Source organism: Vombatus ursinus, unplaced genomic scaffold, assembly GCF_900497805.2.
Source record: "Vombatus ursinus unplaced genomic scaffold, bare-nosed wombat genome assembly UNPS02014945.1, whole genome shotgun sequence".
NCBI lineage: Eukaryota > Metazoa > Chordata > Mammalia > Diprotodontia > Vombatidae > Vombatus > Vombatus ursinus.
The window spans coordinates 10231620-10303708 of record NW_020954723.1 but is presented as its reverse complement, the minus strand read 5'-3'; positions in this window follow the sequence as shown (position 1 = coordinate 10303708).

Genomic DNA, 72089 nt, shown 5'->3' with positions numbered 1-72089 from the left:
TGCAATACCACCATCTGTGTCAAAAATATGTCTTCCATTTAGGTGACAAAAAATGGCAACTTGATTTCCCCAATCTTTGTGGCAGGGAAGGGGTGGTGATAGTGGTGGTGAGGGTGTTGGAGTTAACAGGAGAATGAAAAACTCTAGATTTAGGTTCCATGATCATCTAATCAGCCAATGAAAATCCAAATTTGTCATTTTATTGCATTTTCAAGATGATGTCAAAGTGTCTGGTAGACTCACCTTTCTCCTAAGTTGTTTTGTCATATGTGTTGCAGATAACATGGGCTCTTTGAAAGGCATCATGGCATTGTGGCCAGAAAGCTGGCTTCAAAGCCAAGATGGCTTTTGTTCAAGTCCTCACTCTGATACATGCTGGTTATGTGATTCAAGGCAAATTACTTAACCTCTCAATTTTCTAGATAGCTCTCTGAAACTATAGGAGTAACCTCATCTGAGATTTCCCTATAACAATGAATATCCATTCCTAATATATATATATATATATATATACATATACATGTACCCACATATGTTTATATATGTGGGTTATGTATGTATGTATGTATGTATATATGAGCATGGTAACTAGACATGTTAGTGATAATGATTATACATACATGTATGCATGCATACACAAATATATACAGTCATATAGTAACTAGGAACATTAAGGATGATAAATATGTATATATTTATATATATATGTATTTATATACTATATATAGTAACTAGGGATTCTAACTATATGTGTTTGTATATATGTGTGCTACATATATGTGTATGTGTATGTATTTACAACAATGTTTTTTTTTTTAAATAGTAACTTAGAAGTCACTACTTCATTATGCTAGAATAAAGTTGAAATGATGTACCTTGTGGTACTTATAATGAGTAACATTTTAAGCAATTTTTTTTGTCTTTAAGACTTTGACTAAAATGAATAGGTCTTTGAATGTTGAAAAAAATGTGACCTTGACCATACATATTCATGAGTCTTTAGAGCTAAACTCTAAAGAGAGTGAAATAATTTAATTTGGAAACAACCCAGTTGGGCTATCCACATCACTACTTTAAATGATGGTTTACAGTAGTAAAATCAAAGTGACTTTGCAGACCACATTACCCCAAAGGGGACATTTTTCTCCTTTATTTGGTGCTTGAATGACAAATATCATGTAATTACATGCCCAGTTACAGATTTTGGTAGGGCTTGCTGACATGGTGGCCTCTTGAATTCTTATGCTATCTACATTTGCAGGAGACTGTGGAAAATTTTATTTCCTCTGTTAATGGGTCAACCATCCAGCTGAAGGATCCATTAGCTAGAATGGGTTCCTCCTATAAGATATGGCATGAGGCACAACATTGAATATACCGTGTGACTGACAGGAAATATAGTTGTCATTCGTAATATGGTGTTATCCAGGGTTTCCAATTAACTCTTTATTCACAAGATAATCCTGAGGTTGAGATGTGAACACTTCTGAATCAGGATATATGGTCATTTCCTTTATAAATTGTTATTGAGTATTTTTTACATATAACTTACTCTAATATAGCGTAACAAAGAGGCATAAAACACACAAATAGATGCTAGTAATTTCTAATAAAGTGTGGGGAGAAAGACATGCCTAACTAACACCAAGAACTATAAAATAATTTTCATGAATATGGCATAAATAAAATACTTCTGGGGAGGGAAAGAATGTCCCCAGCCGAAGTGATTGGTGAATATTTCATGCTGGAAATGACAGTTGACGAGGATGTGAAAGATGAGTAGGATTTTGAAAGGTGGATTTGGGTAAAGAAAGAATTTCTGGAAAAAGGAATGGTATGAGAAAAGATGGAGAAGTAGAGGCCATTTCAACACAGTGCTTTGTGGGTACATCTATATCAAGAAGGCAAGATGTTGATGGTGCAGGATTAGAAGAAATCATCAGAAAAGGAATAGCTGAGTGGAGTCATTAAAGGGACCAGAGAGTGGAATCATTAAAATCCAGAGAACAGAGAGTACCCAGAAAGAACAATGACCACTTCAATCAAATATTGCAGCAAGTTCAATAAGAATGGGTATTGAGAAAAAAGTCATTGAATTTTACAATCAAGAGTTAACTAATTGTAAAACTTAAAGAGATGAGTTTCACTAGGATGATAGGTGTGTTGGATATAGCTTTTATGCCAGTACTCTTTTTATTCAGGTTTAATATTGGAATAAAATGAGGCACTCAGATCACTGAACAGTTAAGGACATTAGTTTTACTTTACCCTAACATACCAAGGATATACAACAAGGATGCAGTGGCACTCAGTTCTCTGGAGGAGGCCCCACCTCATTTTCCTACAGAAATTCATCTGGTTATACAGATCAAGATATGTTGAAAGACATAGCATTTGTTTAGTCTTTAGGAATCCACCAATTGTGAAGGAACTAAACTCCAGGTAGCCAGGACTTTTTCAGCTCTTAGGTGGTCAGGAAGCTGCTCAGGGAAGGCAGGTCAATCAGGTGTGTACATATATATATATATATACACACACACATACATACATACATACACATATATACATACACACACATACATATGTATATATATACATATATATATACATACATAGATACATATTGATACAAACAATTATCTATGCATATGTGTATATATAGATACACACATATATTTAGTGTATTTATAAATGGGATTCTAAGAAGTAGCCTGTACATTTTACCAAATTGTCAAAGAGGCTCATGCTACAATAAAGATTAAGAACATTGAACTACATTATTATGCAATTTTAAAGTTGGAAGGGACTTTTGAAGCCTTCTAGTTCAACTGCTTCATTTTACAGATAAAGGAACTGAGACCCTGAGAGGTTTGATGAGATCTATTTCAAATAAGTAATCAATGACAGAACTTATTTAAATCTTTTGATCCCCACCCCACCCCCAGTCTAATTCTTTACTTCTGCAAGATATATCTACCTTTTAATTGGATACAAACCCTCAAATATGATGATGATGATGATGATAATGATGGTGGTGGTGGTGGTGGTGGTGGTGGTGATGGTGCTGCTGCTGCTGATGACATTTTAGGCATCAGTCGGAAGTTTTGGAGGGGTAGTGAGTTTGAGAGGATAAGGATGAGAACTTCATATGATCATGAATCTAGAGCTAGACAGAAACCATCCACTTAGTCCCATCCTTTCCTTTTACAGATGAAGAAACTGAAGCCCAGAGAGTTTAAGTGACTTGCTCAAAGTCACATATATTTATATGTCAGAGGTAGGATATAAATTAAGCCTTTTTACTTCTGAGCTTGTGTTATTTCCATATCCTGTCAAATAATATCATGTATATATAGCTTCTCAGTGGACCTAAGTATAAAATCAGCTTTGTCTTTATGAATGGAGACAATATGCAGAGATAGTTTAGTAAAGGCTCCAATTTTACAGATTATTCCTGGCAGCAGTACTAATCTGATTATAAATTATTAGGATCATTTTCTATAGGACAACAATAAAGAGAGGGCAACAATAAGCATAATTGTTAGTTGAAATCAATAATACACCAGTTGAGCAGATTTATTTGTGCTAACATTCTTGTTAAGAGACATGTCTTATACTATGACAACTGGCAATATCCTATTTCCCTATAGTATTTTTAGGAAATTTCCTCTGTGCTAATCTGCATTATTATAATGTTACCATGGCAGCTTTCTATTTCTTTTTGCTCTGCTACTTCCAAAAAAAAAAGTACTTTGTAAGTGTGACTATATTGTTTTTTTTTTCATTTCTTGTAGTTGTAGTTTGTGAATATCTTTTATCGTGCATTGCAGTTTTCCTCTAACTAAAAAAAAAATCTTTTACACAACAGGGAGATGTTATCTAAAAATATCCTATGTCTAGCATTTGGATGCTTTCTGTGAGGACTATTTAAAGACTTTTTTTTTCTTTTATAGATTTCTTTAGGTCAGAACATTCATTAGTGCCAAGATACCACATTTAGAAGCTGCAGTAAAAAAGATAGGTAGGAGGATAAGCAAAGCACAGCTATTTGTGAAGTGGCATAGTCGGCAGAGAATAATGCAGTTTTGTTTGGAATTTATCCCTCTTTAGCAAAAGTCAGATAGGTCCTGAAAATGATTGAGCTGGTTTGGAGAGTAAAGAAGGAAACAGTCAGGCTGTCTACTTTGACAGCTGATCTGACCAAATCTGCATTAACTTGACCTGTGGCATCTGCTGGATGAACTCAATTTGCCTTGGAATTATATTTGAAAATCAGGACCTCCATCTATACCTCAGAAAGAGCTCCATGTCCAAAATGACAAAGAATCATTTCCAAGAAATGTTTGCAATGAAAATTTTGCTCCTTTGATCAGAAACCTTGAATTTTCTTCCTCTGTCTATTCCTTAGCCTGGCATTCAGACTATGGCTCCAATTTATCTATTGAGCTTTGTCTTCACATACTTTGTTTTATAGCTCCTATGATCCATATCAATTGGAATACCTCCTATTTACCAAACAAGTTTTTCCTTCTTGCCGCTAATGTTGCTCAAGTTTTTTCCTTTACAACTATAATATCCTCCTCCCAGATCCCATCTTTTTCTAGCAAAATCCAACCCTTTCTTCAAGACCCAGAGCAAATGTTTTCTCCTCTGTGAAGCCTGCCCACAACTGGAAGCGATCTTTCTCTTCTGAGCTTTCAAAGAACTTTTTAGCTCTCTTGCATACTTGGGGTCTTCTATTTTGTAATATAGTTTATTAAGGGAAGCAGCATAGCTTTCCTACTAGTTAGAAAGTTCCTTCAGAGCAGAGACAGTTAAAAAAAAAGCATTTTCTTTGTTTCCGAAGAATTTCAAATGATAATTTCTTATTATTACATAAAATAAATTATCAGTTATTCTGCTTTTAGGGGAAAGGGAAAGGAGGAGGGAGAGAGAGAAAGACAGAAACAGAGAGACAGAGAGAGGGACAGAGAAAGACAGAGACAGAGACACAAAGAGAGACAGAGAGGCAGAGAGACAGAGAGGCAGAGAAACAGAGATAGAGACAGACAGAGACAGAGACAGTGACAGAGAGACAAAGAGAGACAGAGAGAGAATCAATCTTTCATTACTGCTAACATCCCATGTCTAAGTTTGTGTTATATTCCCAGAGCTCATCTCTTTTAAATTAAGCTCCTTGATAATGGATTAGCAATATAATACACAAAGTCATAGTCCACTTCTTTCTCTCCTCTCACTCTTTAAACTTTTTGCAATCTCATTTTGACTTCATCATTCAACTTAAGTTGTATGATCTAAGGTTTCCAATGATCTTATAATTGTAGTGTCCTTTTCTTAATCCTCATCCTACTTGACCTCTTCGTAGTTTTTGAAACTGTTAATTTCCTTCTTCTCTTGGAGGTTCTCTCGTTCATGTGTTTTCATGACCACTATTTCTCAGTGTCATTTGAAAGTTCTTTATTAATGTTCCCACTTATCATGAGTATCCCCTAAGCTTCTGTCATGGACTCCCTTCTCTTTTTCCTCCATAATACTACCTTACTTGGGGAGTTCATCGGTTTCTAGGAGTCCAATGTTAATCTTTATGCAGATGATTCCCAGTTCTACCAGGCCTAATCTGGTTCTTCAGCTCTAGACTTACATCAGGAACTACCTTTTGGATATCATTAATCAGATGCCCCACAGGCATCTCAAACTCAGTATGTCTCGAACATAATTCATTCTCCCCCCCTGTTACCCTCCAACCCTCCCCTCTTCCATACTTTTCTATTACTCTCAAGGGCACCACCATTCTCTCACTCATCCAGACTTATAATCTTGGTGTCATACTTAAGTCCCCACTCTTATTCACCCTACATATACAAATCATTACAAAATTTTGTTATTTCTTCTTTCATAGTATCTCTCATATATTTCCACACTCACAAAGTTACCATTCTAGTTCAAGTCCTCATTGGGGGAAAGGAAGGGGAAATGCATTTATACCCGTGCCTTTTATATGCCACACACTCTGAAAAGCCCTTCATAAGTATTATATCTTTCTGATCCTTACAAAAATCTCAAGAGGCAGGTGCTATTATCATCCACATTTTATAATTGAGGAAACAGAGGTTAAGAGACTTGCTCAGGGCACACAGCTAATAAGTGTCTGAGGTCAAATTTGAACTAAGGTCTTCCTTACTCCAGACCCAGCATTCTATCCACTGAGCCACCAGCTGCCTCCTCTGCCTCGACTATTTCAATATCCTTCTAATTGCTCTTCTTACCTCAGGCTTCTCCCCATTCCAAATCATTTTCCACTCAGCTGCAAAACTCTGTGTGTGTGTGTGTGTGTGTGTGTGTGTGTGTAAATGTATGTTTAATTATATCTCCCTCTTAATCAATAAACCCCAAAGAATTCCCATTACCTCTAGGATCAGATATAAAGTCCTCTGTTCAGAATCAAATGCTCTTCATAGCATGGCCCAGTCATTCCTTTTTTTTAATCTCTTTTCATGCTACTACTCCCTTTCATACTCTCTATAATCCAGCTATATAGCCTTCTTCCAGTGAACCACACATGACAAGCCATCTGGTTCAGTCTTTGGACATTGGCCATCTCTCATACCTGGAATGTTCCCTTTTTGCACCTCTGCATTTTATGTTCTTGGTTTCCTTCAAGACTCAGGTCAAATCCTACTTTTTTAAGGGGCCTTTTCCAGTTGCCCAGGTTCTGGTGACTTTTCCTCTTGTATGCAAAGAATTATTCACCTGTTGTCTCTCTCATTAGAATGCGAACAACTTAGAGGCCATGGGACGTTTGCTTAGGGTAGATAAGACAGTAACTGACAACATAGAGAAGGCAATGTTGCTGAATTCTTATATCGTTTCCATTTTCTCCACGAAGGAGAATGGCCTTTATACTAGAAATGAAAGAACAAAAAATGCTTAACGGGAAATTGAAACAAAAACAAACAAGGAAATAGTAATACAACCCTAGCTGCCCACATACAAATTCAAATCATGTGGCCCAGATGTACCACATCCTTATGTAATAAAAGCTTGGCAGATGTATTTCTGAGCCACAGTAAACAGGAGAAGTATCACAAGATTGGGAAAGGGCAGATGTCCTGTTTTCATTTTAAAGGAAAGAGAACAGAACCTGTAAATTATAGGCCACTGAGTTTGACTTTACTTTCCGGGGAAATTCTAGAATGCATCATTAAAAAAGAGAGTTTGTGAACATTTAAAAAAGAGGTGCTGATTGATTACAAAGAGTCAGCATGATTTTAGCAAAAATAAGTCATGCCAGACTAACCTCATTTCCTTTCTTTTCTTTTTTTCTTTCCTTTCTCTTCTTTTCTTTCTTCTCTCCTTCTCTCTCTCCTCCCCTTCTCATGGATATAACTTACCAGCCAACCCAGCTTTTAGCAAAGCTTCTAACAAAGTATCAGATGCTATTCTTGTGAAGATGGAGAGATATAGACTAAACTATAACATAATCTGATGGATTTAGAAGTAGTTAGATGGTGAGACTCAAATAGTTTAATGTCAAAAAGGCAGGAGGTATCTAGTGGAGTACTCCAGGGATCTGTCCTTGTCCCTCTGTTGTTCAACATGTAAAAACAAAAGAAAACACACACACACACACACACACACACACACACACCACAACACAATGATTTAGAGAAAGGAATAGATAGGATCTTCCTTAAATTTCAAATGACACAAAACTGTAGAATGAGAGCTAATGCACCAGATGACAGTCAGGACCCAAAATAATTTTATAACTTTGGGCTGCTTCAATAAAATGTAATTCAATAGATATACACAAAAAGTCTTATAACTAGGCAAAAATAAATAGGCTTCACATGTATTAAGTGGGGAAGGTATGATTAGATAGCAAATTTTCTGGAAGAAAATCTGGGAATCATAATAATATGCAAACTCAATATGAGTCAGCAATATGATTTGGCTTAAAAAAATGTGATTGTGAGCTGCATTGGGAGGGTCATAGCTTCCAGGAATAAGGAGATAATCATCCCAATTTATGCTAACCCTCATTAGGCTTCCTCTGAGATAGTATGATCATTTTTGATTGCCAGAGTTAGTTGTTCATTGTTCATTCCTGAAGAGGACCAATGACATCATGAGGATGATGCTTTGACTTGTGTGTGAATTGGATTTAAGTGAGGCAGAGCTGCCCAAAGTCATTAGCTTCACTCTCTCCTCCAGTGTCATCAAAGTCCAACAGAAAGACAAAAGTCAAGATGACTGGCAATGGCCTAAGAATATGGCAGACAGAGTACCAACAAACATTAAGTTACTCAATTAAGGGACCAGCTGTTGCTCTTTTTAACTTTTTACCCTAAGTAGTTTAACAGTTTAACAAGTATAGTGACATGCTAGAAAATGTCCAGAGGAAGGCAACTGGGATTATGAAGGGACTTTATTTTTACAGGTAATCATATGAGAGTAAACTGAAGGATGTATAAATACTTTGATTGGAGAAGAGAATATTCAGTGGAGACATAATAATTCATCAAATGTTTGAAGGGCTGTCATGTGGAGAAAGGATTAGACTTGTTCAGCTTAGTCCCCCAGAGCAGAAACTGGAGCAATGAATGGAAGCTGAAAAGAAGACAATTTAGGCTTAATGTCAGGGGAAAAAAAAACAAAAAAACTTTCTAATAAATAGAGCTGTCCAAAAGTGGAATGAACTGCCTTAAGAGGCAGTAGTTTCTCCCTTCTCCCTTTCTCCTTCTCTTCAAGCAGGAGTTGGATAACTATTTATTGGATGTTATAGTAGAGAGATTTCTTTCAAATATGGATCTGCCTAGATGACCTTGAAAAGTCCTATCCAGTTCTCAAATTATGTGATTCTCAATTATGAGTAAAAGTGATATTTGAAGAGAGATTAGCTCTATCAGTTAACTGGATCCAAGGAGATTTCATAGAGGAAGCATACATAGCCTGAACAGTCCTGTGAAGTAGAAGTAGAATTTTTACAGGCAGAGACAAGGAGGTATTCTTTCCCAGGTCTTCACAAATGCAAAGAAACAGTATCCTCTCCACAGCCACAGAGCCTCGGGTGCTAAATCATCTTGATCTTCAACACATAGTGAAAACACAGATTCAGGAAGGAAAGGGATCAGTATTAAGTTGAAAAAAAGTAACTGGACAAGATTCAGAAAACCAAGTGTAAATGTTTCAAATAAGAAAATAATATCTATTTATCTCTACATCTATAGAAATAGTCAGAAAGGAGGGAGTGAGAAGAGAGAGAGAAAAGAAGGGAAAAGTTACAAGAAATTAGAAAACGAAAGCTTTGAGATTTAGAAATCCTAATTTTCTAACCAGGAAAGAATGAAATATCATATATATATATATATACATACATACAATTATTATATATAATATAATTATTATATGATGTACTATATTATATATTGTTTTATATATAATATTACATATATATATATATATATATACACACATATATAACCAGATTTCATATCTAATTGCTTCTGTTCACGCTGGTTAGGATGAATTCAATAAAATGTAAAAAGCAAAAACAGCAAAAAATAACAGAACAACAACAATATTAACAAAAAAAAACCTAGGGATTGGGTTTGACTTCTATGTGTAAACCCTATGTCTTTTTCTTTTTTTCCTTCTTAACCACAGGAAAGGGTCTTCTCTGTATTAGAGGCCACCTTTCCCTCATTTTACACTTGGAGGTGGTGAACAGGTCTGTGAGACTTTCATTCAGGTAAATGTCAAAATTTACATATTAAGGTTGAACAAAGCTGTTTCTCCTTTAGGACAGTAGGTATGCCAGGTTACTAAGCAGGATATTCATTTGGGTCACATATCCCATCATTGCAGTACTGGCCTTCTACAGGGGGAAAAGGCAAGGCAGGAATGAATTAATGAAGTACCATGGAAAATCTAAATAGAGACACAAGTTTTCATCTATATTTGTTTAAGGACACAGAAGTGAGATGTACTTTTCCAATGCCGTGTCTAATTTAAGAGTGAGCCTGCAGTGATACCATTCAAATACCAACATATCTTTAGCCTGCTAAAGCTGATTTCAGGCAACATTACTTTGTGGAAACAATTATAACAAACATAATTGGAAAATATTTATTTTGGTGTAGTTCTTCCTTAATTAAATCTCATTTTACATCTTGGGGAAGGAAGTATTTTTCACATTGGATTGTGACACTCAGATATCTTTTAAATAAGTAAATGGAGCCTATGTAACAGCAGCAAGGATAACCTGCAACCACCAGGCATTCTAAAAGAAGTGGAATAGCCTTTAACATGGCCTGTAATAAAAGGCAACAAATATTAGGGTGGGAAGAAGAAGGGCTGTCTCATTATCTTTTGGTAACTATTTAGCCATTTTAGGATCATAGATTAAGAGCTTTGACTAAGAGCTTGTCTGACTCCTCGTGACCCCATTAGGGCTTTTCTTGGCAAAGATACTGGAATAGTTTGTCATTTCCCCCTCCAGCTCATTCTACAGATGAGGAACCTGAGGCAAACAGGGATAAGTGACTCAGCTCAGGATCACACAGCTAACTGTCTGAGGCCAGATTTGAAATCAGGAAGATGAATCTTCCTTACTTAAGGCCCAACACTCTATCCATTGCACCACCAAGCTGCCCTCCAGATGAAGAGCTACTGGAGGCCTTAAAGACTACCTAGTCCAACGCTTTCATTTTGCAAATTATTCCAATTCAGTTCAAGAAATTTATGGAATATCTATGGCACACAGAAAACACTCAACTAGGCACTTGCATAGTTACCCTAGTGGATTGGTATTCTTCCTAATGCTTATTCTTTCTACTGTTACAGATTTCACCCTTGTCTGCCTATTCCATGGAACTCTGATCTATTTCTTTCCATAAAGTTGCCATAGAAGATCCACCTAATATTAGAGGCTTCACTCACATTCCATTGACCTTACATGGATAGAAGTTGAGCATATGGGTTATTCATCTATTGTTCTTCACTCTCCCTGATTATACATTACAGCACTTTGGCATTACTCCTCCATTACCATGGCTTATATTCTGCTCACATCCACCATCCTGGCGTAAGTGGTAGAAATACAAATGAATAAGACATGCTCCCTGTCCTCATGGAACTTACTGGCTAGTAGGAGCTTAAGAAGAAGTTATATGCAATTACAAAATGAAAAAGAAGAATACTAGGAATTTGGAACTGAATTTGAAGCCTGCCAATTCTTCTTCATGGGAACTTGGGCAATTTAATCTTTATAGACCTCAGTTCCTTCATTTGTCAAATACAGGGATTACACTACCTTCCAGCATTTAGTATATGAATCTCAAAAACAATGCAAAGTAGTATTAAAGAGTATAGTGGGGAGATGAAGAATGCCCATAATGGCTGCTTATCTTTCAGAATGAAGTCCTGTAATGGACTTGGATGAACATGATCAGCCATATCTATACAGAAAAAAACAAACTAACTATGCTTTCTAATATTGACTTATGCATCTTAATACTTAATATCAAAATTGGTGTCTAAACCTTTGGAGCCATTTCCTTTGTTATATACAAAGGAAATAAACTAAAGAATATATATAAACTAAAGAATATATATACATATATATATGTATATATATGTATGTAAAGGGCCCATAGAACTAGTCTTTGAGAAGTAATTTTAACAAAGAAAGGGTTGAGTAGAAAAAAGAGCCTTTGATTAGAAAATTTAAATTCATAGATGTTTAGAAAAATCACTTTTAAAATTCTAAAACTGCATTCCTAGGCACTGTATTGTTTTTAAAAAAATAAACCTCTCATCTCTCTGAGTTCATTCACAACACAATTTAGAAAAGCATTTCCATATGTTTGGAAATCCTTTTCTAAACTGTGTATGTAGTGCCCTTTACATTCTGTTGTGGGAATTGGTATGACTGAAAGACAATGGTTTTCATGCCCTTTCCAAATGTGGTTCTGACACATCTTAGATAATGTGTGAAATGCAAGAGGAGAAATTGTCTCACTCCCCAAAAGGAACAAACAGAGACTGACTACACAGTTTCTTCACTATGATTTATGTATTTCAGGATTGCCTTCTTGGGTATTACTTTTAGATCTGGCTTTTTTTTCTACTTCCCCTATGACTCTGAGATTTATACTTTAGGCAGTCATAGGAGCTCAGCCCCCTATTCTGCAGAAACATCTAATTCATGACACAGGGAGTGCTTTAATAAGTACCTCTGTTTTTATTCTTATTAATTAATCTGATTCTAAAGGAAGAAAGGTTCCAGTCTAATAATGTAGTAGAGGGCTAGTTATTTTCATTACTTAAAAAAAAACTAAACTAAACAACTTTTGATCCGTGTAATAGGCCATACTGACCATACTGATATTAAGCAAAAGTTTGAGGGTTTCCTTACCCTTGTTACTTTTACAGCATAGTTTTGTTATAGCTATAGTTTGCCTAGATTTTAGCACTGTCTGACCAAATTCTTCATGCTGGTCTTGAGAAAAAGATGAAGAGTTGTGGACTAGATGGTAGTATATTTAGAACTCACTGAAGGACCCAACTGAAAGAGCAGCCATTGTTGATCTTACAGAAATTAAACTCCTAGGGCACAGGGAAAGGATTCAACCTTACTGAATTTTAGCCTATTAGATTTGGTCCAGTCTTCTACCTTATCAAGATGTTTTTAGGTATTTACTCTGTCATCCAAAATGTATTAGCTGTCCCTCTATGTTTTATAATCTCTATAAATCTGATTAGTCAGATTTTTTTTCCAGTCATTGATAAAAGTGTTAAAAATGCCTTGATCAGAGATCCCCATATCATTTCATGGGAGATCTTTTCAAGGCAATATTTAACCTTCCTTCAAACAAGAGGATCAGGACAGGGATCAGGCCTTTGGGATTTAATTTCTATAAATAACACTTTGAGGAGGAAACATTCTTTAACAATGTAGATCAGCCACTCTCTTCCATTTAAAGACTCAGAGGGTTGTCTAAATCAGTTGGTCTCAAACTAGGTGCTGCAGGAAAATCAAGCCCACTGTCTACTTTCTGGTGGCCCTTAAGATAAGAGTGGTTTTCATATTTTTTTTTTCTGGATTTGGTGGAAGGGTGGTAATTTGCCAATACATAGTCAAGAGTATTGAGAGGTTGGAATTTGTCTGGGGTCATGCAGCCAGTATGCATCAAAAGGAAGTCTGGCACCCAGGACTTCCAGGCTCTGCAAACAGTTTTCTCTATACCATGCCATTATGCTTTCCCTAGTTAACAAATAAGCATTTGTTAAGCATCTACTATTTTCTAGGCAACATGCTAGGTGCTGAGGAGTGAAACAATCCTCCAATTGTGTTCTAAACAAGGCAGGACACAGTAGAACTATTATGTCCACTAGATTATATACTCCTTGAGGGCACAGACTGTTTTTTGCCTCATGTTGTATCCTCAGAACTTAGCACAGTGCCTGGCATATAGTAGGTATTTAATATTGATTGATTGATTGATATCCTGTGCTAGGACCTATTCTAGGACCCTGAAATTACTTGCTGACTTATGTAAGACATTTCAATATATGAAATAATGACCAAAAGGCCCTGTAATCTATGTAGATATTATACGAGAATACTCTATGTGTTATTCTTATCTCATGTTTCCTTCTCAGTTCAGTTAAATGAATGGTTTTAAACTTCAGAAAATGCAAATTAAAACACCACAGCAAAACTTAAACATTTATTTTTTCCCCAGTTACATGTACACCAAAATTTTTAACATTATGTTAAATTTTGAGTTCCAAATTTTCTCCCTCCCTCTCTTCCTCCTTCCTTGAGAAGGCAGGCAATTTGATATGGATTATACATGTGTAGTCATTTCCATATTAGCCATGTTGCAAAAGAAAACGCAGATCAAAAAACAAGAATAATAAAGCTTAAAAAAGTATGGTTCACTCTGTATTCAGATGCCATCAGTTCTTTCTCTGGAGCTTGATAGCATTTCATCATAAGTCCTTAAGAATTGTTTTGGATCATTATATTGCTGATAATAGTGAAGTCATTCACAGTTGATTATCATACAATATTGTTGTTACTGTGAACAATGCTTTCTTGGTTCTGCTCATTTCACTTTGCATTAGTTCATGTAAATATTCCAAGATTTTTAGCATCTTACTTGTCATTTCTTACAGCTTAATAGTATTCCATCACAATCATATGCCACAACTTGTTTAGCCATTCTCCAAATGATGGGACTCCCTTCCATTTCCAATACTTTGCCACCACAAAAAGAGCTGTTTTAAATATATTTGTTCCTGTAGGTCCATTTCCTTTTTCTTTGATCTCTTTGGGCTAAAGAGCTAGTATTAGTATTTCTTGGTCAAAAAGTATGCAGTTTTATAGTCCTTTGGGCATAGTTCCAAATTGCTCTCCAGAATGTTTGGATCAGTTCACAACTCCAATGCAAACCTTTAATTTGGTTTGAAACTACCATAACTTCTGCTCTTAAAGCTGATACTCACCATCTGAAGCTCCACTACTAATTTCCCATACTTTCTGTTGTCAGTCTTATTTACTGTTTCTAGCATAATACTTTGTAATCACATTTTTCTCAGAATGTCCCTTTGAAATGAGTGAAAGACAAGTATTCTTATCTCCATTTTAGAGAAGGCATAGAGATATTTAAAAACATTTCTAATACCACAAAATAAATGTGTGTCAGAAGAAGACTAGAACCCAGAAATTTTATGCTCATTCCTTTGTGCCTCACTGACTCCTATTAGGACAGAGAAGAAGGCTAACAACATCCAATAATTTTGGCTCCCTATCAAAAATTCTGGTCTGCTCTACCCCCTAGATGATAAGTAGTTTTATAGCCCCTTTTTACACTCTTGGCTCTCCATAGTCCTTCCTTTTTGTTGGTCTGTGTCCACAATTACTTGATAAAGCGTATGGTTTTTATTTCCAATGGTTTGTCAGTTACCATTCACTGTCAGGTAAAGGAAAGTGATGAATCAGAGTCTGCAAAAATATTAAAGAAGGTGATGCCTTGTATGTCTTCCCATTTATGTCATTTTAATCACCATAAAGAATCATCTCTAAAGAACCATCTTTTTATTTTCAACTGAACCAATTATTTCATCTATGTAGGAATCCCCACATGAGAAGCTTTCTCTATAAAGGTGGATAAGCAACTCCTCTGTAACTTAGAGTCTTAGAGCATTCATCAAGGCACTAAGAGGTTAAGTGACTTTTTTCAATCATAGGTGCAATATGTGTCAGGGGAAGAAATTTGCCCAGGTCTTTCTGACTCTATGGCTAGCTCTTTCCCCCACTATACCATGGTGCCTTTTCCAGTGAAGAACAAATGAAAAAAAGAAATGCCTTACTGAGAGATATTCATGCTCAATTAGATTAGAATATATCTCTCCCAGTGATAATCTAGGACAGGGAGTAGAAAACTATCAGCCTCAAATGCTGGGGTGATGTGGAAACATTCACTGTTTACCTACATCTCTGAAAAGTCCATGACTCCTCTTGCTCCTTGTTCTACTCTTACCTCCTCAATATAGAATCCCCCAAAGTTATTATGTTAAAAAAAAAAAAACATTCTCAGAACAGAGCCAATATGACACAGTAAAAGCAGTGACTTGCTTGAGCTCTCCCTCAGACGCTTCCAAATACCTGTAAAAAATGACTCTAAATGAATTCTAGAGCAACAGAACCCACAAAAATATAAAGTGAAACAAATTTCTAGCCCAAGACAACCTGGATGGTTGATGATAAAGGTCTGTTGTGCCAGGAAGGGAGAGGAGCTCAGTTTAGCATGGGCAAACCTGGAGCAGGCCTCAGGGGACTGAATCACTGGCAGCTGTGGCAATTTCCAGACTTCTCAACCCACAAACATCAAAGACAACTTAGAAGATCAATAGGAAGGGTCTGTTGGACCTGGGTGAGAGACCAGCATGGTGCAGCTTCAAGCCTCACACAGTCTGAAGGCAGTGGCAGTGATGGTAGCTTCTGGACCTCTTGGCCCAGAGATGGTGGGGGGGGTCAAATGGCTTAACAGAGACAGATTGCAGGGATCTATTTTCTGGTGCTAAGTCTGTTGTTTGGCCCATGCTTGGATATGGGTTGAAGTACTGGGTGGTGGTCCTGGGGCAAGGAGGAATGCTGATGTGGCAGAGCTTGTGGTGGTTGTGGAGAGAGGCATAGTTCCAAAGCAGAAAAGAGTGCTTGTGGTCACTCATAGACCAGAGTACAGGCCAGAAAAAGAGTAAACACCTCACCTTTGATCATACCACCTTAGAAGAACTGAAAATTAATAGGTCCCTAGAAGTATTTCTGAAAACAGCTGCACAAAACCCCTGAAGCTTGGGACAGTACACGTTCTACACTGGAAGCAGACCCCTACCTTAACAAAGAGTTTAAAACTCAAGTAATTGGCTGGGACCATGAGCAAACTGCTCAAAAAAGAGTCAGACCATAGAATCTTACATTGGTGACAAAAGATATCAAAACATGCAACCAGAAGAAAACAAAGTCAAAGCTCCTACATCCAAAGCCTCCAAGAGATATATGAATCAGTTCCAGGCCATGGGAGAGCTCAAAAAGGATTTTGAGAAGCAGGTATGAAAAGTAGAGGAAAAACTGAGAAGAGAAATGAGAGTGATGCAAGAAAATCATGAAAAACAACTCAACAACTTGTTAAAGGAGACCCAAAAAAATACTGAAGAAAATAACACCTTAAAAATAGCCTAACCCAAATGGCAAAAGAAGTCCAAAAAGCCAATGAGGACAAGAATGCCTTAAAAAGCAGAACTGGCCAAATTGAAAAGGAGGTCCAAAAGTTCATTGAAGAAAGTGTTTCCTTAAAAATTAGAATGGAGCAAATGGAAGCTATGAGTCTATGACATATAAAGAAATTATAAAACAAAACCAAAAGAATGAAAAAAATAGAAGACAATGTGAAAAATCTCATTGGAATACCAGCTGACATGGAAAATAGATCCAGGAGAGATAACTGAAAAATTATTGAACTACCTGAAAGCCATGATCAAAAAAAGAGCCTAGACATCATCTTTCAAGAAATTATCAAGGAAAACTGCCCTGGTAAAATAGAAATGGAAAAAATCCACCAATCACCTCCTGAAAGAGATCTCCAAAGAAAAACTCCTAGGAATATTATAGCCACATTCCAGAGTTACCAGGTCAAGGAGAAAATATTGTAAGCAGCCACAATTCAAGTATTGTGGAAACACAATCAAGATAACACAAGATTTAGAAGCTTCTACCTTAGAGGATCAGAGGGCTTGGAATACAATATTCTGAAAGTCAAAGGAACTAGGATTAAAACCAAGAATCACCTACCCAGCAAAACTGAGCATTATCCTTCAGGGGGAAAAATGGACATTCAATGAAATAGACTTTGAAACATTCTTGATGAAGAGACCAAAGTTGAATAGAAAGTTTGACTTTCAAATACAAGACTCAAGAGAAACATGAAAAGGTAAAAAGGAAAGAGAAATCATAACGGACTTATTAAAGTTGAACTGTTTACATTCCTACATGGAAAGATGATATTTGTAACTCATGAGACCTTTCTCAGTATTAGGGCAGTTAGAGGATACTTGTTTGTGTGTGTGTGTGTGTATACCCTCTTTTACAGTGGAGGCGAAGAGGAAGTAAGAGGGAATGAGTGAATGTGACTCTCATTGGATTTGGCTTAAGGAGGAAATAACATACACACTCAATTGGATATGGAAATCTATCTTACCCTACAGGAAAATAGAGGGGAAAGGGATAACAGAGGGAGGATGATACAAGGGAAGGTAGATTTGGGGAGGGGTAATCAGAAGCAAACACTTTTGAAGAGGGACAGAGTCAAAGGAGAAAATACAATAAACAGGAAGTGGGAAAGGATGGAGAGAAATACAGTTAGTCTTTCACAACATGACTATTATGGAAGTGTTTTGCATGACTACAAATGTATAACCTTTATCAAATCGCTTGCCTTCTCAATGAGAGTGGGTAGAGAGGGAGGAACAGAGAGAATTTAGAACTCAAAGTTTTAATAATAAATATTAAAAATTGTTTTTACATGCAACTGGGAAAGAAGATATACAGGCAATGAGGTATAGGAATGTATCCTGCCCTACAGGAAAATAGAATGAAAAGGCAATAAAAGAAAGGTGAAGGGGGTAATAGAATAGAAGAATGGGGGGAGGGGTATTCAGAATGCTGGCCATCTTAGGTTGGGGTGAGGGGAGAGATGAGGAGAAAAATTGGAACTCAAAATCTTGTAGAAGTTAATGTTCAAAACTAAAAATAAATTAATTAAAAAAAAACATTCTCTTCTTTCTGTCCTTTCTCTTGCTTATCTCAAATGATGCAACATCTTCAGTTGGAATCCCTATGCAGAAAACTCTGAGATTAATGTCTCTAGCTCCAATATCATATAGTAATATTTCATAGAATCTCAGATTTGGTATTCCAGCTCTACTACTAAAACCTGCATGACTTTGGTGAATGACAACTTTTTGAAACCTCAATTTTATCATCTGTTAAATGAGGATTTTCGACTAATCAGAGGTGTCAAACTCACAACCAATAAGCTGCAAGCAACTGCAAAACTCCCAAATGTAGCTGAATCAGATTCAAATGAAATCAGGAAATGTTTAGCTAACTAATTAACTAGATAAAGAGATAAAATACAATACAACATAGATAATGTTAATTTGTGGTTTTCTAAGCCAATATGTGACAGTGATCCTTTTCTGTTTGAATTTGACACCCCTGATTATATGATTTCCAAGGTTCTTCCTACCTCTAAATGTTAGGATTCTATTGATGATAGTTTCCTTTTTTCAGCTTCTGCTTCTTCTGTTGTTAGATCAATATTCCAGAAACAAAATACTAATGATATCACTTTGATGCTAAAACTAAGCAAAAAAACCAAAAACAAACAAATAAATTATTTTGTCTATTATAAATACCCAAATTAACTATAAGGAACATATGAAGAAAGATGTTATCTGCATCCAGAGAAAAAATTGATAAATGGAAGTATATATGGAATAATTATATATATATATATACATATATACACAATATATGTGTATATTATATATGTAATATTATATATGTGTATATATAACATATATTATATATGTACATATTGTATGTATTTTTGTATACAGTGTGTGTATTTATATATATGTACATACACACACACACACACACACACATATATATATATACCTACTTGTGTATAATGGTAGGGCAGGGGGTAGGGAAGAATTTTAAGAAATGAAAAAAAGGAATAATTTTGTTTCGCATTTGAAAGGAATTGCAAGTTGTGCACAGTATATTTGCAATTTCACGTGCAATATTTTTTATTGTACTATGTTATGGAAATGTTTATTTTATTCTATGAATTAAAAAATAAAACAAATTTCAAAAAAATTATTAAAAAAGTTAACAATAAAAACTACCACCAAAACCACCAAACAAGCAACATGCAAAACTTCCTGACCATCTTCTAAATAAAATCAAAATTCCTTAACCTATCAGTCAAGATTCTTCAAAATAATGCACCAGTTTTATCCCCTCTGTCAGTTAAGTGGTGCAGTGAATAGAGTAATAGGTCTAGAACCAGAAAGACCTGAGTTCAAATCCAGTCACAGATATTTACTGTATGATCCCGGGCATCTCCCTTAACCTCTTTTTTCTCCTGGTTTCCTCAACTGTAATAATGGAGATTATTGTTAACACCTATTTTCCAGGGTTGTTGTGAGGATCAAATGAGGTAATATTTTTAAATATGATTAGCAGGGTGCCTAGTATAGTGTAGGTATTTAATAAATGCTTATTTCTTTACCTTACTTCCTTCCTCCCATAAAGTTTCCAAATGAAAGTTTTAAAAATGCAGTACAAACAAAAGTTTCCAACCATCTAAAGTTTTGGCATAAAGACAATATATTGTACTTCGTTTTAGAAGTGAATTGGTGTACTGGTTTCTCCATGCACTAGTTATGTGACTTTGGGCAAATCACTTAAATTATCTTACTCTTAACTTTTTCATCCATGAAATTAGGAGGTTGCATTAAATGGCCCTTCCATCTGAAACAGTCTATGAGCTTCTACCTAATACTACCAATAATGACATAATTACTTTATCTACCTGATTTGGAATAATAACATCATAATTCCAACTTTATGTTGGCCATCTCATTGAGTAAGATGAAAGAGATAATAATAACCGTTTATATAGGTTTTTTAGGTTTACTAGTTGTCTTGCCTACATTATGACATCATAACCTCACAATAGCTCTGTAAGATAGGTTCTGTTACTTTCTCCATTTTATATTTTTCATATTTTCAATGATGATTTGTGAGTTTCTTTCACAGCCATAATCATAATCAAACAGGATATATTGAGAATTTTTAGAAAAGTAACCCTGAAAATAGGTTATCATTTTGATATGTAACAAATACTGTAAGCAAATACCATACTAAGATTTTATTCGTTTTAATAGCCAGTTGCTATGTTCTATAGTAGGACTTTTAATTCATATTTTCTCTACTTCCCCCACTCTTTCTATGTTTGGATGGAGTACATTGTTTTTTTTTTTATAATCAAAACTCCTCAAGCATTTCCTTTTGAAAAGGTTAGAGCCAACATGACACATTTTGGTAACTGCAAAACAGCTTTCAGGGGCATTATTTCACTTTCAACAGAAACCACAAACTATCACTCCCTTCCAATTCTCTGCATTTAAGAAGGGAGAAGAAAAGTCCTCAAATATCAACTCCAAGAACATTCTTTTTTTTTCTAATATGAGGAAGAAAATGCTTTCTTCTAATCACTTGAAACAACAATAAAATGGGAAAGAATATTATAGGGGCACATTCTTTACAGAAACAGTCATTAAAACTGAGGTTGGACACACGTGCAAGGAAATTATATGTACTCAATGGGATGTGACCTGTGAAGGTGGCTGCACAAGGAAGAGGGATTGCTATTTCTATATATCACTTACGTAGTTAGTTGTAAAATATTGACCAAATGAGTATTTTCTTCAATCCAGTTTTGTATCACATCAACAGGCTTAGTTTAAATGTATTTATTCATCTCTAGTCAAGAAATAAGTGAAGATTTCCACAGTATTAGTATTTTTTCTGATTTTATTTTTAATTTTATTTGTATTTCCACATTCTCTCCCTCCCTCCATTCTTTACCATATAGATTGAGAAGGCAATCACATATGTAGTGATGTAAAACACATTTCTACATTGCCCATGTTCTAAAAAAAAGAAATATACATATATATATATCAATCTACACTCTGAATCTATCAATTCTCTGTCTACAAGTGGATAAAATTTTATGTCATTAATCTTTTGGAGTTGTAGTGTATTGTTATATTGATCAGAGTTATTTCATCTTTCACAATTAATTTTCTTTATGATATTGCCATTACTGTATAGATTGTTCTCCAGGATCTGGTCACTTTATTTTGCATCAGTTCATAGGGGTGTTTCAGGGTTTTTCTGAAAGCATTCTGCTCAACATTTCTTATAGCACAATAGAATTCCATCACATTCATATACAATAACTTGTTCAGCCATTCTCCTGTTGATAAGCATCCCTTCAGTTTCCAATTCTCTGTTACCACAAAAAGAGTTCCTATACATATTTTTGTACATGTGGATCATTTTCCTTTTTTTGAAAAAAAATTCTTAAGATATAGACCTACTAGTAAAATTTCTGGGTCAAGGCATATGCATAGATTTTTAGCCATTTGGGCATAGTTCTATATTGTTCTCAGGATGAATGAGCTAGTTCACAGGTCTGCCGATAGTGTTTTCCCACATCCTCTCCAGCATTTATCATTTTTTTTTTCTGTCATGTTAGACAATCTCATGGTTGTGAAACATCAACTTGGAGTTGTTTTATTGTGCATTTCTCTAATTATTACTGATTTAGAGCATTTTTATATGTCTATCAATAGTTTTGATTTATTCTTCTGAAAATTTCCTGTTCATATCTTTGGACTATTTATCAATTATAACTTTTTTCTTATAAATTTGGTTTAGTTCCCTGTATAATTGAGAAATGAGACTTTTATCAGATAAATTTACTACAGAATTTCCCCTAATTTCCTGTTTTTCCTTCTAATTTTGGTTACATTAATTTTGTTTGTGCAAAATATTTTTAATTTAATGTAATAAAAATATGAATTTTTCTTCCTATGAACTTCCCTATCTCTTGATCATTTACCAATCCTTTTTCTATACGTAGGTCACAGTAATTTCTTCCAGGCTCCCAGAATTTGCTCACAATATAACACTTTATGTCTAAATCATGTACCAATTTTATGCTTATCTTGGTGTATAATGTGAGATATTGGTCTGTGTCTAGTTTCTGCAAGACTATTTCCCAGTTTTCCCAGCAGTTTTTGTGAAATTGTGAGTTCTTGCTCAAATAGCTAAGATCTTTGGATTTGTCAAACACTAGGCTACTGTGTTCATTTGCTTCTCCATATTAAGTACCTAATGTGTCCATTGACTGATCACTCAATTTCTTAGCCACTATCAAATTGTAGATTACTGCTTTGCAAAATAGTGTGAGATATGGTACTTCTAAGTCACTTTTCTTCATATTTTTCCATTGATTTCATTGATATCCCTAACATTTTGTAACTCCAAATCAATGTGCTAAGTATTTTTTTAGGTTTGTAAAGTAATTTTCTATTAGTTTAAGTAAATTAAATAATATTATAATTTTTATATTGATTCAATCCACCCAAAAGAAAGTAACATTTTTCCAATTATTTAGATGTCTTTATTTGTGTGAAGCATTTTATCATTATGTTCATATAATTCCAGTCTGTCTTGGCAAATAGACTCCCAAATACTTTATACTGTATACAGATATTTTAAATAGAATTTCCCTTTCTATCTCTTCATGCTAGGTTTTATTATTTATATATAGACATGACAATGGTTTTTGTGAGTCTCTTTTATATTATGAAATTTTGATAAGTATTGTTTCAATAGTTTTTTATTGTCGTTGTTGATTCTCTAGGATTCTCTAAGTATATCAATATATCATCTGCAAAGAATGATGGTTTTGTTTCTGTGTTGCCTATTTTTATTCCTTCAATTTCAATTGCTTCCTATGGCTAGCATTTCAAGTACAATATTGAATACTAGTAATAATAATGGACATTCTTATTGAATTAAAGTCAAATTTTCTACTTAGCTCTGGTCTTTTTTTATCAGGAATGCTTGAAAGTCCTCTATTTGATCAAATCATTTTTCCCCTCCAAGTATTATGCTCAGTTTTACTGGGCTGATTATTCTTGGTTATTATTTAGGATATTTGTGCAGGTTTCCTTGATGATTTCTTGAAATATAATGTCTAGTCTCTTTCTTTAATAATGGTTTTCAGGCAGTCTAATACTTGTAAAATTCTCTGTCCTCAATCTATTTTTCAGGCCACTTGTTTTTCCACCACTACCACCACCAAAAGGAGATATTTCACTATTTTTTTTGCTATTTTTTCAGTCTTTTGACATTACTTGAGGTTTTCTTGATTTCTCATGAAGTCATTAAGTTCTACTTGTCCAATTCTAATTTTTAAGGAATTATTTTCTATAGTGAGCTTTTGTAACTTTCTTTTCCATTTGGTTAATTCTTTTTAAGGAGTTCTTTTCATTAGCAAATTTTTTTACCTTTTCCATTCGGCTAATTCTGTTTTGTAAAGTCTTATTTTCTTTAGTATTTTAGTGCCTCCTCTACCAAGCCATTAATTGTCTTGTCATAAATTTCTTCCTTTGTTTTCATTTCTTTACCTAATTTTTCATCCACCACACTCACTTGATTTTGAAAAAACCTTTTTGAGTTCTTCCAGGAATTTTTATTTGGATTGTGTCCAATTCATTTTTTTTTCCTTTGAGGCTTTCCCTGTTTCTGTTTTCACTTGATTTTTTGTTGTTTTTTTTCCCCTGAATTTGTACCTTGAACTTACCTATAACCATAGAAGCTTTTTTTTTTTGGTAGATTTTTTTTTGTTGTTTGAACATTTCCTTGTTTTGTTTTGTTTTTTGTTTGTTTTTACTTTGAACTTTATGTGAAATTTAGGCTCTGTTTCTGGCATGGGGATAGGAAGAGGGACTTTCTCAAGCTTTCAGATGTTTTCACACTACTGTTTTCAGAGATAGTTCTGAAGATTTAGGAGTTTTTGGTTATTTAATGTGATGTGATCTAGGGAGAGGTTTGCTCACTGCTCTAATGGTCTTCACTCTGGTCCTTGTCCAAGAAGGGTCTCTGTTCCATTGGGCCTGGAAATAATACTGTTTGGCAGGGCTACCACTTCCTCTTGACTGAAAATGTTCCTCTCCACCTTTGAAATATGACCCAGAAGTGGTTATATGTAGGAGAGTTGCCAAACAGCATATGGTCCTACATCCAGTGTTAACACAGGGGTCCCCTGTAATCTCTTTTTCATCATTTGCCAGCTCTCCTTACCAGTTCTCTGACTTGAGAGCTCCAAAAACTACTACTGCTTCTGTCATCACATAGTACCACCATTGGTATTACATTCATGTGGGCTTCAGGTCAGCTTCCACCTCTGTGTGCAGATCTCTTTCCTACTTCCTAAGTTTTCTTGGGTCACAAGAATCTCTTTCTGTCTCTCTCTCTCTCTCTCTCTCTCTCTCTCTCTCTCTCTCTCTCTCTCTATTTCTCCTTTTGTTGGCTATGCCACTCTAGAATTTAATTTGAGGTGTTAATTTAAAGTTGTTTGCAGGCAAATGTTGAGAGAGTTCAGTTAACTGCTTTCTCTACTCCACCATTTTGGCTCTGCATATGGAAGTTTGTCTCCAATTAGTTTTTAATCTATGCTTCCAAGATCCTTTCAGAAAATAATTTTGTTTTTTGTGTGATGGTCCCCATTAAGTTTCCTCCAAAGTTCTCTCATGTCTAAATTTTCTAAAATTCTGATCATCTCCTTAACTTCTTTCTTATTTATTTTATGGTTAGATAGTTCTGAGAAGGGAAAGTAAATGTCCCCCACTTCTATAGTTTTAATGTATATTTCTCCCAATAACATACTTAACTTTTCTTTTAAGAATTTGGATGCTCTGCCATTTGGTGCATCTATATTCATTGTTGATTTTAATTCATTATCTGTGATACCTTTTAGCAACATGTAGTTTCCTTATCACTTTTAATTAGGTCTATTTTTGCTTTTCCTTTGTCTGGGATCATGATTGCTACCCCTATCCTTTTTTACTTCAGATAAAGCATCATATATTCTGTTCCAGTCCCTTATTTTAAATCTTTCTGTGTCAAGTGTGGCTCTTATAAACAACATATACTTGGATTCTAGTTACTAGTATATTCTGCCCTCTTCCATTATATGGGTGAGTTCATCATATCCATATTTATGTTTGTGATTGCTAATCTTATTATCTTCTATTTATCCTTTTTACCCCTCCTCAAAAGTCTGTTTTATTTCTGACCATTGCCCAACCTCCCTCTTATCACAACCACACTGTTTCTCTCAACTCCTTTCCCTCCTTATTCCCTGTTTAGAAGGTGAAAATCAGGAAATTTTCTCTTTTAGGTAGTTGTAACTCTCCTGTTTTCATGATCTTGGAAATATAGCTGACTGTTTTTATAATCAGGTCCACCTGTTCTTTTAGTACTTGATATAATTAATTGATATAATTCATCTGGACCAGGTGACTTAATCATGGTTTGCTATCTCTCTTTCCTATGAATTCTTTGATATCATCTTTCCAAAAATAAAGGGTAGGTGTGAGACTAAGCTTGGATTTCTTCTCATTATTGCAAACTCTAAGAGAAAATGGTTACTTTATTGTACAGGTTCAATCATTTCTTTTTCCACAACTTCTTTTCTCACTGACAATTAGTATATTTTTTCTTCCTTATTTTTATTTCCTTCAACTTTTGAATTAAAGGAAATGTTTCTCTCCTTCATGGTTTTAAGGGTAACCCTGAGAATATAGGGGTGGTTTCTCTAACATTATTACTCATAAACTTTACTATGTTTTATTTATATTGGGTATAGACTCCCTATTAGTCATTTTGTTCCATCATCCCTAGGACAAAAGTGTTTTTTTTTTTTCCCTTTGTGAGAGAAAATGGAAACAAATTAAGAATTTAGCCTTTTTTCTCTTTTCAGTTATCCTTATGTTATCTACCATTATCAAAGGACTTATTTCTTCCTTGATCCTATTTTTCCCCAAAACAGAAAAAATAAACAAAGAAAATCCCCCCCAAAAGCTCCACCACCACCACCACCAAACAAAATATTCTTTTTAATGTCCTTAGTTTTACTGAATTGTCTCAGTTGAAATTGAAATTTAGCATTTGTTATACTGTTTTTATGGAATCATGTCATACTCTTGCTCTTATCTTCTGTTGTTTGGCATATCTTCTGTGCATTTTAAAAATCTTACTAGATTTAGTGATCACTGTTGTATACATATCTTCCATTTCTTCACATCCATTTTTCTCATCACTGGAATTATTTTCTTTTATGTTTTCAGAACATCATCCTTGAGCATCTTATATCTCTTTGAGTATGACTTTTCTTATAGCACTTTTGATGATGGGAAACTACCTCTCTTTCCTATGAACTCTTTGCAATCAGTTTCCCCAAAACCTAGGTAAGTATCAGAAATGCTTGGATTTCTTCTCATCTATTGGAAACTCCAAGAGAGAGTTACTTTTTTTCCAGAGTTTCTATCATTTCTTCCTTCAGAATTAATTCTCTCACTGAGAATTAGATCCAGAATATGTTTTATCTCCTCTTCAACTTTTGAAGTAAGGGAGCTTTCTTCTTCACTCCCCAATGTTCTAAGGGTAATTCTGATGATTGGATGGAGGGTATTTCTCTAACATTATCACTCATGAACCCACATTACTATATTCTTCCTTGATCATCAGTTAATATCAATTAGCCAGTCAAAGTTACTAAGCTTTTAGTAACCAATATTTATTAATGTGATATAATAAGAATAATTGCTACATAACATGTTTAAATCAGAGGTACACTCTCCCACAAATGTATCCAGCATCCAGAGGACAAATGAGTTCAAGTTTCAGCAGCATATATGACAAAGGGTAACACAACTTCTGGTTGGAAGAAAGTCCTCTTCTCTCTTAGTGAGATGCTCATGAAGTTCTTAAATATATATATTTTTATTACACTCCTGAAAAAGTCAAGAAGCATCCTTTACACTTTGCTTCTAGCTTATCCTATTCTCTCAATGCAGATGCTAATGTCAGCCATTGATATTCTGGAGACATTGCTAGGTTTCAAATGATAAATTCCAAATCTTTTGACCTTTTGAAGTTCACAAAATCACACTGTGGTCAAGGTGTGCAGAATAAAGGCTTGCTCCTCCTCCTCCTTCCCCCATCTCAATTCATTCTCTCAGGAGCTTGGCTAAAACTGTTCCACCAATAGGCTGAAATGCTATTGGAATATTCTATTTCAAGCCAGCTTGCTATTTTATCCAATTCCCACAGGGCATGACTAAATCTCACCAATCTCAATTCAATTGCTGTCATCTCATTTCATCTGCTAACTGAAAGACTTTCAATCCTTCCAAAGTAATTACAGACCTTTATGCCTTTAGTTTATTTAATAGGGATCTTTAAGAATTATTCTCATCTAATTCATAAATTTGATAAATTAATTAATTGACAAGTCTGGACTTTCCATGCTGGTTTGGGTCAGTGTGGACCCCTACCTTCTTATAGGAATAACTTTCATATCAGATATGGGTTATTTTCTCTCAGTTAAAAATATAATCAATTTCATTTTATAATTTAACATTTGTTACTTATGTCCATCACCTACAAATGCTTTTGTCAAAGAAAGTATTCATGATAAACATTGTGAAACTATTTCAGTATAGTCTATCACACTTTGGTCTCCCTCATTTCTTTTTCTTCATCCCTTTTTACCAATATGGTATTCACTACCTCTAAATAATACTATTTTTTAACTTTAATTGACTGAGTACCAAAGTGTATGTTTATTTAGTTTAGAAGGTTTTATAAACTTTTGATTAACTACATCTATCTCTTTATCCTCTGAAGCAAACATTGGTACAAAACTAGTGTTCCAAATATCATATTTTTGTTGTCATTTTTTTTTTTGGTTTTTACATTAAGTTCCAATGGTCTTTTCCTTTTTAAAAAATGTTATTTATAGCAAGAATGAGAATAGTGATATGATGCAGTTCTTTCTGTGGTAGATTCAATTACTGGTCTTTGGATAAGGAACTCACATTTAGTATACAAAAAGCTAAGTTTAAGTTTGTAGATGTTCCAAAAACTGTGGGATTCTTAGTATTCACTGATTCTTCTAAGTTCATCCTGCCACTGCCACTACAGAAGTAGGAGAAGCTATCAGAACTGGTCTATTACTTTTTTCTTTAATTTATGGATCCTTGTAGCCAAATATTTCATACCCATATGACCTGCCTTCTGATAATGAAGCAGCCTCTTCCAATTTTTCAAGGTCGAGCCTTCGAACACAAACTCAATCTATTGTTGGGAACATACTCAACTTATTTCTAGCATGGTACTTTCAGAACTTTCAGAAACTGGAATTCCCTGGCATTGCCTTTAATAGGTAATGCCATGATAAGACACAGGATTAGGAATATTTTTGGGAGAAGATTTCCACATTAACGTTTAGGGGAAAAAAGAGTTTAATACCAAAGTAATCATCCAACTGGATATGAAGATGTGATTGTTTCAAAATAAAAGTCAAATAGATAAGTTTTCCAAGTTTTCTTACAACAGTTTTCTCACAACTTCTCATTCTTAATCATTGATTAAAAATATAATAGATACTTTTCTAATGAATACTTTTCTAATACTTTTCTTCACACCTAGCTGGCACAATGAATAGAGAGTTAGACCTAAAGTGAAGATGATCTGAGTTCTAATCTGGTCTCAGATACTTGCCAGCTATATGACTCTAGACAAGTCACTTAATTTCTGTCTGTCTCAGTTTCCTCATTAAAATGAGTATAATAATGCATTTTTGTAAGGATCAAAAGAGATAATATTTATAAAGCATTTGGCATAATACTCAGCATATAGTAAGTACTCTATAAATCTTAGCTGCTGCTGCTGCTACTACTACCACCACTCCTACTGCTGCTATTATTTGGATAAATTGACATTTTCAAACCACATAATATTCATAACTCATTAAAACACTAACTTTCTGTTTTAAGACATTGAGCATATATAAGAAATATTTGTGATTTCTTTGATATAGGAAACTTTATTTACTGATGCAAGTCAGGATAGTCTCTGAAATTTAAAATCTTAGAGTACTGCCTGAGAGCTGAAATAACTTGCTCAAGGTGCTGGATTTGCATACATGTCTTCCTGGCTCTTAGGCTAGATCTCTTTCTACAGGATGTATAAATAACATATTTTTAGAAAGAAATATTTGGCTAATTCAAAAATGCTAAAAATATACTATATTTTAATACTGCCCCAGACTTTTTAACTTTGCACATTAATTCATTCAATCATTCATGCTATCAATAAACATTTATTGTGCATACATTCATCTTAATACAATATATAATGGAAGATCCTTATTGCTAAAGATCTAAACTAGAAAATCCAAGAATATTAAATTGAAGTCTTAAGGGATGTCTATATAGGATGTTTTCAAAAGAAAATGACTAATGCAAATCAATAAGCAAAAAATATTGATTTATTATAGAGCTCATTGTATAGATTCAAGTATATTATAGATCAATTCATGTGAAATGAACATTGACAAAATTATAATATTAAAATGACATGATTAATAGAAAAGAAATTTGACACCTCCTCCCATTACCTTAATCAAAAACAGTATAAAAGCATTATCCTCAATTTCTTTTTCTGCTACTTAGGTTATGATTTAAAAATTGAAGAAAAAATTATGTACAAGTCTGAAAAAGGAGCATGAGATAACTCCATGAGAGATTTAAGAGTAGAGATTAAATAACCTGCTGTATACTCAAACATTCCATTCCCATGCCAGTTGGTTAGTCAAAGTAGGAAGAGACCTTGTTGGATCAGAAACAAACAAACAAAAAACAGGGGAAAAAATTGAATTAGGTGATAGTTGATTCCATCTGTCGTACCATCTGCCCTAATTTTCCCCCTTTGCCATCCAAGCAAGTAATGTTTAACTATCCTCTCTCCTCTTAATAATTCACTTCCTAAGGCTGATTGGAGGGGGAAAATGCCTCACTGGCTAGTGGACAACCTTTTTTTTTTTTCTCACTCTAGTGGCATTCAGGAAAAGAGCAGACGGGAGAAACAATTGCTGATTCAGTGAACCCAGGAGCAGCATCTGGGTCCACCATTGAATTTTTCCCACCATAATCCTTTTTGGTTTCATCCAACTTCCCTTCCACCCTAGACTCACAGTGTTATTTCTCTCCTGGGGCAAGGTCAACAGGTGGCAATGATTGTAGTAGTGGGGCATGATGAAGATCAATCTTTTCCTCAGGCTAAAGATGTAATGTACAAATTGGGAAAAGAGCAAATGCAACCCAATAGGCAGGCCAGATTTACACCAGGGAATCTGCACCTTGCCAAGTCCCAAAAGCTGAGATAGGTTGTAGAGTTGTCTAGAAGTGGCATGGTAAAAGTCTGATCAGGAGGCTGGATATGATTCCTACTACCTTTATGACCTTAGGCAAATCACATTATCTCTTTGGACCTCAGTTCTTCAGCTGTAAAATTAGGGAGTTGTACTAAAGGATCTCTAGGATCCCTTTTAGATCTAAGTCTTAGGACTTGTTCAACACAAATCTGTGAGACTTTTGATAGAAAGTCTCTGGTTTGAGACTCAAAATTACTTTTAGATGTTGACATAGTCTATGTCTATACTGTATCCCTAACATTACTTCTTTCTCTATTTGCAGAAATCAATTCTTCCACTATTCAACTCTATTTACATAGTACTATTGCATTGTGGTAAAAATAGTAAAACTCAAAGTCAGCAAAAAAAAAAAAATCAACCAATCAGGTCGTAGCATTAAGGAATGACACAGCAGTGGCTGAAAACTGTTGTGTGACCATTTGTTGGGATGTAACCAGATGCAGGGGGAAATCAAGATTATTCAAAAACTTTTTTAAAAGACATGCCAATAAAAATAACCTTATTCAGTAACTTTCTTATCAAAAATGCCAGGAGAGACATAAAAAATGGAGTGTTATGTTTGCCAAGGATTTATGCCATTGTGAAAAAAGGAGAACCAGTAAAGAATGCAATTGTAGATGGATTTCCTGGAGATGATCAGGTTCTGGATAACATTATTTGGTTTTCACCAAGGTTTGGAACTTTGCGAAGCCATAATTGAGAGTTTGATTTAATAATACCACAGGAAAGGCCAAGTGTATGAAAAAAATATGTATTGTTCAGATTGTGACATGCAGTTGGACTGACAACTCACATTCAATACACAGCACAAAATACAATTGGAAAAGCACATTTTTAAATGTCATTGTTACAAAAGTGGTAGAATTTACCCTCTAAATCTTATGCTGATAACCTCATTGTGATGAGGAAACTGAACCCCAGTTCCAAGGGAACAATAAATCTTGTTTACCATTTCCCCCAACATTGCAAGGTACACAAACACTAATGATCATTACATGTATTTGAATTATGGACAACAGACTATACCAAATGGATTGGGCATGGGTGGTCAATTTGATTACTTTAGACTTTGGATGGATTATGATTTTGGGAAAGGACACAACAAAGCAAATCCTAGATGTTCTACTTATAACAGTCTTCAGCTATCAACCAGGGAAAACTTTGAGTTGGATACCCTAGAGGTAAGGGCAGTTGGAGATTTCACAAATGAGAAGTGACCCAGTAACAAGAATGTTCTGTAAAGTAACACTCAGGTTCTCTGCTTGTTAGAAATGATTGGGAAAAGTTGTCATAGTGAAGCACTTCAAGATCCATGTCAGTGAGAGGAAACAAAAGAATAAAGTACCATCCTAAGCTGCACATTTTTAATAACTGGGATCTGATCATCCTGTAACTAAGTTTTTATCCCACTCTATCTTAATTTCAATATGTAATTAAAACCTTCCCATTGGTGTTATATCAAGATTCAGATAACTGTCTGGAATTGGGAAGAAGGTTATTGACTGGATGAGTAAAATGATATCCTTTGTGTCTTTTCTCTATAGCCTATGGTTATTTCAGAAGTTTCTAATAGAGATCTTAATTATTCAAGTAATTAAGGAAGGTTCTCTCATCAATAGGCTATATTTAAGTGTTTAAGTGTAAAATAAGTCCATTAAATGTTAAGATTTTGATATTTCAGTTAAAAACATTTGCCATCAATTCAAACTTTCCAATTTTGGTTTAGTGTAGCAAGCACGGTTTGCATTTCTAGAGTATCTTTACTCAGGGATAAAACATCAAGGTGGTTGATGTTACTAAACAAAATATTATAAAAGCTCATTCAGTTCCTGAACTTAAGCTCTTATTACTCAGAGATTCATAGAATATTAGAGCCTGAAGGGACTTTAAAGGTCAATGAGTCCAACTTTGATTTCCTTAGGCATGATAGCCTTTTTATGCTTTTTTTATTTTAATGGTTTTTTTTTCATTTTCCAGATGGAAAAACTGAGGCCTAGAGAAGGGAAATGCCAGTCAGGCAAAATACTGCATTGTAATAAACTGGTAATGTAGACACAGATGTAGAAAAATCTAGTACCTTACTGTAAAGTGACTCACAAAGGCATGAAATTGCCCTATTGTAGAGGGTCTGTTTTGCATTCCAACTAAGCCATTTAATTACTAGAGTCACTAGCAGAATTCTCCTATAAGTTAGGCTCAGCCATAATTTATGGATCCTAGACATTGTTTTATACAGATGTCTACATTATTGAACTGTGATGTCTGCCTTTTATGTACTCAAATTAAAAGATATATGAGGGCCAAAGGATGTGAATAGGCAGTTTTCAGAGAAAAAAAAAATACAAGCTATCAGTAGCCATATAAAAAAAATGCTCTAAATCACTAATAATAAGAGAAATACAAATTAAAACAGCTGTAAAGTTCCACCTCACACCCATCAGATTGACAAAGTTGGGGGGGGGAAAAATGACATGCTGGAGAGGCTGTAGAAAAACCAATATAAACTGTGCATCCCCTTTGATCCAGCAATACTAGGTCTATAGCCCAAAGAGATCAAAGAGGAAAAGGACCTATGTGTACAAAAATGTTGCAGCTCATTTTGTGGTGGCAAATAATTGGAAACTGAGAGGGTATCCATCAATTGGGAAGTGACCTGAACAAATTATAGTACATGAATGGGATGGTACTATTGTGTTGTAAGAAATGATGAAAGGGATGGATTCAAAGAAATCTGGGAAGATGTGTATGAACTGATGCAGAGTGAAATGAGGAGAACCAGGAGAACAATTTACACAATAACAAAATTATTGTAAAGCTAATTTTGAATTAGGAATTCAGATCAGTGTAATGACCAATGACAAATCCAGAGGACTCTTGATGAAACATCATGAATATCTCCACCTTCAGATATAGAGGCAATGAACTCAAGAATGCAAATTGAGATGTATTTCTTTTTGGATGTGTCTAATGTTAGAATTTGTTTTGCTTAACTACACAGGTTTGTAATGGGTTTTGTTCTTCTTGCTTTTTCAATGGGGGAGGGGAAGGAGGAAGGAAGGAAATGGGAGAGAGAGAATTTGGAGTTGAAAATAAAATTGAATTTTCAAAAAAAGCTAATTGATGTTAAGTGACTACATGGATCTGAGGCTAACATTGAGGACAACATAACCAGTAGGGAGGGTCTAGCCAATAGAATTAAAGAGGACAGTTTTTCCAATCCCTGAGGGAATCCTAGAAACTAGATTTAGAAATGCAACCTGATTGACCTTAGGAGAACGACTCAGAATATTAACTCTACCAGGAACTAAAATCAAATTTAGAGGCTCAACATTCTTTCCTCATTTAGAAAATAAAAATAGCATTTGTCTGTTACCAGTCTTGCAGCACATACCCTCTTCTCCACAAATTTTTATTGATTACTGATAGTGGCTCAGCAGTCGTATCTGACAGTTATTTCGGTGTCCTAAGATATTATTTATCCAGTCCTAGTGACAAACTCATTATGATCAATTAAATGTTCTCTTAATGTCTCTGCTCTTACTTCCAGTTTTCATTTCCTTATGCTACTTGCTTTATCCTTCCTAGTCTCAAGGGGGAAAAAGTAAGGAATATAAGATGGCCCATAATGTTTTCTTCTCACTTTCACCTGTTACTTCTATCCTATTCACCAAAAAAAAAAGTCATCTCTTCTCTGATCTTCTTTTTAATCCCAATAGTGCTTTTAAACAGCCCTTTCCTCAAAAAGGTTACATTTCACTAAGGAATACAATGGTAAACATAAATAAATACAAGATCATTTGAAGAAGGAAAGAATAAGAATAGCAAAGAGTAAAGAAGGAAGGGTTTACAAAGTTTTGGGGAGAGGTAATGAATTCTGTTTGGTATATGTTGTGCTTGAGCTATCTCTTGGACGTTGCATTGAAGAGGAGGAGTTCAGCAGACAGCTGGTGATGATTTTTATAGATTTGTTTTGTATCCTGTTACTGGACTCCAACATCTTTTGTATTTCAACAGTGTCAGTCTCTGACAGTTACCCAGCAGGTGCTCAAAAAAGAAAAGGCTTAACAAGGGTGACTTCAGAAAGCAAGCCAAAAAATTAGACCAGCAACACATATTTATTAAATGTGCAAACAACACAGAGTTCATCTGTTCAAGCCTTTCCAGCTTGGAAGGGAAAAATGGGGAAAAGAAAAGTATAACAAAATGGATGACACATTAAGGGATGGACATCTCACTAAGTATGTTACTAGTTCTATATTTAGTGGAATATTTAGTCCTTACTTAGATAAGAAATTCCTTGAATGAAGAGATTGAATTTTCTACTGCATTGTCACCTCCATCATACCCAACCTAATACGTTGGCTAGGTGGCAAAGAGAGAAGACATTTTGTAGAGATAGAGGCTCATCTGAAAACAGGGGTTATACTGGGACAGAGTAGCCTTGCTCTAGAAATCTCTGACTCTAATTGTGTTGTGGCAGGCATGACAGTCCAGACATCATTCCTTAAAGAGACACATCAAAATCATATTCAGGGGGTGAGACTGTGGAAGTAGAGTTCTACAAGGTAGCACAGATTGGCAAAGGATTGTGAGGTACACAGAGAATGGTCTCTGGACCAATGCAGAAAGGGAGTACCCAGGGACAAAGTCTTAGTAGCCTCACTCTAGTTCTGGCCTTGACAATACAAAAAGACATTGGTATAGTTAATTTGTTAGGCAAGTAACACCATAAAATATATCTCTGAAATAAGATCAGACCTATTTAGTCACCCATTTTCTAGGTGTTTTGCCTGACACTAGACTATGTTTGTTTGCTTTACTCCTTTAATACTGTGACTGCCAAATCACATCTCTGGATCTTGAATATTTCTCATGCCTATTTCTTCTGCCTGCTTGCTACCTTATAGGAAATGACTCTATCTCTCTGAACAATTTACCATTTAGTTTTTAATTAACTCTCTTAATTAATGAAGTGTTACCACTGCAAATGGTCCTGCTTAGACTTTTTCAACCAGTCAAGTTGCTCCTCCTTACTTGAAGAAATCTCAGCCACAGCTCTTGGCTGGGCTTGACCCTAGCAAAATCCTTAGTTAGGGTGTGGGAGATGAGGATACACCTTAACTTTTACATTTTGTTTCACAATAATTCCATTCACACACTCTCTACTCTAGTCAAATTAGGGTAATTCCTATTTCTAATTCTCATCCTGTCCTCTTTCATTTTTCATTTTAAACTTTCTGTTCCTTTCCCTGGAACGAATGCCCCCAATTTCTGTATCTGTTGAATTACTTTCTTTAAAAGAACCTTTCCTAACTCCAAATGGAAATTACTTCTCCCTCTTTTAATCTCGCAAAGAATTTGTTTTGACTTCCCTTTACATAACCTAGGATCAATACTCTGTAGCCATAAGAGATCTCAAATGCCTTCTAGTCCAACTCTTTCATTCTACATAAGGAGAGTGAGGCCCAAGCAAGTTAAGTGACTCACCCAGGGTCACATAGATAGTAAATGTCAGAAGTTATAACTTAACCCAGTTCCTCTGCCTCCAGAGACAAAACTCCTTCCCTAGGCATTCTAATTATTTATTTAGAAGTAAATTATTATTTATTAATATAAAGATATAAATATTATTTATAATGATATATTATATAATAATAAATATAATAAATAAATATTTATTTATTTAGAAATAACTAGTTATTTCTATGTTTACCTTATTTTCCTCACAAGGTAGTAAGTTCCTCAAGTGTAGTGAAAAGGAATTATGAGAAATAAAGCTAAAGAAAAACAAATTGCCACAAAGTCAAGGAAAAACTGTGTGTATGTATTTGTTTATTTTCAAAACAATGTACACCAAATTGAATATTTACAGTATCATTTTCACCAAGGCAATTTTTTTCTAAATCAAGTATTGCATGTAAATACATATTATATTTTATGTATAATATGTATATATATATATATAATGTATATATATATGTATTTCTTAGTATGATATCAGTTGCTTTTGATTTTAAGTGTTATCAAGCAGCATTTTGTATATTTGGAGTGGTTCTACATACAATAATTTGTCTTCATTGAATTGGAATATCTTTTCCTTGATATATTAAAAACAAATTAGTAAATAAATAAATGGAAGACTAAGTGAATGAATGAATAAAATAATAGCACATCTGAGCAGGAAAAATGAAAAGAGGAAAATAAGGAGAAATTGAGGGTACTAGAGAAGGAGGGAATAATCATCAGAGCAATGACCCAAGAAGGTGGAAAAGTGTCAGAGTCAGAATATAACTAGAAGGGAGACTAGAATTAGAGAAAAAATAGTATCTCTTTTTCTGAAACTTCAGGTAAGAGGCAGCTGGGTGACATAGTAATTAAGTGCAGAGCTTGGTATTAGGAAAGGCAGAATTCAAATTCTACATCAGACACTGGATCTCTGATTCTAGGCAAGTCACCTAATCTCTTTCCCTCAGTTTCCTCAATTATTAAATGGGTATAATAACAACCCCTCTCTCACAGGGTTGTTGTGAGGATCAGAGGAGATATTTGTTTATTTATTTATTAAATAAATCTATTTTAAAAAATTATTTATTTACATTTATTAAAATGATCTGAAAACTTTAAGGGGCTATGTTAATGTTTGCTATTATTAATATGAGAGGGTAGCTGTTAGGAAAGTGATTCATTACAGTGAAAGTAAGAGCATATTAGGAAATTCATACTGGATAACCTCAGTCCCACTCCATAGGCCCAAGTTCTTTCAAGGAAGTACCTTTATCTAACATTGCAGAAATATTCCCTCCACTTTTGCTGCTTTGATGACCAAATGAGAAAGCACATTTGCAGTGACTATTATCTTCCTGGTATTTAACAATTTGCTTACACAACTACACCAAAAGACTAGTGAGCTAAGAGTCAGAAGACCTGGGTTGGAGCAGTGGTCCCACTCCTTGTAATCAGAGTCTCAGTTTCTTGAGTTATGAAATGATAAAAGTTACTTCTAATTCTATATCTTAAGAACTCGTGTCCATGATAACTCCCCTGAGTCATCAAGAAAAAATTAAATTTTGTTCAGTATCCTTTAAGAAGACAAGGAAGTCTGCAATACATTTTAGAAAGACTTTAATAAAAAGTGGTTGCCATTTTTTTTAAATGTGGTATAACTTAAAGGTATAAACTTCTACAACTTGAAAAATTCACTTCTTTGGCTTAATGTTAATTTCATGACAATGCTAGAAAAAATGAGGCATTAACATATATTCAAATATGAGCATTGTGCTACTTAAAGAAAAGGTATTTCTCATTACAAAAAATATTCTAAGGCTTGTAGCTTTATTTTAATGATAGCTTTGGAGACATTGGATGTCTAATGTTGTGCTGTTTGTCCCCCACTCTGTGAAATTGGGGAGTAGTTTGATGTATGTTTAACTGCCTTAAAAAAAAAAAGGAAAATTCACATAAATGTCAAGTTTCAGAGTAGTTTCCTCTACCATAAGTAAATTGTCACATTCAATTTAGAGCACTTTAGAGTTACTACAAAGTAAAACTTAACTCTAGTTTTTGCTCCTAGGTGCTCAGAAGGAGGCATATGTACCAATTTCCCTGGAGCCTTTCATTTTACTGTTCCAGGCAAAATGCAGTATAATGTTTTTTGTGATATCTTCCACAGGATACTTGGACATCACCTTGGCAAACCTTATAGGTAGCAACACTGATTTATGCCAAGTAAGTTGAGAGTGGCAGGTAATGGCAAATTCAGTCACCTGTTTCATAACCACAGTCTTCTGACACTGTCATCCTACTTTTCATGGTGAAAAAGGCTTCTACTGGGACTCTTTGACATTTGGTTATGTCTGAGTAGTCTGCACTATCCAAGCTACACTGAAGTTGTAGTAACTTCTGAATTCTAGCCTGCAAGGTGAATTCAGAGAAGGGCAAGCATCTGGCAGACAGGGAAATTATGATCATAGAATCACAGAATGTTAACAGTTGGAAAGAATATTAGAGGTCATATAGTCCAACTCATTAATTTTATAGATAAAGCACAAATGAGACAATGTATGCAAAGTGCAATGAAAATGTTAAAGCAATATTTAAAGATCTGAGAGACAGCCTAGAGTAGTGGACAGAGTGCTGGACTCTAAATGCGACACCATGAGTTCAAATTCAAACACTAACACAATTTACATGATTATAGGCAAGATATTTCTACCTCACTTACTCTTAGTTTTCTTCATCTATAAAAGGGAAATCATAATACCCTGCAATATTGACACCCGGAGTTGTTGTAAGACTCAAAAGAGATAGTGTAGAAGAAGCAACTTGAAAGCTTTAAGGCACTATCTAAAATGTTAAATATTATTTATATCGGAAAAAGCAACATTATTTTTTCATCTTGTTCAAAAGAATTAACTAGAAAAAGACTTGGGAAAAGTCCATATCCTGTTATAAAAATGTATTGCACACTTGCACAGGTGAATAAAACAATAATTTTTCATAGTTTAATAAAAGTATTGAGACATAAGCTCATTTTTGGCAGGCCCTCTGAAAGCATCCTTAATGCAAGTCCAGTGGCAGTCCAGATGAGAGTCGTGGTATGTACTTTGTCCTTATCCCACTTGATTTTGATTTCTTCTGTTTCTTGTAGTGGTTCAGTCTTTCAGTCATGTCCAACTCTTAATGGCCTTATGGACCACAGCACACCAGGCCCTTCTATCCTCCATTATCTCCCAAATTCTGTGCAAATTCAGGTTTGTTGCTCCTATGACATTATCTAGCCATCTCACCCACCTCTCCTTTTGCCTTCAATCTTTCCCAACATCAGGGTCTTTTCCAATGAGTCTCCAGCATCCATAGTTGGAGCATAGGCTTGTATTATTGTGATGCTGAAATTCCCCCATTCCCATCCATTTAAGTGCTGTATTATCAGAAAATATCCAGGTTTCAGTGAGTGCAAGAAGATGGAAGTAGTGAAATATGGAAAAGTTTAAGATAAAATCAATTCTGTTAATATGGAGCAGACATTTTGGAGACAACAATGAGAAGGTTGGGTAGACCTGGATTGGGACAATGAAGGAATCAGATTGAGGAGGATGGAAATGAGGAAGTGTTCCATGGGGGTTGGGGAACAGGCTTTATACAGTGACATGAGGTGTTCAGAATCATTGGGATGGGAAGAGGGTAGCAGTATGTAATAACTGAGGAATAAATTCAGGCAAATTATCAACCTTAGATGACTGGGCAGCCATTGATTAGGGGGGTAGGCTAGAAGATGAATCAGTAGTGAATAGTAAATAGCAAGGTTGAGCCTTGTCACAATATGGAGGACCCAAGCAGGGATGTCTTACTCAGTAAGTGCACACAATTAGAAGACACTTTCATAATCAATTTGCAGTTGCTGTCTGGCCTATAGCACTTTGTCTCTCCTGTCCAATTTCATTTTACCTCATATCATACTTCATTGTGCATATAGTGTTGTCCCCTTTCATTGGTCTATAAGCTTCTTGATGTCAGGAACTGAGTCATTTTGCATCTTTTTATTCACAGCATTTAGCATAGGTTCTTTCATATAGTAGGTATAAAATCTATCTATATATCTATTTATATGTATATATATGTATATATGCACATATAAATTTTATTATAAATAATAGGGCATGCTATATATTATGTATATTATAACATTATGATATTATATACACACATTATATATTTTATTTATATATGTTTGTTAATCTCTACATCTCTATCTATATATACATATACCTATCTACATCTAATATATCTGTATCTACCTTGCTATGTCTTCATTTATATATATATGTATTTCTATGCATATATTTATATATGAATGTATGATATACTTTATTACATAAAGTATATATTATATATGTAGAACAGCAAGGTGGTACAGAGACAGAACACTGGGCCTGGAGTCAGGAAGACCTGAGTTCAAATTCAGCTTCAGACATTTACTAGCTATGTGACCCTGGGCAAGTCACTTAACCCTGTTTGTCTCATTTCCCTTATCTGAAAAATTAGCTGGAGAAGGAAATGGCAAACCATGTCAGTATACTTTTCATGAAAACCTCAGGTGGGGTCATGAAGAGTCACTGAACTGAAAATGAATGAACAACAATAATTATATATGTGTTATATTATATGTACAAATATACATGTTATATACATTTGATATGTTAATATCCATTGCTATATCCATATTGGTATACCTATATATGCTAATATATCTCTATCTAATTTTCCTTACCCAAACATGTCCTTTATATTGCTGCAAATGTAATTTTTCTAGTGCAGATCTGACTGTATCCTTCTGCTATTCGATAAAACCAGTGACTATCTACAACTTTCAAGATTTATTATAAAGTCTTCTGTTGGGCATTTAAAGCTCATCTCAACCTGATGCCAACCTACCTTTCTAGCCATTCACTTTGTATTCTCCTTAATGCACTCCAGTACTGTCAAACTGGCCTTCTTATTATTCCACATGCATTGCTCCACTTTCTGTCTCCATGTCTTTGCATAAGCTCTCCCTCATACCCAGGATGCCCTCTCTTCTACCTTCTTCCTCTTTAAATCTGTTTTTTTTTTATTTCAACTCAAGTGCAGCCTTTTATGTGGAGGCTTTCCTGATCCACATCAAATGATACTATCTCTCTTCCCCAGCTCCACATCTCATTATTTTACATCCAGTGTGTTCATACTTATATTCTCTTCTCTGTAGGTTTTTGGAATATACTTTTCCCTGGTTTTCTTCCTATCTATTTTACTGTTCCTTCTCTGTGTCCTTTGCTGGATCTTTTCTCCAAGTCATGCCTTTTAATCATAAGTACCACTCAGAAGTCTGTTGTAGGTGCTCTTCCCTGTATACTACTTCACATGGTGATCTCATTAGTTTCCATGGATTCTGTTATCATCTTTATGCTGATGATTCTCAAATATACCTGTCTTCTCCCAATCTCTCTGCTGACTTCTAATCTCACATCTTCAGCGGCTTTTCAGACTTATCAGACTGGATGTCCAGTAGACATCTTAAACTCAATATGTGCAAAATAGAACTCATTATCTTTCTCCTTAAGCCCTTGTCCCTGCCACCTACCCCGTCAACCTTCCCTATTACTGAAGAGGGCAACACCATCTACATGTCACTCAGGTTTGCAGGCTTAGGAGTCAATTTCTCTTGTTTTCTCCTCATATCCAAGCTGCTGCCAAGGCCTACTTATTTCCCCTTGGAGACATCTCCTAAATATGTCCCCTTCTCTCCTCTGACACTCCTACCAGTCCAGTGCAGGCCCACATCACCTCATGTATTTACTTATTGCAATAGCTCAGTCAGGAAGCTAGGGCAACCAAAAAGTAAAAATAGGGAAAGAGAGCATTTCTGGCATAGGGGACAGCCAGTAAAAAGACACACAGTCAGGAGATGGAGGGTCTAATGCAAAGAACAACACAGAGGTCAGTCTTTGGATGTAAAGTATGTGGAGAAAAGTAAAGTATAAGAAGACTAGAAAGGTAGGAAAAGGCAAGAAGCTGATGGGCTTTAAAAGCCAGACAAAATTTCATATTTATTTATTTTAAAATTTGATCATTCAGCATCATTGTCTGATTGGTGAGTTCTTCCTTGAGACTCCTATTTCAAGAAGTGCCCAGGCCATTCACGCTCACTTTTCTCTTGTCCATCCCTTAACCAACAAAACTATTCTACCTTTCCTTTCATGTAGATACTTTCCTCCCTCCACCCCTTTGTAACTATATTATGGTCTTCCTCCACTAGAATATAGGTTCTGAGGTACACACAGAAGCACACACAAACACACACACACAATGTGTGTATGTGTATATGTGTGTATATGTACATTTATATATATGTTTATATGTATATCTATGTGTGTATATGTGTATATGTATATATTATATATGTATATATATATATATATATACACACCCACATATATGTGGTGAGTCATAAGAATAATATAATTACTAAATCCATAGGAGATAATGAGGTAACCAAATGAGAAAGTATACTAAGAGAAAAGAAGAGGACATAGGACAGATTATTTGGAAAGGCCTAACTTGATTGTTAGGAAACATAATATGGATGATTACCTTGCAAAGGAAATGGAGAAGGAAGGATCGGACAGGTATTTGTCCTTCATTTTCCAAAGAAGACTAGTAACATCATGGTGTGATATCTTGACTCATGAGCGAACTGGATTTAAGTGAAGTAGAGTTGCACAAAGTTATCAGCTTCACTCTCTCTTTCAGAGTCATTGAAGTCTGGTGGCAAGAAAAAAGTTAGGACAATGGGCAATGACCTGGGATGCAGTGGACAACCTTGACATCTTTGATGTTTGACCAAGTTCTAAACACTCTCTACAATTCCTGCTTCAGGTCCTTCATGGCCATTGGAACAAATTTTTCCCATCCACCCATTCCGAAAGAAGCTGTTTTCACATGCTTAGGGTAGATACCCCATTAACTCACTGATGGGTTTGACGTCAGTTGGTTACCCTCAATCTGGTTTAACCTGACTGCTGAGATGGTTTATAGGGATGTGGCTGCTACACATGTTATAGGTTCTTGGAGCCACAGATGAGGATTGAGTGTCAGGTAGACATCAAAGTGTATGAGCAGCCCTGAAAAGGGCTTGTCAGTCCCTCACATCAGAGGTGCTAACCCTCCTTGAACACCTGGTAGGACAATCTAGAAAAAGTAATGTATGAATATACAGAAGGAAAGGGTAGAAAAGTGTTAAATGCTTCTGAAATGTTAAGATGAATGAAGATTGAGAAAGGACCATTAGCTATGGCAATTAAGAGATTAATTGGTAACTTTGAAGGGGATAATTTCAATTTCATCAGGAGTTAAGATAAGAAAGAGGTGGAGAACCTTTGGGTATACTGTCCCTGGAAAGAGGTAAATTCAGAAGAGGCATAGGTTTGAGAGATAATGATAACGTAATCACAATCCACCTATGATGGTTCATTGGTACTACTCATTGTTTCCTACAGAAAAAAGAAAAATGTACATGTGAAGAGGGTAGGGGAGGGACTTAATACTCACTGCATTGGAGCAGAGATATAGATAGATCCAAGAGATAAGTTAGGCAGATGCTTGCTGGGGGGTAAAGTAGGGGTGAATAAGTGATAGAAATTTGCCTACTATAGTAGCTACAGGTGTCTAAATCAAGTTAGCATGTATCTTTCTTGAACAGAGGGTCCCCCTCCAGATTCAGCAAGGTAAAACCAGTCATGAGAGACATCAAGGTGGAAGAAGAAATGGGTTTGTAATGTAGGAAACAAATTCATGATAGGACCTGGGTGGAGTACTGTAATGTGATTCTTCTTCTCATTCTATAATGTGATGATTACATATCCTTTGGAAGGATCAATCCATGGACTCTTTGAGGTCATTTCATAGTCTTCACTTTGGAGAACACCATGAACTCTACAGTATATTATAGGACTAATATTCCATGATTTAAGTTTCACCTGGAATAAATGAGCTTCCCAAATCATTTCATAGTAGAAGGTACTTTAGAGATCATGTAGTCTAACCCCTAAATATTGTCCAAAAATCAATATGGAGAGTAAAGTTTGTTGAGGAGGAAACAGAGTCAAAAGGATCAAATGATTTGTCAAAGGTCAGAGGTAGTAAGTGGGAGAGCCAAGGTTTGAAATCAAGTCTTCTGAGGTCAAAGTCAATGTCCTGTCTACTAGACTGCATTGCCTCTAAACTCACCATAGTGTTAAGTTCTTAAATGTTATTTTTCTTATTAACCCTGAAGGTAACAAGTGAGAAACAACTTCTACTTTGCTACCATAATCCTTCTTTTGAAATTCTTTCATTTCTTTATTGTATTATTAAAAAATAGGAAACTAAAAATTCATAAATAGATGAATGGTTTGCTTAATAGTAATTGTATGACCTTCCTTTCTGAGGGCTTGTCAAAGCAAGAGAATTGGGCAATACTCTTTCTGTTGGCAGCTTGAGTTGTATCCTGTGAACAAATGAGTTTTGCCACATATTTGACTGATGCACTTTGTTTATCTAACAGGGCTGGCTGGCTGTAAAAACTTTCTTTTGTGTCAGACTACATTAGCATGATTGTAGATGTAAAATTATTTGACAGGCCTAGAAACTGGCAGTGCTATCCCTTTAGGGCCCTGAGGTTAAACATCTGTCTGAAGCGAAGTTTCCTAAAAGGTTTTATGTAACTGTAGCCATAGCTCAACTGGGCACTTAGTGTGGTTGCTGATGGGAGGCAGCAAAGAAGAAAGGACAAGGCAGGGACACTTGAGGGTAACTGTTGGGTTACAATTTACTGACAGCCTCACCATTGTGCCCAAAGGTTACAACACTATGTACATGCGAGCTTTTAAGTTTTGTCTCCCCTGCTTTGCATGACTGCCTTTAGCATTAAGTGCTTGAGACCAGAATGATTTGGAGCATTTTCCATTATCAAAAGTTACTTTCATGTGGGTAAAGATGTCTGACTTTTTAAAAAAGACTTTATGACAGTGCGATAGTCCCAGCCTCAACTTCCTTGCATCATACTGAACTTTTGTTTCATTTTTCCAGATTTAAACAGCAAAATATGTGTGTCCCTCCTCTCCCTTCCCCTTCCCTTTCCCTCAACAGTTTCTTTCCACCAGTCTCATCATTTTTCCCAGGCTCCTTTTCTTGATCCTTCCAAAACAATGCATAATATTTCAATCAGAACATGCATATCCTCCTAACACATATGTACACCTTCCTGCCAAACAGCAAGCAAAAACAGAAATAGCACCTCAAATAATGGATGTGAAAGCACTTTTTAATAGTACAGTACAAATGTAGGACATTGGTACAAGCTAAGCACTCTTCAACCTAGTTAATTATAGCACAGTTATCCAACAATATAGTTTTACAAATATGGGCCTTTGAGGCAATAGCAGCTATATAAGTACTTTTACTGATGAGAAAACTGAGGGCCAGAGAGATTAAGGTATTTGTCTACAGTCATACAAATAGTAGATGCAAAGTCATAACTTGAATTCATTTCCTATGACTCCAGTTCCAACACTCTTTTCACAACACCACATGACTGCACTCTAACACATTTTTGTCAGAGCAAGAGCAGATTTCAAAGATTTTGATATGATTTAGGGATCTTTTCACACTGTCATACTGCCTCCTAAGGCAAGCTATTATGGATCTTCTAATTGACATCTCCTTGTAAGATGTTAAGCTCTTCAAAGACAAGTATCATGTTTTATTTATTCTTCTGCCCATAGCTCTAGCGTAAAATCTTTCTTTTAGGATAGGCATTCAAAAAATATTTGTCATATTGAATTTTTCTGGATAAACATTCAATCACTATGTGATCCTAGCTAATTGGACACAAACTACAAGACAGAATGCCTTATTGAATTGCTAGATTAGTGAATTCAGTTAAAATAATTGGGCATGACACATATGGCCCTATATACATGCAAATGATTAGTATGGGAAAAATCTAACAGGCCTCAAATGCCCTCTAATACTCTGCTATTTGAATGTTGCAAGACAACTTTTAGGAAAAATGACATCAAACCCAATTTTCATGTAATTTATTTTGGAAAGGAAAGATTTATTTACACAGGTGAATTATATTCCCAACATATCTCAGAGTAGAAAAGCAACAAAAGCAACTTTTAAACTGAACAGAGCTATATAAATGTAAATTAACACTATTATTACTGATAACTCACCAAAACACCAATTATATTTCTCACAAATGGGATATCAGGACTAGATTTCTTAATTATCATCTGGGTGGGGTAGTTGTAGAGATAGAGACAGATACAGTGAGACAGAGACAGACAAAGATAGAGAAAGAATAGATAAATAATGAAGTACTTATGGGCCAGGCATTGTACTAAGCATTGAAAATTCAGATAGAAACAAGCAAGTAAGACAGTCCTGCCTTCAAAAAGCTTATATTCTAATGGAAAAGGCAACACATAAAAGAAAGTTAAAGAAGGTTGTGGGAGGCAGATTAGAGATAGACAGAAAATGAGATGATGGCTTGTAAGAGAAAGAGGAAGAGGAAGAGAAAGAGAAAGCTCAACTATAAGAGTCCAGGGCTATTCCAGTGCAGGAGTCCTCAAACTACAAAAGAAGACTGCTGTCGCATCATCCCATTCAATTGTATTTATTGAAAGGAGATGAAATTAGTCAGTCCTTAACTGCTTTCTCCATTTCAGCATCTTGGGAACTATTTTAAAGGAACTCATTTTCCTAATGCTTAAGGCACATAGCTTCAACTGCCTGCATTTTTTTTTAAGTTGTGAAAGTTGCTTTCTGGAGGAGCTATTCCCTAAAGAGTCCCTCAATAATATTTGGATTATTTAAATAACTATTAGAGAGGAATTTAATTTATTTGGGGGCTTTGGGAGGTGGGGGACATATCATGGCACAACACACTTCTTTAAATCCAAGTAAATGTAGATTTCAAAGGAGGACACTAGAGAGTTTGTGAAACCTGTTACTGTTGAAGATTCTCTATCAGTGATCTCTGACTGAATTGACTTGAAAGGGAGCAGGGGCCCAAAACAGGGACAGAAGTCTCCAAAGCTATCTTAACCACTGATAGGTTTAAGGGGACCAATAGAAATACGTAATGGGGTTTTATATAAAACTACGCTGGTCAAACTCTGACAGGAAATAAAAATAGAACAGAATATAGAGTGGGCAGACTGACAGTGTGAGTAGAAATAGCAAAGGCTGGACATAGTCACTGGTGGGGGTGGGATGTAGTATAGTAAAAAAAAATCATTCTGGGGTAAGAGAAAACAGGTGATTGGGTCCAGCATGTGCATGTTTTGTCAGTAGAGAGCTACTGTCAAGTGATGCCTTTCCAAGATTGGGTTGGCTTAGTCTTTAAAAAGGACTCCTGTGTGTCAGTGATAGGATAATAACATAGTCTGTGTTCGTAGTTCATAGTTAATGGAGTAGGGTCTTCAAGATCTGTTCCTCCTGGATGGGGTCGGGCAGGCCTAAGGAGTCCAAATAGCTGTTGGTCTATAGAAGGATGTAAAGTATGGAGTATGGAAAGTAAAGAACCTGTAGGTTTATTCCCTTTCTGGTGAAGGATCACAATATTTTAAAATTGGGTTTTGTTATATATCTTAAACAAACATAGTACTTAATTTCTTTTGTCATTCTCAACTTCAAAGTTTTAGCTACAGATTTTTTTCCTTTAATTTCTTCCTTCTTCCCTCCTTTCATTCTTAGTTCCACTGAACAAAGATACTTCTTAACTTCAAGAAATAGCACTTTTCAAAGGCCTCTCATGTGTTGTATATTTTAACATGTTCATGTAATCAAAGAGAACAGATGTTAACAAAAACTTCATGATTCTGGAATCATGTGTACTGTCGTCCCAACTCCTCACTTCACAAATCTCCTAGATGTTACCTCAGATTTGAAGCACCTTATAGCTCAACATCTACTCAACACCATGACTCACAGACCCTAATTGACGTGTATATTTTAAGTAGCTAACTGGAAAGCACATAATTTAAAAGCAAAACAACAAAACAAAACAAACAAAATGACAAAACTGAAGCCTTTAATGAAACAACATAGGGAAATAAATGACAAGAAAGGTACCGCATATGTATATATATATATATTTATATATATATATTTATATATATTTGGATTATAGTCACAAAATTCCTTCTAATTCTTGTCATATTCTTGGTTGCCAATGTGGGTCCTTGCAAATCATCCCAGGGGTTCCATTTAGTAATAATGAAAGAGTTAGGTAGAGTTGTGGTGAGGAAATTCCTTTCAACTCCCATGAAGCCCATGGTCCAGTCTGGTCCAAGCAAATCATATTTGGAACAAAACTGAAAAGGGTTGGGTGGAGCGAGATATCATTGTCCTATAGTCCCCTAGGCACCAAATTGCTGTATTCCTTTCACATGTGTTTGTTATTCTCCTTTCCAAGGTTTTATGTAGCACATAGTAGAGAACAAAAAATGTACGTAGCACAGAGAGGATATGGCCAAAATGTCATGTTCAATTAATGAATTTCAGATAGGCAAGGGTTACAAATCCTAGCTTCTGGCAGTCAAAAGAAAAGCTGAGCACTGGAATCAGGAATGGGGTTAATAAAACAGTGGTCTGAGTCAAAGCCAAGGCTGAAGCTAAAACTAGAGAGAGTGTGAGGAACTTAAAACTGAGTCATCTTAAACAGGAAAGCAATGAGATCTATAGACTGAGGTAAAGGGGAAGTAGAAGAGCTAATGAGAATTGTCCATTACCAGGAATATTAGAGGAGCATAGCTCTATTACTGACAATTTGCTATGTCTGTTTTGAGCCTTAAACTTTTACAGCAGGTTGATAAGGAAGTTGGGGGTTTCATGAGTCTCTACTGCTGCTTAATGGGGCAGAGCTATCAGAAGCAGGATCAGAGGCACAAAGCTCAAATGGTAATTGGAAAAATTATCTGACTCTTTTCTATCATTTCTAATTTCTATAATTCTGATTAAACGCACATTAGACACATCCTTTTTACACACTTTAACAAAACAAAAGTGCTAAATTCAAGGGCTTCAGAGAATTTCACTTTACTTAAACTCTCATCTTGGGGTGGGATGGAAGAGGAATGTAAAAATGCCTGGAACAGTTAACTTATTCATCATTTATTTATTTAGAGCCTTTATTTTTAAAACGTTAAGCTCCAAATTCTCTCCCTTTCACCCTTCCCCCATCCATTAAGAAGGCAAGCAATATGAAATTAATTGCACATGTGAAATCATGCAAAACACATTTCCCTATTAGCCATATTGCAATCTTCACTCAAGAGTTCATCAGTTCTCTCTCAAGGTGTATAGCATTTTTTTAAACCCTGTGTCCTTCAGAATTACCTTGGAGTACTGTATTGATCAGATAACCTAAATCTTTCATAGTTGATTATTGTTATAATATTGCTCCTACTGTGTACAATGCTTTCCTGGTTCTGCTCACTTCACTTTGCATCAGTTCATATAGGTCTTCCCAAATTTATATGAAACATTCCCTTGGTCATTTCTAAGAGCATAGTGGTATTCCATTACAATAATTTACCACATTTTGTGCTGCCATTCCCCAACTGATGAACATCCTCACAATTTCTAATTCTTTACCACCACAAAAAAAGCAGCAATAAATATTTTTGTAGCTCTATGCAGGGGGGACAGTTTAAATAACAATCAGAGATTTGGTCCAAACCAAAATTTTTCTTAGTTTTTTTTCCCTTCATTGGGATTCTGTAATCAATTTGTCATTATGATAAATTGCATTTTATCATATAAATTCCAGAGCAAAGGCATATCATTTTTTTTCTTTTTTTCACTTGGGCTTCTGAAATTTTAACCAACAAATGAAGTGGCTGGTTCTAAAATCCACAAACTTAGAAAGGAAAATTCCTTCAGATTTTCAGATAGAATATAGGTCCAAGAATTGTTATTATAATATATTTCTGTGCTATCTCATGAACTTTACTGGATTTTTATTTTGTTGTTTTTTTGTTTTGTTTTGTTTTGTATTCCCTGGGGGTTCAAGTGGAGCAGGAGATTCTATGTAAGGATTTAGTGTGTGAGATACAAAGAATTCAGCACTGGTACTCTACACCAAGTAATTTTAGGTTGTAAATGATCTTGTTTTGGATGGCTTAAAAAAAAAAAAGAAAAATGGAGAGCTTGAATCCCCTCCCTGCCCCCCCCCAAAAAAACAAAACAAAACATGTAGACCTAAAGAAATTTGACTCAACAACTGGTTAACTGGCCAGTCACAAGAGAAATGTAAGTTTGAGAATAGAAGACAATCAAGTAAATATAGGTTTGCTTGTTCAAGAGTAATGAATTTGTGGTGATTGAAGCATTTACTACTGTCAGTAAGGTTTTGGGAAAAAAGCTAAAGGACTAGACTTGGTTATGGAAAACTGAGTTTGAATCATGGCTCTGCTATATAATCTCCTGTGTGATGTTGGGCCAGTCATGTCATCTTTCTTAGACTTAGAGTCTTTAACTAAAAATGAGGAAGTTGGACAAAATAATTCCTAAGGTCTCTATCTCTGTTCCTGTCCATCTCTCTCTTTTTAAATTTTTCTAGAGCAAATGTTCTCAAAATATGTCCTGGGAGCCAACAGTCATCACTGAGATCCTTTCAGCAGTTGCTAGGTCAAAATATTTGACATAATAACAGTAAGATATCTTAATTTCTAATATAATAAGTGTCAATAAATAAGATCAACATCAGCAAAAGTTCTTTGGAGTCCTCAATAATTATTAATAGTGAAATGGAATCCTGAGGCTAACAAATTTGACAAGCGTTATTCTAGAGCATTTTTTTCTAGATCTCTCATTTCCACAATAATCACTACATTGTATTATACTTATATGTGTATCTATGATATTTTCTCAGTGAACTGTGAGTTCCTTGAAGTCAGAGAGTATGTCATTTTTTATCTTTATTTAGCTAGCACCTACCATGGTGCCTTGCCCCTACTAGACATTAAATAATTTTTTTTTCTGAATTAGATCTTGTCTAATCTCTACCCTATCCAGGATTCTTTCTCTAACATATCCAAGAGATGATTATCTGCTTCTTTGATGCATGTGTTAAGATGTAGCTCATTTTAAATTTAAGATAGTTTTAATTTTAGAAAGATTTTTGTTTTTATTTGATTTCTTATGTTGAACTGAAACATATCTCAATAGAACTTCCATCCATTGCTCTTGGTTTTTTTCCTTCCAGGATGACCAGAACAGTCCTAATTCCTCTCCCTCATGATCATCCTTCAAGTATCTGAAAATTGGAATGATGCCCTTTCTAGTCCTTTCTTTTCCAACTTAAATATTCTTTCCCTATACTACTCATCCTACTTTGTATATGCATCAGTCTGATGTTCCTTCTAAGTTATGACACAGAGAAGAGGGTGCAAAAGTCAAATATTATCTATTCATAATAAGAGATTGGAACTATCAACTTTTGTCTTCTAGAAACTATTCTGTCAAAGCAATCTTTGATTTCATTTCCACTTCCTGATGTTCTCGCGTTGAGTGTAAAGTATGCAAGAATCTGTAGGCCTTTTTCACCTGAACTACCACCCACTCTTCTCTGTCTCATATTATTTTTGCATTTCATTTTGTAACTCCCCACAAATACAATACTTTACATACTATTTTTAAATTCATATTTTTTTTTTATTTTGGTCCATTGTTGTATGGTATGCTAAGAATATTTTTGTTTTATATCTTGATCTTTTCATCCAATGGAGTAACTACCCATTCTAACTCTTTATCATCAAATGTGCTAAGCATGACATCTATGAATTCATGGATTGTTGATAAAAATATTGAATATGAAAGGGCCAAGGGCAGTTCCCTGTGACAGTATACTAGAGGGCTTACCACAGGTTGGATTCAATGCTAAAAATATTTGTAATAGCTAATACACACACATATATACACACATATGTCACATATATTTGTTATATATTGTGTATATTGTATCTAGTATATATACACACATGTATATGCACATATATACACATAGGTTACTTTAAGGTTTGCAAAGTTCTTTAAAATATATCATTGATTTTCATAAGAACCTTGTGAGGTAAATGTTATTAGTATCTTCATTTAACAGATGAAGAAACTGAGATCAAGATGGCGTGTGACTTGCCCAGGGTCATATAGCTAAGTGTCTGATACAGAATTTGACCTCACGTCTTCCTGACAACAAGTCTAGGATGAACTGACCAAACCATTCAGTGTACATTTTTATAATTCCTCTACAAGGGTATCTTGGGGTGTATGGGGTGCTCAAAGGAAGACTAGTACCTTTGGTATGAGGGCTGCCAGGCCCTTTTCAGGGCTTCTCATCTACCTTTGAGGTCCACCTGCCACTAAACTCTCACCTGTGGCTCCAAGAAATTGTGGCATGCTCAGTGTCTATACCCAACTAAACTATCTTATCAGGTGGGATAAACCTGGTTGAGGGTAACCAGTGGGTTTCAAAACCATTGGTGAGCTAGGGAGCTGTCTACCTAAAGCATGTTAAGACTTCCTGGAAGAATAGGCAGCTGTGAACATTTTGTTTTAATGGGACATGAAGGCAGCAGAATTAGGTTCTACAGAGCACTTAGAGCTTGGTCAGACATTGAAGACACTAAGGTCATTCACTGTATCCAAAGTCATTGCCAATCATCCAGACTTGGCTTGCCACTGGGCTCCAATGAATCTGGAAAGAGAATGAGACTGACAACTTCATGCAACTCTGCCTTATTTAAATCAAATTTATATGTGAATTAAAAGGCATCACCCTTACCATTTTACTATTTTATTTTACTATTCAATAATTTTATCAGTATGATTAGCCACACCCAGACACACTGTACATCAACCCCGACATCATTATGTCACTTTTGGTCCTCTTCAAGTACAAATGACAAAACAAAAATAGGAACACCATAGGAGATTTTTCTCTCATGCCTCATTGCAGTACAGATGTGCTATCTCCACTGATTTCTCCTAATCAACTAGTCTGGTAACCATCTCCTACCCTCAAAAAAAATGAGATTATTTGGTAAAGGGTTGTTTTTAACTTTATTCTTGATAATTACCTCCTTCCTTTCTAAAACCTCGCATGATCCCTTAACAATTCATTTTAGAATAATCTGTATTAGATGCCTTGTGATGTAGCCTACTAAACTTAGGCATAGCTTATGTCTACATGCATCTATAAATCAGCTAGAGGAAGGTGATCTCTTTTATTCTCTGTGTTTCTCCAACTTGACCGTTAAGTGATCCAAATCGCATGTGAAGATGATCAGAATGATGAGTTTTATAGTCCATTCATCTCTGACATATACACTCAATCTTAACCAAGTTTTCAGCAAAGAAATGGTTTCAGAGTGTGGTTTAAAATAAATGACCCTGTTCAATTCCTTTTTGCAATTCTTTTAGCTCTACAAAATCAGTGCCTTATTATTAACTGTCCTATTCACAGGATCATAATTTTTAGAACTAGATAGAACCTTAGAGTACATATATTCCAATACCCTCTTTTTGAAAACTGATAAACTGAGACCCTAAAGACAAGAAATGACTCCAGATAAATAGTGTTTAGCCAAGATGTTTTATTCAAATCTAGTACTTTTCCCACAGTCTTCCAAGTGTGGCCTGGGGACTTTCAGGAGTCTTCAAGACATTTTCAGGGAGGTCTATAAGGTCAAAACTATTTTCTTTTTCTTTCTTTCTTTTGTTTTTTTTTTTTTTTTGGCTAGGCAATGAGGTTAAGTGACTTGCCCAGGGTCACATAGCTAGTAAGTATTATGTGTCTGAGGCCAGATTTGAACTCAGGTCCTCCTGAATCCAGGGTCAGTGCTCTATCCACTGCATCACCTAGCTGCCCCTGTCAAATCTATTTTCACAAAAATTCTAAGATGCTTAATTTCTACTACAGTAAATATAGGTAAATAAAATCCACATAAACAAAAGCTCAAATAGTAAGTGCTTAATTCAATTTTATTTTTGTAAGCTAATCCTTCCCTTAAGTAGTTTTTATTTTAATAAGGGAAGATAATACATATAAGGGAATAGAAGATGGGAAAATCACAGAGATCAATTGATTGGCATGTCCTTTCCAGGCATAGTAGTGTTGATTAATTTCTGTTTTAAGAACTAGAACTAAATAGAAAGGGTACACAGGGAGCATCATGACACACACAAAAATAAAACCATGAGAGAACAGCAGTATGTTGTGTCCTGAGGCAACAGAACTCATAAAGAACTCTCACCAGTCAGTAGCCAAAGTCCTAGAGTAGGAGCTAATGAGATGGGTGTAAAGTAGGAGAAGTGGCATGAAGATGACCAGAGAACATCCAATTAATAATGTTTATATACTTTTATTCTCTGAATAATCCATATGATTTTATTGGTATGGCTAGTCACCCACAGATCTTATTTTGGGTATTTGTCCATGTTTTTCCCATAAATACTTCTAAAAATGATTTATCTAGGCAATGAGTAGCTGTAGGAAAGAAAGCTAGTTTTTTTTATCTAATGACAAAAATACAGAGCCAAAAGAATTGGTTTTTCTATTGACAGTCACAATAAGCACAAGAATATAGTTTAAATGGGTAGAGAAGCGTGAGCATTTCTCCTTAGTATATATTAGTATATATAGATATTAGATTAATGTCTAATCTTAAAATAGTTAATTATTCTCAACAAAGAACTGTGATCCCCACCCACTATGATTTAGACATAAAGGATATCTTAAGCAAATTAAGGAGGCATGAAAAATTTTGCAAGATCTATGGATAAGAGAACAATTTAGGACCAAACAACATACAAAGAGCATTATGGGCAGTAAAATGGATAATTTTGATTTTTACATAAATAAAACCAATAGAGCCAAGATTACAGGGAAAAAAAGAACCTAGGGGAAAATTTACAGCAAGTTGCTCTGATGAAGTTTCATTTCTCAAATATATAGAGAACTGAGTCAAATTTATAAAAATATAAATCATTACCCAATTGATAAATAGTTAAAGGTATAAACAGTTTTTAGATGAAGAAATCAAAGCTATCATTAGTCTATTGATTACAGAAATGAAAATTAGTAGGACCACCTCCCACTAATCAAATTAGCTAACATGTAAAAGAAAATTTCAAGTATGGTAGAGAATATTGGAAAATTGGGATACTAATGTACTGTTGGTGGAGTTGTGAACTGCCCTAAGCTTTCTGGAGAGCACTTTGGAACTATGCCCAAAGTATAAAACTGTGCATTCCCTTTTACACGGAAATAAAACTACCAGGTCTGTATCCTAAAGAGATCAAAGAAATGGAAAAGAAACTATGTTCTAAAAATTGAAGGGATGTCCATCAATTGGGAAATGGCTGAACAAGTTGTGCTCTATGATTTTGATGGAACACTATTGTGCTATAAGAAATGAGGAACAGGATGCTTTCAGAAAAACCTGAAAACACTTACATGAATGCATACAAGTGAAATGAGCAGAATGAGGAGAACATTGTTTGGTATACAGTAATAGCAATATAGTATGATGATCACCTGTGAATGACTTACCTATTTTTAGCAATACAATGATCCAAAACAATTCTGAATGACTTACAATGAAAAATGCTATCCACTTGCAGAGAAAGAACTGAAGGCATCTCAATGAAGATCAAGGCATACTCTTAAAATTTCCTTTATATTTCTTCTTCTTTTTTTGGTCTGTGTTTTACTACATGGCTAATATGGAAGTGTTTTGTATTACTTCACATGCTAATCTTTATCAAATTATTTTCTTTCTCAAGGAGAGTGGAGGACAAGGAGGGAAAGAGAGAATTTGTAACTTAATTTTTTAAAAATTAATCTTAAATATTTTTTTCACATGTAATTGAGGAAGAAATAAAATAAAAGAGAAACTGTCTCTCCTGGCCTAAACAGTCAATATTTTAGCCAATGACAACCACTTCAGCTCATGTCCATTTCCATATATCTATGTAAGTTGCCATGACATTTCATTTCACCCACCTGTGAAGTAGTCTGCAGAATATCAAATATAAGGGAATAATATGATAGTGACTTATTTGGGGATCATTTCTATCTGAAATCTATTTAAAAAAAAACTTGAAAATTATATGAATAAGAATAACAACTGCCATTTATATAACTCTTTAGGGTTTTCAGAGTGTTTTCTGCTATATTCATTCTATAGCAGTGACAAGAAAGATGATCACCTTTCAGACAATTCATCAGGAAAAATCATCAACTGTTTTCAATATAAAATGTTTTCATATGGTGAGGTCCAATCTCAAAATCTCTTGGATTCAATCTCCATGAACTTTTCAAATGTGGCTTCATTCTATGTTGAATCTAGTCCATCAAACTCCTGATTTCAATTCAAAATTATTTTGAAACTTACACCATCTTTAAGGGTTTTCTTTCCTGGTGAATAAGAACTTTCAAATCTCATGTTGACATTCGATTTAATAAAAGAATTTGATAAATAAAAAGATTATGAATACCAGTGGATTCATTTTAATCTGGTACAAAAAATATTTAATGCTGAAACAAATTTTCAAGTGACTTTGTAAGCTGCTATCTCTTCCAAATAGATCATATAAGATTTTCATTTGGGGCTGCAGCTTCCAAGTAGCAGTGAGGCAGAAACTAAGAGAACTGGATTTCAGTGCATTAGGAAGTGAAATTGCATCAGCTGGACCACAGATTTGTGCACCATTCTCTCTTGTCAAATTTAATAGATTTATACCCAAGAAATTTTGGGGGAAAAAAACTTCTCAAACAGGTAAAGAATGTATTTTTTTGAGCCACTATTGCTGAGTTTCCTGGATCATGGCCGATGGATCAAGTTGTTCACCAGAGCCTTGAAAAATTCCATCTTCTTGATGATTTGAGGAGGAAGAATTGCTTCCCAGGACACCAGAAGTGCTGAGTAGAGGAAAAAGCAGAGCTGTCACTGGAATAAGCTAAAGTTTTGTCAAGCCACAGAGAATACTGAATGAAGATTGTGATATCATACAAAGGTCATAGTATATCTTCTCCACACTTTTGAGGTACATTTTTCTGCTTTCTGGGCCCCTTTGGCCTGAAAACTTGTGTTTGCAATTGTCTGACTGCATGTGCTGTGTGTAGTGCCTTTTTTTCATGTATTTCAAAAGTACTGGCCTGGATTCTAAAAGAAACCAACACTCTTTTCACCTCCATGCTTTCATGGAGTGAATAAACAAACAACAACAAAAACAACAACAACAGAAGTCCTTTTTCAGGGTCTCACAGAAAAACAATCACATTTTTTTCTATCCTGTACTTATTTTGTGTCAATGACTCCAACAGACTCCATGATCAATAAATCACTAGTATAATTCCACTTATTATCTTCCATCTACTGATGCTCTTTATATTACAACAGAAATGGAAAGTCAGGAAATGCTAATAATATCCTTTAACAATTTGCCACCAATCTCACATATTTCCTATTTTCAGATTTTCCATCATGCAAATTTCAGAAGACTGACTTTGGTCTATGTAGGGGAAGGTTTCGTTAGTTTGACCAAAGGAGAAATTCCAACATTACATGACTGACTGAAATGATGTTTAATTTAACAATCCACTAAAAACTAGCATCTTCCTTATTGAAAATGAGCAATGACAAAACATTGCTCGTGCTAAAGGAGCCAGTCCTGTGCTACTCAATGGTAATGAAATAGGGGTGGGTGGGAGGGGTGTTGTCATCACTGAAGACCTTAGCCCTAGTCATCTAGGCTAGCAAGTATACCTTTCTTTATTTCCATTGCCTGCCTTGTGCCACCTGCCTGCTGCCACTACTTTCATATTTTAACAACAAACGTCCATGCTACAAATACAGATCTCAAAATATCCTTGAGAACTCATTCAATAGACTGACAAGAAATTAGAGCATTATCACAGACTGAACCATAAGCCCACAATCTCCCAAACATGATATTGACCTACCAAAAACTTAACATTTTTAATAGACAGTGCTGTATAAGATACTCATAATCTCCAAACTTCATGGAAAAAAAAGCTTTCAAAATACACCTAGTAAAAGAAATCAAAATTATATGAGAACAGGTTGAGGCACATATTATCCCCATCATCCTGTCTTGAACTAGAGTCATATCAAGGATGACTTCAATGAACCCCCAGAGGATGAGCTTACATCCTAACACTTTTATGCTACTACAAAAAGCAGACATTTTATACCCTTTTTAAGTAGTCTGCAGAACATTAACTATAAGGGAATAATATGATAGTGACTTGTTTTGGAATCATTTCTATCTGAATTCTATTTAAAAAAAATTGAAAATGATATGAATAACAAAAATAACTGCCATTTATATAGCTCTTTAAAATCTTCAGAATGCTTTATGTACATTAAGTCACTTTATCTTCAAAATAAGCCTATGAGGTAGGTTTTACTATTATATTCATTTTATGAAAGAGGAAACTGAGGCTCAGTGAAGTAAGTAATTTGCTCATGACCTCATAGCTAGTAAGAGTCGTGTCTCTCTTGACTCCAAACCCCAGTGCTTTTAGTTGAGGTTTACATTATCCTTGACTTTTGAATATAAATGTAAAAAAAAAAGAAAGAAACAACACAATGGCCTCATTTAAAATGAACAAAACACTTTTCCATTTAAAATGGGACTTGGCCATTTTTGGAAGGGTTACTTGTTCTAAAGGAACTTTTACTTTAATTATTGCTACTCTGATAGCTTCTCTAACAGTGAATTTTCATTACCATGTTGGCATTTTCCACTCTCTTTTCACAGGTTTATGATCCAAACATTCTCTTTCTCTGTGTGTTCTTTACTTTAGAAGGGGATAGAATATTGTGATTACTTTCACTGAGAGGTAGGATCCTATGCAAAGAGGCTGTGTTGTTGATGATGCTGTTAAAAGTTATTACTGTTCACAGTAGTAAATGTGGATTAGGTGCCTGTTGTGTAATAGGCTAGATATTGAAGTGTGGGATCCCTTCTCACCTTTCATTCCTAGCAGACAAAATGGACAAACAGTTAACAAGAAGCAAAGTTTCCACTTCCTTCAAAGAAGAATAGATGGAATCTTAAAGCTAGACATAACCATGAATCCTAAAAGTCCAACCTTTAGCTCCATTTGAGAATTATTTTGTGCAAAATTTGAAAGAGCCATCCAACCTCCATTTAATGGCTTCCCAAAGACTTTGATGCTTCATGAGGTAGCTGGTTCCATTATTAGATAGTTCTAATGTTCAAAAAGTATTTCCTTTTCAAGTAGTTAATTTATTTTACATAGATTTTTCACATTCCCAATATATAACATCTTCTCAAAAACATCTTGTCCACTATTTATAGGTGTTTCAGGGCTGTTTTACTCATTTTATAGATGAATAAACCAAGGCTCAAAAGTTGAAGCAGGGCAGATAGGTGGTGCAACAGATAGAGCACTAGCCCAGGAGTTGAGAACACCTGAGTTCAAATCTCGCCTCAAACATTTGACACTTACTAGCTGTGTGACCCTGGGCAAGTGACTTAACCCTGATTGCTTCCCCCAATCCAAATAAATCCTTAATAGATTAAAAAAAAGTTGCAGCATGTCACAGTTTCTGGATGGCAAAACTTGAAATTAACCTTGGGTCCTCTAAATCTGGAAAGGATACTTTCAAAAAATGTATTAATACTTTTAAACAAATAACTTTTATTTCAAATTTATTAAGCATCATCAAAATCAAATACTTTAATATACAACAAATAGGAAACTTTTCCCAATATTTGCCCTTTCCCATAGAACAAAGAAAAACAGTCAAAAGTAAATGAGAAGGGAATACATATGTTAAATGGTTTATTTTTTGTTTGTTTGCTTGGTTGGTTGGTTTGGTTTGTTCAGTCATTTTTTTCATTTGTGTCCAACTCTTTATGAACCCATTTGGGGTTTTCTTGGCAAAGATACTGAACTGGCTTGCCATTTTTTTTTCTCTAGCTCATTTTTATACATGAGGAACTGAGGCAAACAGGGTTAGGTGACTTGCCCAGAATCATGCAGATAATAGAGTCTGACACCAGATTTGAACTCAGGAAGATGTCTTCTTGACTTCAGGCCCAGCACACTCTATCCACTGCACCACCTAGCTGCCCATTTATTATTAAATGCTTACTATGTGCCAAATGACACAGTGGCCTTGAGTGACAACATAACATGTTTAAATAACTGAAGGAAAAACAGACTGAGTATGGTAGAAATATGTGTTAATACAAATAATGTAGGCTTTAACAACTAAGTTTAGCTAAAATTTAAACATAAGCAAATTTTAGAATCTCTAGTCCCTCACTTCACTTTGCTTGTATTTGTGTGTGCATGTGTGTGTACATGTGTAATATTTAATTATATATCCTCCAGGAATCACTATTGGTCATTTCCTTTAACCCAAGTTTGTCTGTTAGCATTCTTTTCATTTACATTATAAATGATTTAGTTTTCACTCTCTTATATAACCTTCTTATTGAGATGAAGTCTAAAATGGTTTAGATATGACTTTTTCTATGTCTGAGGAGTTGGATTAATAAACTTAAGGTTTTTGCTACTTTCTTGCACACTTGAAACAGCATTATTTCAGCTCACATTCTGTGAACTGAATTGTAAAAATTCTGTGGTGCTTCTTGGTGTTCACATTTGTACAAATATACAACGGTATTCCATATGGCTATAAAATGTAGAATGCTAGTCTAATTTAATGAAAATGATAAATGAATGAAGATACAAGATGGCTATACATAGGCTGCAACATGTTACCAAGTATAATGGGTTAAGTAAGTTAAAGAAAATCAAAGACATAAGCCTATATGTATACATATGGCATAAAAATATATACACATATGCATAAATGTGACATTTTGAAAATGAGAAAACAGAGGTTCTGAGAGTTTATAGGCTTATAAGATAAAAGATTTAGACCTCAAAAGAACCTTCAGGGTTGCCTAGTCCAATCCACTCTTTTTACAGATAAAGAAACTGAAGCCCACACACAAGAGGTGAGTTGCTTAAAGTCACGGAGTTAGTATGCGGCAGAGCCAGGATTCAAACCCAGATACTCTACTCTACTATTTCTACTCTACCATGTTGCCTTTAACTATGATCACCTAGCTAAAGCATATTAAAGGCAGAATTTGAACCTCTAAGGTCAATACCCAATCAGTTACCCCGTACTGTCTCTCTGTCGGCTAAGTGTTTGTACTCACACTGAAGAACCAAACGACATAAATCTGTGCAGCTAAATTAAAAAAAAAAAATGAAGGTTCAAGGCCACATGTCCATGAACAAATAGATCTTACCACCAGACTGATAACTCAATCCTTGACTGACACCACTTTCCTCAGCCTCCTCTCCTCCATGATGGAGGGCTGGAGGGTAAAGTACCAAACTCCTTTATAGAGGGCAGAAACTGAACTCTCAGTTCACTCCATTTCATATCTCCTTCTCTGCCTGGTTTCATCTCCACAGAAAAAGTCCCCCCCCCCCATTTCCTCACTCTCATTCACCTATCCCCCAATTTCCTGTTTATTTTTTTGTGTGTCATATCTCCCTTCAAGATTGTAAGCTCCTTGAAGGCAGGGACTGTTTCTTTTTACTTATTCTGTCCCCAGTGCTTAGTTCTGAAAAATGTGTATTGGATTGGATTAGATTTGAACTTTTTCAGATAGCTCTTTTGCCCTGGGCTTTGGTAACTTAGTTATGATCTAAACAATCATTGCATGCTCAGATAGACTCCACTTCTGGTTCCAATAAATAGACATAAGAAATAATTTTAATCAGAGGCTATTCATATTATACGATATTTTTATTCTTTTGTACATAGTCTCTTCTGTTCACAAAGTATATGGTAGATGCCATATACAACAAAAAGCTATAATGAGAAGGCAAAGTGGACTAATGGAAAAAAGCATAGCGCAAGGAGTTAGGAGACTTAGTTTGAGGTCTACTTCTCAAATTTACTTGAAGGGTGACTTGAAACAAATCTCTCAATTGCTTTGAGGCTCACTTTTTTCCTCCATATTAGATGATGTATCTAAAGTGTTTCTAGCTGTAAAGTCCCGAATAATCATAATCTATAATTAACAAGAATCAGAAGATACTTTTATAAGGAGCATTAGGCAGCAAATGCATCTATGTTTTAGTTAAAATGATGTCACAAATAGCACCCTATCTAATGTGCCCAATGAAAGTATACTCCAGTTCTTGATAATTATAGATTGTGTATCTGTTTGAGTAAGAGAGGCAGTTTGGAATAGTGGATAGGGAGTGTGTCTTAAAGTCAAGAAGAATTGAATTCCCTGAAATAACCTCACCACTACCATTTTATCTATTTGTATAAACTGAAGAGCTCTTGATCTTGCCATCCATCATGCCACTGACCTTCAGCACTTCGAAGTCTTTCTATCCAACTTGTAACTGAACTTTTTAAAAAATGTGTTGTCTTCCTCGATTGTCATGAGAGTTCCTCAAAAACAAAGATTTTAAGAACTCTGAGGTACCACATCACACCTGTCAGATTGGCCAATATGACAAAACAGGAAAATGATAAATGTTGGAGAAGATGTGGGAAAATTGGAACACTAACGCATTGTTGATGGAGTTGTGAAATGATCCAACAATTTTGGAGAACAATTTGGAACTATGCCTAAGAGCTATAAAAATGTGCATACCTTTGACCCAGCAGTAGTACCTCTAGGGCCATATCCCAAAGAGATCATACAAATGGGAAAAGGACACACATGTACAAAAATATTTATAGCAGCTCTTTTTGTGGTGAAAAAGAATTGAAAATTGAGAGGATACCCATCAATTGTAGAATTGCTGAACAAGTTGTGGTATGTGAATGCAATGGAATACTGTTTTGCTATAAGAAATGATAAACAGGCAGACTTCAGAAAAACCTGGAAAGACCTGTATGGTCTGATGCTGAGTGAAGTGAGTAGAACCAGGAGCATGTTGTACACAGTAACAGCCATGTTGTGTGATGACTATTATTGATAGACTTAACCCTTCTCAGCAAGACAGGGATGTAAGACATCTCCAAAGGCCTCATGATGGATGCCATCCATATCCAAAGAAAGAACTATGGAGTTTGAATGAAGATTAAAGTATACTATTTATTATTTTTTTTCTTCTTTGTGTTTTTTTTCCTCTTTCTGGTGGTTCCTCCAATTGGTTCTAATTCTTACCTACATCACTAATGTGAAAATATGTTTAATAGGAATCTATATGTATAGCCTATATCAGATTGCGCATTGTCTTGAGGAGGGAGATGGTGAGGGAGGGAGGGGGAGAAAAATTTAAAACTCAAAAACTTATGGAAGAGATTGTTGATAAATCAAAATAAATTAATTAAAAAGAAAAGATAAATCAAAGATTATATTTTTTCTTTTTACTTTTCTACTTTCCACTACTTATCATGATGTTTGGAAAATGGTCAACAATAAATGCTTTTTTCACTCATTCATACATTTTGTTCATTCATTCATTTATTCCCTGAGCCACTCCCATATCTTTTCTCACTATAGATGTCAACCAATACATATTTTATCCCCTTCTCTCTAACTGTCCCCAGCAATATTCTACAGAATCCTACATTTGCCATACAGTCCTACTGACTTCTTTTGCATTTTGGTCTTTGTTTTTTTTCATTTCATTATGAGCCAGCATTTTGCTGCATTTGATGGTATTTCAGGCAGCATTTGCATTAAATGTTGCTTATCACAATCTTTATGGAGCTTCCCTAAATGTTGCTTATCCCAATCTTTATGGAGCTTCCCTCAACCAAACTAGTAGATAGTTTTGTATCTTTGGGTCCACTATCCATTCATGTTTTCATCTTCCTAGCATTAGTGTCAAGGTATTCTTATTCTTATACTTTTTTTTCTTCTAATATTCTCAGTTACATAGCATGACACAGTGGAAATCATTCTGGTTTACTCTGAAGACCTTGTTCCAATTCGTTTTTTCTGAAACTTACTACCTAGGAGACCATAAACAAGCCACAATCTCTCTAAGTTCTATGTCTGCCTGCCTTACATGTTGTTGTAAGAAAAGTTATCTATCTATCCTGTTTTTTGTGCAATCTTCATTTCACATCTACCATTTTATCAAAGTTCATCTCTAAGTTGATCAGCTTAGTTATTCTTTATCTTTGCTACATCTTCTTAGAGCTCTGGAATATCACTAGAGAACAAAACATAATCTTATGTGCACATTGTTGCTCCCAAAGAAAATAAACTTCTTACATTTAGGAATTGTTTCATTTTTTTTTTTATTCTGGGCACAATCACTACCACTAAGTAAGTGTCTGTATATATATGTATATGTATATATGTGTATATGTATATATGTGTATATGTATATATGTGTGCATGTATATGTGTATTATGTGTATGTGTGTATGTATGTATACATACTATATATACATATATGTAAGTGTATATATGTGCATATATACTTACTATATATACACATATATGCACATATGTATATGTGTATGTGTATACACACACACACACACACACACATATATATACTTGTGTGTATGTGTGTATGTGTGTATGTGTGTGCATGTGTATAGTTGTTAAATGAATGGATGGATGAATCTATCACCTTCCTTCCTAAACTGGTAACTTTAACCTAACTTCCATACTTTCCAAATTGGTTTCACCATGCATACAGTTACTCATATTTGAAATATTAGTCATCTTTGATTTTTCACTCTCCTTCATCCGCAATTCTATTGAGCTTTACCTTCACAACATCTCATATCTATATTCTTTTCTCTACTCATATTGTTGTCACTATAGTTTAGATCCCTATCTCCTCTCACCTATACTATTTAGTAGGTTTCTCACTCTTCTCAAAAACCTGCAGTAGGTTTTTTTGCTAAGATATGATACAAACCTTAGCATTTAAGTCCATCTATACTGCTTCCAGTCTACTTTTCCAAATACTCTTGACATTATTTTCATGATGTACTCTAGGCTAAACTAGGTTACTAATTATTAACCAAATTTGATGTGTTATCTGCTATCATTCCACAGCTCTTCATTTTTGCATTTTATAATCCTTAAGCAGTGTACCCTGTGGGTTAATCCCTCACTTTATGGTATCACTCATGAAATGGATCCATAGCGGGCAGCTACTATTGTAGTTTTTGAGGGTACCCTGTAGGTTTTCTTTCCTAAAATTATAGCTCAGAAGCCACTACTAGTGAGTTTCCTTTTAATAGTTAGTAAACACACTGATCTCAAAGCAAAGGCATTTACTAAGATGGCACAGTAAAATAAGTAGCTATAAAACATTTCTCCTTTTTAAAAAATTAGAGAACATTTGCCCACAGACCAACACATTTGAAGTAAGAGAGGACATAGATTTACAGTATACTAGTAGTGAAACACACATATGGCAAACACATGTAGCAAAAGCAACTCATAGTCAGTTAGTCAACTGGCATTTATTAAGTGCCTACAATCTGCTAAACACTGAAGCACTCATGGTATTCCCTTATGAGCCTACAGTTACGGCTCTGTAGGTCACAGACCTCAGGCAGCAAAAGGTTTGCACCACCATGCAATTAAACTCTCAATTCCTATGGACTGCTTTTTCTTGATTCCAAAGTTGGCTATCTACATTGCTGCTAGTGGTCATGCTCCTTGAACCACATAGCTGCCTTTCCCTGTTCTCTCCTGGAAAAGGAATCTCCTAAGGAAGTGAAAGATAAAGTGATATCACTCAGTTTGGGAACCAGAATAGTGCCTTATTTATGTTTGCAAACAAAATGGATTCCAAGATTGGCCATGACAATCACAGTCATTTCCTAGCCAGTGAATAGTTATTGAATCCAATGAAAATGCTCTATCACAGGCTGTGACCAAAAGAAGTCCTTTCATTGACTCCACAGTCAAACAACAACAACAACAAACTAAACCATTACCAAAAATGCTGTGTTCTGGAACTTTGGTCTTCTTTTCAGTTTCCCTGGAACTTAAATCCATTTTCTATTCATAAAGCCCTATGCATAGATCCTCCAAACTTTCTGATTTTTCATCTAAAGACCAACTCTGGGTATTTTGACAGCTAGGTGGCAAGGTGGATAGAAAACCAGGACTGGAATCTTTCTGAGTTCAAATCTGGCCTTAGACCTTTAGTAGTGGTGGGGTCCTGGGTAAGTCACTTAATGTTTGTTTCAGTTCTTCATCTGTAAAAATGAGCTGAAGAGGGAAATACGAAACTACTCCAGTATCTTTGCTCAGAAAACTCCAAATGGGGTCACATAGAGTGAAACACAACTGAAAAATGACTGAACAACAGAAATGGATATTTACCCTCAGTAATCAGTTTTTCTTGCAGCTTTTCTTTCCTTTTTAACCTGTTTGCTCACCTATCTCTTTGACTAGAAGTCCTATCTTTCCTCTTATCAAGAGTTTATCTGGATATTATAAAAAATAAATTTTACATTCAATTGTTTTTGTAGCAATCATCTCAGATCATCTGCTATTTAATATAGACTGCCTTCTTTTAGAGAGATCAACTCTTTTCCATCTGCAGCTATTAAAAGACATAGTGTTATACTTTCTGCTTGATTTAAGGGATTTTCCCAGGTCAGTTTTTGTGCTGTGAATTTTCACCTTACTTTTGAACCTAACCATTACATAAGACATAACTCCACTGTACTTGATTTACTCCACTCTAGCTATATACTAAACTGTGTATTTTTAAGTATGTAAATTAACCTTCCCTTTCTTATTTTCCTCATATGTTAAATTGGGATAATGATATCTGAACTACCTACTTCCCAAGATTTTTATGCTAAGCAAATGAGGCAAGATATATTACATAAAGTCCTGTGTAAATTAAGCCCTATATAAATAACAGCTATACATATTCTTATTTTTATTACTTTATTACTTAAATTCTTATGCCTTTCTTTTGTTGGTTAGTTCCTTTCTATCTTGCATATATTTTTGTTTGGACATAGTTATTTACACATTATCTCCCCATTAGAATATGAGATCCTCAAGATCAGACATTGCCTTCTGCTTTCCTTTGTATACCAGTGTTTATTATAGTGCTTGGTTCATAGTGGGCACTTAATAAATGTTTATTAGTTGATTTAAAAACTATTATTATTTGTTATAATTAAATGTATGAAATTATATTAATTATAATATAATAAATTAGACTATAGTGTCAATATATTATATGTGGGTAGTGAGGTGACCCTGGAGTCAAGAAGACCTGAGTTCAAATCCAATCTCAGACATTTACTAGCTGTGTGAGTCTGGCTAACTCATTTAAACTGTGCCTCAGTTTCCCCATCTATAATGTGGGGATGATAACACCTGCCTACCAACGCTGTTCTGAGAATTAAATGAGATAATAATTATAAAGCATTTAGCACAGTACCTGCAAATAGTAAGTGCTATATAAATGTAAATTGTTGTTGTTGTTATTGTTATTATTATTTCAGCAAAGTCCAGCTCATTTTGGTAGTCTAAAAATGGACAATATTTTACTTTACGTATATTTTTTGAAGTTGCTAACAACAACAACAATAATAATAACAACAACATGTAGGTATGTGATCTGTTGCTGAATAATCAGCCTGAAAACTTGCCTGCTCATGACTGATTGAATTCTTTTTTGTTCCCACCAATAGAATAACATATGATACATATGAAATGTCTATAGATTTACAAAGACTAATTAAGTAATACTACCAAAGTTCTGGGAATCACATTTTTCTTCTATAAAAAACATAATATTTTCCATTCCTGAGTGGATATGACTTCTTATGAGAATATGTATGAAGTAATATATGAATATGTATGTAATTGTTTATATATATATATAATATGCATATTCTATGACCATGATATGTTTCTAATTTTTTTTCTTGAGCTTTTCCCACTTACAACCATTTAACTTCTGGCACAGAGTAATCCCACATATCAGTAGTAAAGATTTCTCAACCAACATTTGGTAATTGATGCATAAACATTCATTCAATACATAAAAAGCTAAAGATAATTCATTTTTTTGAAGATCAACAATCAATAAGTGAAATATATTTATTAAATATTAGGTGAAAAGTGCAACACTGCATGCCACAAGAGATAAAATAGGAAAAATAATCCCCACCCTTAGGAAATTTATTAGTGGGATAGGCCATCAACATAGATAAATACCTTACAAAAATACTTACATAAGGTAATAATAAAATAAAAAGCTATCATGAACACAGAAACACCTTCATTTCCTGATCAGGCACAGGGAATCTTTAATGGAGAAGTATATTTGTAAATCAATGAAATCAATGAATTTCAGAGAAGAGAGGCAACAAATATATTTAAGTAGGTGTATGCTGTGAAGTGGTCAAAAGGAATAACCATGTGACAAAATCTAATAAAAATCACAAAACTGGCCAAGAAAAGGTATCATTGCAATGGATACTGATTTTGATGTCCTGTATTTACTTCTTAGAATTTCTAATATTCTCCAAATTGCCTGCTTAAAAATTCTAAGTGTTTTACCTAATTTCTTAATAATTTGCCAAATGAACAAGTATTTCTTCAGGTTTTTTTTAATGATATTCATTAATGTTATAACTATAGTGGCAATAAACTTAAATTTTAAAATTCTTCCATCTAAAGAGGGTACAGATTCACGGTTGCCATCAAAATGCACTAGATTGTATAGAAAGATATCTTCTGTTATGTAACTTTATGTTAGGGAATGGATCATTTCTGTATAGTTCAGAATGTTTTAATTGTATACTTCATATTTATGTGTTTCTAAACTATCATAAATGATAGCATACAAAAAAATTCCAGATGTAGTCAATTTTAATCATAGAATACTATTATGTCTGTTTTAAAAATTAGAACAAAACTTCACAAAATACTGTTTTCATTTTCTTAAATAACAATTTTGATATGATTTGTATATTTAATACAAAATGATTATTGTTTTAATTTTTTGAGAGAGTTATTGAATTTAAGCTTTCAAAAAAGAAAAAAAAGAACAGGGCACTATGAAATATAATGACCACATCAACATTTCATTCTCTGGTTCATTTGTACTGGCAGCACAACAAATAATATTTTAAAATAACAATTTTAACTGTAATGTAGGGTGCAACAATAATATTAATTACCTGTTTAATGAAAATGAGTATCATTAGCAGGCCCTCCTATGATGGGCCTTTTCTTATATAAAATATGCTGAAACAGTTCCAACATATAAGAAAAGTTTTATTCACTTTGTTTTATTCCTTGATTATCACTGTCACAAAAAGCACAATATTTTTAGTTCTTCTTTGTTGTTATTCAGTTGTGTGCTATTCTTCATGACCCCATTTGGGGTTTTCTTGGCAAAGATATTGAAATAGTTTGCCATTTCCTTCTTCAGTTCATTTTAAAGATGAGGAGAGTTTCTGCTTCTGGGAGCCAAGATGGTGGAGTAAGAAGTAAGTCACTCTCACTCTCCGTTATTGACCTCTGAAAACCCAGAAAACAGCCCAGGAAAAACCTTGGAACAGCTGAGTTAGCAGAAAGATGGAGTGTAGTAGTTGTGTAGCCAAGGAAATTTGGGGGATTAACGGGAAAGATCCCTCTTGCTCTGGGGGAGGGGGAGCAGGAAGGGATGGAAGGCATCCCAGCAAGCCAGGAGCAGGCACCACCTGAGCATACCAGGGGAATATCCTGAGGCCCAGAGTAGTAGATCAGGCAAGTACCAACACCAGAACCCCCTGAATACCTCAGTACAGGCAAGAGAATCATAGGCACCAGCTCAGAAAACCACCATATTTGATGGTTTACTCCAGCAGCCAAATCTGCCAGTGGCTCAGAAAGCACAATTCTAGGAGGCAAAGCTCCAGGCTGACAGATATCCTCCAGAATCAAAACATCCCTGTGCAAGGCCTTGGTGAGTAGGCTTCCCACCTGGGCCAGAATCCCCAAACTCAACCCAAGAGCTCCAGTGTTGCTGACCCCAGCCTAGGACCAGGAAAGCTGTCAGAACTCTATAGCCTCCAACTGCCAGCATCTGAGACCCCAGCACCCAAAGCCAGTGACCAGGCCCCAGCCTCCAAACACAAGAAACTTGGGTCAGTGCCCCCTGCTCTCCAATAGGAAAGCTCAATTTTTTTTAAGAAGTCAGAAATCAGGCAAACACCATGAGCAAAAAACAGAAACAGATAATGAACATAGATTCTTGTTATGGGGACAGGGAAGATCAAAGCACAAATTCAGAAGAGGACAACATTACCAACACACCCACATCCACAACCTCAAAGGGGAATATGAACTGGTCTCAAGCCCAAAATGCCTTCTCGAAAGAGCTCAAGAAGGATTTTAAAAGTCAAATAAGAGAGGTATAAAGAAAGTTGGGAAAAAGAAATGAGACGTGTGCAAGAGAGAGTCAATAACTTGGAAAAGGAAGGACAAAAATTAACTATAGAAAACAAGTCTTTAAGGGGCAGCTAGGTGGCACAGTGGGTAGAGCACTGGCCCTGGAATCAGGAGGACCTGAGTTCAAATCCAGCCTCAGACACATAACACTTAATAGCTGTGTGACCCTGGGCAAGTCACTTAACCCCAATTGCTTCACACACACACAAAAAAAAAAAGAAAGAAAGAAGAAAAAAAGAAAACAGGTCTTTAAAAAATACAATTGGACAAATGGAAAAAGTGCACTGAAGAAAACAAGTCCCTAAGAAGTACAATTGGCCAAATGGAAAAAAAGTACACTGAAGAAAACAATTCTTTAAAAAATAGAATTGGCCAAATGGAAAAGGAGGCCCAAAAACTCACTGAAGAGAATAACTACTCAAAAAGTAAAATGAGCCAATTGGAAAAGGAAGTAGAAAATCTAAAAGAAGAAAACAATTCATTAAAAATTAGAATTGGGCAAGTGGAAGCAACTGACTCTATGAGAAAGCAAGAATCAAACAGAAAAAAAGAATGAAAAAATACAAGAAAACATAAAATGCCTCATTGGTAAAACAACTGACCTGAAAAATAGATCCAGGAGAGACAATTTAAAAGTTATTGGAGTACCTGAAAACTATGATTAAAAAAAGAGCCTAGACAGCATCTTTCAGTAAATCATCAAGGAAAATTGCCCTGAGGTACTAGAGCCAGAAGGTAAAATAGTCATCGAAAGAATCCACTGATCACCCCCTGAGATCTCAAATTGAAAATGCAAAGAAATATTGTAGCCAAATTCCAAAATTCCCAGATCAAAAAGAAAATACTGTAAGCAGCCAGAAAGAAACAATTTAAATATCATGGAACCACAGTCAGGATTACACAAGACCTTGCAGTTTCTACATTAAAAGATCATAGGGTGTGGAATACGATGTTCTGTAATGCAAAAGAGCTTGGATTACAACCAAGGATCAATTACTCAGCAAAATTGAGCATAATTTTTCAGGGGAGGAGATGGACATTCAATTAAATAGGGAACTTACAAACCTCCCTGAAGAAAAGACCAGAGCTCAACAGAAAATTTGACCTTCAAATACAAGATTCAAGAGAGGCATAAAAAGGTAAACAGGAAATAAAAAAAAATGTTATTAGTAAGAGCCAATTGTTTACATCCCTACAAGGGAAGATGAGACTTGTAACTTTTGAGAACTGTATTGTTATTATGACATTTAAAAGGGGTACACATAGACAGAGAGTGTGAGTATAAGTTGACTTTGATAAAAAAAATCTAATTAAGTGTTAAAAAGGAACTGTACT